Raw genomic sequence first — 72,089 nt, 5'->3', positions numbered from 1 at the left:
TTCAGACTATACTACAAAGCTACAGTAATCAAGACAGTATGGTACTGGCACAAAAACAGAAATATAGATCAATGGAACAGGATACAAAGCCAAGAGAGAAACCCACACACATATGGTCACCTTATCTTTGAAAAGTAAGCAAGAATATACAATGGAGAAAGGACACCCTCTTCAATAAGTGGTGCTGGGAAAACTGGACAGCTACATGTAAAAGAATGAAATTAGAACACTCACTAATGCAATACACGAAAATAAACTCTAAATGGATTAAAGACTTAAATGTAAGGCCAGACACTATAAAACTCCCAGAGGAAAACATAGGCAGAACACTGTATGACATAAATCATAGCAAGATCTTTTTTGACCCACCTCCTAGAGAAATGGAAATAAAAAGAAAAATAAACAAATGGGACCTAATGAAACTTATAAGCTTTTGCACAAGAAAGGAAACCATAAACAAGATGAAAAGACAGCCCTCAGAATGGGAGAAAATATTTGCAAACGAAGCAAATATTAATTGTTTCATGACAAAGGATTAATATCCAAAATATACAAGCAGCTCATGCAGCTTAATATCAAAAACACAAACAACCCAATCCAAAAATGGGCAGAAGACCTAAATCGACATTTCTCCAAAGAAGATATACAGATTGCCAACAAACACATGAAAGGATGCTCAACATCACTAATCATTAGAGAAATGCAAATCAAAACTACAATGAGGTATCACCTCACACCGGTCAGAATGACCATCATGAAAAAATCTGCCAACAATAAATGCTGGAGAGGGTGTGGAGAAAAGGGAACTCTCTTGCACTGTTGGTGGGAATGTAAATTGATACAGCCACTATAGAGAACAGTATGGAGGTTCCTTCAAAAACTAAAAATAGAACTACCATACGACCCAGCAATTCCACTACTGGGCATATACCCTGAGAATACCATAATTCAAAAAGAGTCATGTACCAAAATGTTCATTGAAACTCTATTTACAATAGCCAGGACATGGAAGCAACCTAAGTGCCATCGACAGATGAATGGATAAAGATGTGTCACATACATACAATGGAATATTACTCAGCCATAAAAAGGAATGAAATTGAGTTATTTAGAGTGAGGTGAATGGACCTAGAGACTGTCATACAGAGTGAAGTAAGTCAGAAAGAGAAAAAGAAATACCATATGCTAACACATATATATGGAATCTAAAAAAAAGAATGGTTTTGAAGAACCTACGGCAGGACAGGAATAAAGACGCAGACGTAGAGAATGGACTTGAGGACATGGGGAGGGGGAAGAGTAAGCTGGGATGAAGTGAGAGAGTGGCATGGACTTATATATACTACCAAATGTAAAATAGATAGCTAGTGGGAAGCAGCCGCGTAGCACAGGGAGATGAGCTCGGTGCTTTGTGACCACCTAGAGGGGTGGGATTTGGATGGTGGGAGGGAGATGCCAGAGGGAGGAGATATGAGGATATATGTATATGTATAGCTGATTCAATTTGTTATAAAGCAGAAACTAACACACTATTTTAAAGCAATTACACTCCAATAAAGAGGTTAAAAAAACAAAACAAAACTGGGGGGGGGGGGGGGGGGGGGGGGGGAGGGGGGGGGGGGGGGGGGGGGGGGGGGGCAACGTGGTTTCCTGTTCAAGAGAAGGGCTCTTCATTTCGACACACCATGACTTGCTCTGGCTCCATCTTTGGTAGTTTTGTGACCTTTGGTAGTCTAACTTCACTAAGCCTTAGTAACTTTGCCGGTAAAAAGAATTTTCTATGATAATTAAGTTAAGATGCTTAGCTCAGTGTGTGGCAAGCAAGACCTCAGTGAATTTTAGCTGCCATTTTTAATGCTGTCTACACAGGGAGCTTCTGCATCACAGTTATACACAAATATCTTTGTGTCTAATTAATCTACCTACATTCATCTGTCACTTATGTCATGTTGACATTAATTCATAATACATGTGTCCATCATGACCTCTTTTGGTCTGCCTTTCTCTTCCCTGGCCCTCTGGAGTTTCATCTTTAAGAGACCACACAGGCAGAACATGCAGAATCAGACCCACTTATTTTCCTGAAGGTGATTGGACCAGGAAGTTCATTTGGAGCCTCACCACATCCTGAGCTTACAGTACCCTACAAATGCCATCTCTTAAATATCTGATTGCCTTTGTCTTGGCCATACTCTGAGCATGAACCTCAGTTTTCCCATTCTCACATGTCTAGTCTGCTCCCCCTTCCTGCTACTCCTGCTGGCTAACCAGTCCCAGGAGTCTTTGAGCCCAGGGAAGTAGCAAATATGTCAATTTTGATACTCATGTATCCCTGTATAGCCCAGGCCAACACAGTCCTGTCTTCAATGTCTCCTTTATCCTAATTCTTCATTTATCTCTCAGAAACTTTGGATCCCTCACTATATATTCTGCACCTTTGAATTCAGTTCTGCTGCATTTGTCATGGCTTTCATTTTACATTGTTCTGTTTTCTGATTTCTCTGCTTTAGGTGGATTGATGGATGTTTTCTCATTATTTTCTAACCTTATCTTGTTTGTTCCTTTTCTATATCCTTGATCAAATTGCTACCATGGTCTGGAACATTTGCTTCTACCTCTTTACCTATTTATGTACTTTTGGACTCCAGTGTCTGACTTAAGTCCCCCGTGAGACTTCATTAATCATTGTAGCTCATATGACTCCTGTCTCCAAATTTATGTATTAGTCTTTCACTTATTGCTTTGTATTTTCAGGCATTTTTAATTTTTCCTTTAAGCACATGGGTTATGGTTTATGATTCAACACTCATTAAGTTTATACATGCATATGAATTTGGTTGAGCAAGCAGGTATCATGTTGAAGTCAAAACAATCAATTAGAGAAATAAGAAGTTCAAATATAAACATTGACGTTGACTCAAAAGCGTCCTTTTATTTGAAAGATTTTGGTGTAAAATCAATATCCTAATCTAAATGCATTTTGAGAATTTTATATGTGCGTGTACCTGTGTTGCATAATATAATAGACACTTAACTGGTTGCCATGGTGATAACAATAAAGGTGATGATGACGAGGGGACTGAAAAGAACTGTCAGTAGGGAAATGCATCTCAGTTCTATGTTACCTATACTGTGGAAGCAGACATATAAATACTCCATATTAAATATTATGGTATGATTTATAGTATTTGCTGGTAAGTTATCAGGGCTTCTCATAACCTCACTAACCATCTAAGAATTTGCCCCCATCCATACTTTGCTTTAACGTTATAGTTTACAACGTGTTTAAACCAATGTATTCTTCATCTTCTGAAAAGTGGTATTGTTCTAAGACAATCTTCTTCTGATTCTTCTACTTTTACTGAGACACAGTATTTACAGCAAGAAACATGTCTACATTTCTGAGTGTTTGAAAATGATTAAGCTTTCAGGGAGACTGTCAGGATCACATACTGTGCATTCAATCCTGTGTTCTTTCTTTGAGAATGAGGGCATCCTTTCTGCATGCTGATAGAGCAGCCTATTGAGGCATGTCTAGTACAGTCTGGACAGTGCTGGTCCCCTACCCCTATTTGCATCCTTAGACTCTTATCCTTGGAGCTATATAAGTGATTTTTTTTTTTTTTTGCTTATTCTAATATATGTGTGAGCTTTAATACTTTTAAAAAGGCCAGCTGAATGCACTGGTATCTAACTTTTATGTTTCTTGAATTAGTTAGCTTGTTTTAAAGTGTCCTAGTAGCTTTTAAAAAATGAGAAAATTTTATTTCTTGTTAAATTGTATACTAGCTGTGTGTCTGCAATGGTTTGGCTGCAGGTTGCCTGTGGCTCTGTTGGGTATATCTGGGACTGCTTCCACATATCTTCTTATTTTTATCCCAAACTGAAGAGGAAGCCACTATTTAGGACATGTTTTCCACATAGTGTGGAACAGGAGCAGGAGATCCTGAATCAGTCCACATAACTGCATGGAAATCTTCAGGCTGGATGTGGTGTCACGTCCATCAGATTTCCGCTGGCCACATGGCTGCAGCCAAAGTCAATGATGTGGGCCTGATGCTTCTCTGACCAGCTGCACAGGCAAGCCCCATGGCAACATGTAGGGATGTATATTCAATTCTATTACAGGGAGGAAAGAACAGTTGACAATAATCAACCGTCTCTTTTTATTTTAACTTCCTCTTCATCATACTTCCCTCACATTAGGTTTGGAGTGGCTATAGGTAATTTTTGTATCTATCTAAAGGAAAGGAGAGTTTGGGATACATTTAGTTTGCATTTAGTAGAAGATACAATTTATATTCATTTCTGTGACTAGCTAAGATATTTTCCAGGTGTAGGAGTAGCTTCCAGGAATACTCGTATTGCCCACTGTACTAACTTACCTGGCATTATTACATGAAAGTACAGGGACAGGGGTGAGTACAGCTAAATATATAAGAAAAAAAGTGTTATCATGGTGTGTCAGACATACTTGAATTTTTATAACAGTTGTGGTATTCGTCAGCTTTCATAAATTTGTAATTTATAGGTATTTGTGATCTCATTGTAAATATAATTTCTGTACTCAATTTCATATTGTAATTTTATATTCTTTTACTTAAAGAGCACCTACAAAATTGAATAAGCTTCAGCCCTAATACTTGCACCCACTCCTAGTGGAGACAAATAATAGGCCATAAGAATATGTTGTCACATTTTTTTATAAATGAATGACAATTTTTAAAAAATATTTATTTATTTATTTATTTGTTGCGCCAGGTCTTAGTTGCGGCAGGCAGGCTCCTTAGTTGTTTCTTGCCAGCTCCTTAGTTGTGGCAGTGTGCTCCTTAGTTGTGGCATGCAAACTCTTAGTTGCAGCATGCATGTGGGATCTTGTTCCCTGACCAGGGATCGAACCCGGGCCCCCTGTATTGGGAGCGTGGAGTCTTAACCACTGTGCCAACAGGGAAGTCCCTGTTGTCGCATTTTTTAAGGAAAAAATGAATGTGAAAATCTGTTTAGTTACTTCAATGATTAGTAACATATCCTCCATTCCATTGTCAATTGGCTTTTATCCAAAGGGTCAGTTTTCCAAGGTGAATTATTAAAGCCAGTCTAGGTATCAACATGGTGTGGTTAGGGAAGGGAAGGCAGGCAAACTTTCAGTTGAATCTGGATTTTAGTTATGAATTTTTGACCCTGTGCAAACTACTTAACCTTTTGAAGCTTTAGTTGCTTCATTTATAAAAATGTACATAATGGTACTTACTCCAAAGTGTAATAGAAAAGTTTTACACTGGCTCTACATTTAAAACTTAACACAATACCACCTTGAGGCACTGCTCACTAGGTGGAAAAAATAGTGATCTGGAAAACATAAGACCCTCTCAAAGAGATTTCCAGTAACATATTAAAATGGTGTTGTCGATACCCATTTTTGTCTTCTTCAGTGCTGGGAAAATGGACATTTCTTTTTTCTTTTTTTTTTTTTTTTATTTATTTGTTTATTTATTTATGGCTGGTGTTGCGTCTTCGTTTCTGTGCGAGGGCTTTCTCTAGTTGCGGCAAGTGGGGGCCACTCTTCATTGCGGCGCGCAGACCTCTCACTATCGCAGCCTCTCTTGTTGCGGAGCACAGGCTCCAGATGCGCAGGCTCAGTAGTTGTGGCTCACGGGCCTAGTTGCTCCGCGGCATGTGGGATCTTCCCAGACCAGGGCTCGAACCCGTGTCCCCTGCATTGGCAGGCAGATTCTCAACCACTGCGCCACCAGGGAAGCCCGAAAATGGACATTCTTGCTCTCTGCTTTCTATTTCTCCCTTATTAAGATGGGAAGATTTTTTTGGCTGCAGTTCCCACACATGCTCAGGAGAGATACTGGGAGGATGAGGGGCAAAGAGGAGCATTTTGCATGAGCAGGAACCAATAGTCAGGGAGAGCGGCAAGCAAGCCGGCACCAGATCCAAGATCCCTTCTCTCGCTCGCCTCCTTGGCTGCTTCTGCTCTCAGAAATCATCACTGGGAAGCAAACACTGGCAGCAGGAGAGTATATCCTGAGATCTGGCCTGCAGTCTGACAATAGCTTTTTGGCACACTGTAGTGCAAAACATTCCTGTTAGTACTCCGCATTCATCCTGGCTGCTGAGCACAGCCAAGGGAAGGAGCCAAGAGGAAACTCCCTGTTGAGGAAATACTGTGGGATACAGAGGAACGGGTGAGCAGAGCAAGAATTGGGGCCATTGGTTGACCCCTCAGAGAAGGAGAGTTTGCAGAAAACTCTTCATCTACCTTGGCCTCGCCTAAGGAAAAGTAAAAATTTTTTAATGAGAATTTCCATAAGAATAAGAGCACAAAATGAGAAGGATTACATGGATACATGTCACAAAAATTCTCCAGCTAGTAACAAGGAAAAAAAGGTAATTCCTAAAATCTTAGCATTTATAGAAACCTTACAGTTCTTGATGAAAATTTACTTCGCAAATTGATTTTAGTGTAGAAACGCTTCCAGCATTTCCCAAGGTATTTTGTTTAGGATGCTATTTGGTTTTGTGGAGGGAAAAAGTCTTGGGAATGCTGAATTAAACAAAGGCGAACATGTTCCCTTTATTGGTATAAATGTCTTTTTAAAATATGCTGATGTGGAATAAATATAGTACAGTATTTTACACTTACTTGACCACTTATTTCCTCCAACACACTTTTTAAAAGAAAGGTTTGCAGGGCTATAATAATGCAGACCACACTTAGGAGAAACATGATCTCTTCCAGTAATGGGTCCTGGACAATTTAAGATGAGAAAAAAAGAATTCTAAGTTTATGTAAACTAACTATACTATTTCTTCTATAGTATTCTAGAAGTCCAATGAGTTACATACCAATTAATATTACCCTCAGTATAACTCAACTAGGTGTCTTGGAATAACTTCAACTTAATGTTCCAGGTTTTCTATGATTTCTCTCTTCCAATGTTAGTTCACATTTTTATGTAAATGTTCTCTAGGTCTAAAAGCATTGACTAAACATTTATTACGCCGCTGAGATATCTGTGTAGTGTGTTACATTTATAATCCACATGAACTACACCTCCCAGTTTTTGTGCCATGTAGTAGTTTGCCCATCTTGAATTTCTACTGGCCTCCTGAGATGCTTTTAACAATAAAATGTACAAGAAATGATGCTGCTCAGTTGCAGCTCAGTTCCTTCTCAGTTAAGAAGACCCAACAGTTCTTGCTTGTTTTATTTTAGAAACTTAGGTTGTAGTACCAGGCAACATGTTGTGTAAGAAACTATCGAAACTATCCTAATGGAGGGAGGATGTGTGGACAGTCCCTGATGGATGACAGGAAACAGTTGGAAAGAGACCATGTGCAAGAGAATATGCATATTCTCAATTATATATGTGCATATACATATATATGTATAACTATATAGGATATGCATATAAAATATGCATATAAAACCAACTACAAAGAATATGTATATAAATATATGTATATATGCATTTATACATACCAACTATAAGATATGTGTATAGACTTTGTATATACATACATATATATCTAAAATATATGTAAATGTTATATATACATATTTAAAATACAGTTGTATATATTTGCATTAGAGATATATGATATATGTGTCTCTAATGCAAATACGTACAGCTGTATAGGATACACACACACACACCAGGAAACCTAAATACGTTTCTGGATTTATATCAAGAAATTTCTGTAATTTATCTAATTTAATCTTCACATAACCCTACAAAATAGGCATTATATTTCCCAAATTATAGAAGCAGAAGTTGAAATTCAAAGTGTTTATATACCTTACTCAAACCATGAAGGATTTAACTCAGAGCTATATAATTCAAGTGCCCACGTTGTCATTATCCCAATCTGCCTCTCTTTTCAGTCAGAATGATTGGAAAAATTATCTAATTGATGTTAATCAGCACAAATTGCAAGCGGCAGCAAATCTGTAAATTCCTGTGTGTTCCTCATGGCACTGCTTATGAGCTGTGGCCAAACAACCCATCAAAATCATTTCACTCTACTGGACTTTGCACACCATGAAAAGTCAAAACTCATTATTCAAATCTTATACAGCTAGGCTAGTTCTAGACCAACTTGACATGTAGATCAGCACTTCTCAGACATTAATGTTCCTATGAATTTGGGATCTTGATAAGTACAGATTAGAATTCAGTAAATCTTATAGGAGGCCTGTGATTCTGCATTCCTAACAAATCCCTAGATGATACTAGCCATGGACCACTCTCTGTGTATCAAGGATCTAGATAAGGTTGTTCTTACAATGCTTCTCTCTACATCTTCTTCCCGACCCCTGTCTGCCAATAGATTACCACCCTGACAATCATGACAAATACCCTGGCTCAATTGAAATTCAGACATTTTTCCCTGTTGTCTCATCTCTATTAAATTTTACTAGCCCTGTGCTTTAGTGACCTAATTTTTGTAATTGAAAAATTACCTATTAAAGTAATTCCAATCAATAAAAATACTTTTAAGTTCAACCACTCCAGGAAAAGTAATCTGCTGTAAAACAGATCTTCTATATCTTTACCTAAAAAAATATAAATAATTATGAAATATTTGTGCCTGAGATAGCCTGTCAGGAAACAGGGTTTGTTGCTATGTTGTTGTTGCTGTTTGGCAGGGGAATATTTTGGTAAATATCCATTTACAGCTTTTAGGTATTAAAGGATTGGCTTCTTTGGTTAAATGTGGAATTAGCCCCAGACCCACTTATAAAATGAGAGGCAGAAGAGATAATGCAAGCTATATTTATTTTTTTTCTTCTCAATCCCTTCCTTGGCTCATAGGGTCTTAAGCGTGAGGGTTGTTGTGATATTATAGAAAATATATATTTAGATCTTCCTCAATTTATGATGGGTTACATCCTAATAAACCTATCATAAGTTGAAGGTATGAACATCATACCTTAGTCTAGCCTATCTTAAATGTACTCAGAATACTAACATTAGCCTACAGTTGGGCAAAATCATCTAACACAAAGCCTATTTTATAATAAAATGTTGACTATCTCATGTAGTTTATTGAATACTGCACTGGAAATGAAAAACAGAATGGTTGTCTGGGCACAGAATGGTTGCATCAGCTGTTTTTCCTCATGATCGCGTGGCTGACTGGGAGCTGCTGCTGCCTGGCATCACAAGACAGGATCATATCATATATCATCAGCCTGGGGAAAGATCAAAATTCAAAGTTCAAAGTACAGTTTCCACTGGATGTGGATTGCTCTCACAACATCATAAAGTTTAAAATCTTAAGTTGAACCATCGTAAGTCAGAGACCGTCTGTATTGGTCTCTACCCCTGGAACAGGGCTCCTAAATTTCCTAAGACATAAGAGCGCTTGGAGCATCTTTGGATCAAATGAGGAGACTCTGGGTGGGACCCTGGATGGCTCCTGGATGGAGGTTGGTCTTCACAAAGACCAAGCCATGATTAGAAACTTGAAATTTTCAGCCTCAGACCCTACTTATGTAGAGAGGGGAGAGGAGCTAGAAATGGAATTAATAATTGATCATGCCTACATGAGAAAGCCTCCATAAAATTCCAATAGTAGCAAGTTTGGATAGCTTCCAGGTTGTAAACATATCCCCATACTGGGAAGGTGATGCATCCCAACTCCACGGAGACAGAAGTTCCTGCATTTGGGACCCTCCTAGACCTTGCCCTGTGTATCTCTTCATCTGCCTGTATCCTCTATCATATCCTTTAATAAACTGGTAAATGTAAGTGTCTCCCTGAGTTCTGCGAGCCTCTCTAACAAATTAATTGAACCTGAGGAGGGGGTCGTGGAAACCTCCGATCTGTAGCCAAACAGAACAGAAGTTGTGGGTCACCTAGGAACTTACTACTTGCAATTGGCATCTGAAGTGGGGTGAGAGCAGTCCTGTGGGACTATAGATAGTGTCAGAACTGAGTTAAATTATAGCTCATCCAGCTGGTGTCACAGAATCTCCTGATGTGGGAGGAAAAAACCCCACACATTGGTGACCAGAAATGTCACAAGTGAGCTGTGTGGGGGGTAAAAAAGACACATAGGAAAGAAACACACAGGAAAGAAAGACATAGTAGGAACGAACTGGGTTTTTATAACTCAGTTGCAAAGGGTTTTCTATATATTATTATATCTTTCAATATGTCTTGCATGGTAGGATTAGGAGATTTAAATTGTGATTAGAGTTTTAATGTACTGTAGGTTTTGCTAAACTTAAATTGGTCTCATTCTATGATAAAATAGTTAGAATTCCATAGCTAGAAATTGATTCAAAAAGAGATTATACTGAATCCTGTTTCCAAAACAATTTATACCTCTTTTACTTGGTAAACACTGACATACTAAATTGAATTTAGTATAATCTACTCAAAGAATATGCACTGTCTTAATTAGATTGCTTAGCAACAAAAAATGCCTGCAGCTCATGAAAAAAATAGATAGACTGAACTTTTCAAACAGGTTTATTAGGAATGAAACTGTGAGTATATAGGATTTTATAGGTTTTGAGAAAGGGATCCACATGTTCAGTTTAGTTCTGTGAAGACCCTAGTAAAACAAAATAAGATCCGTCCTTTGATACAGCTATATGTGACTTAATTGCTTACTTAACACTTAGTTCCAGTTGCATACTCTAGAAGTAACATCGGTTTCAGTTTGTGCCTTGACTAATTGCAAAATGATTATCAAGCATCTAAGTCCAAGTGTATACCCGACATGGCTGATAAGACAAATATCTTTCCTAGTCATTGGCTGAGGAAAAAAAAAGATAGCTGGTTGTCTGAAATTTAAGAAAAAATAAAAAAGAAATAAGATATTGACCATATGCTTACATTTTGGGTGGGGGGATGGGGCATTTAGTAATGAGGATACAAAAGAATTAGATGAGGAGAATTATGCTGGCATTTCTGCAAACATTTATTTCCTTAAATAAACTAATCTCTTACATGAAGTTAAAGCCAAACAGAAATATAATTCTGTTAATTCACTATTTGTTTTCATGGGGATTTTTAGACACCTGTATATATGTTATGAAGACTATTGGATTGCTGTTCAGAATCATAGCACATCTCTTTTACAAACAGTAACCATACATTCACACCAAAAATTGATACCTATGGTCAATGTTCTAAAAAGCCTAGAATTAACCTCAGAGAATAGATGAAATGGCACTTGGGGGGCATCAGTCAGTTCTATTCACAAACTATTATGAGCATCAGAAGCACATGAGCAGATTATAAACAAAAGATACATCTGAACCCATCAGACTTCCTAGGGCTTCCCTTCTTTTGCATGGGGGAAGGGAGATAAAACCAAGGTAGGGGTAAAGGTCAGGGGCCATGTATGTTGAGGAATCCAACTGAACTGAAGGAAGTCTGAAACAAGGAGTTTCAGGATTTTTATCTGTTTTTGGCCCAGAAGGATTACATCAAAAACCATTTAATGTCAAATGTAATATAGTAATTCAGCTTTTCAGCATTATAAATTAACCCTATCTAAATTTGGGTTCTTTGTCACAAAAATATTCTTGTGTTCCAATTATGCCAGCTCTTACTCTTGCACCTGAGTCACTAGTTTTTGCTTCCTCCTATATCTGCTCATGGAAATTATTTTTGTTTTTCACAAAGGGGCTAATATGAGTAGGCCTGACCATGTTTAACACAGTCTCAACCTGATGGTTAATTTTATATGTCAACTTGGCGTGACCACAGTGCCCAGAAATTTGGTCAAACATTATTCTGAATGTTTCTGTGAAGATGATCTTGGATGAGATTAATGTTGAAACCAGTAGACTTTGAGTAAAGCAGATTACCCTCCAAAATGTGGGTGGGCCTCTTCCAATCAGTTGAAGGCATTAATAGACCAAAAACTGACCTCCCCTCAGCAAGAAGGAATTCTGCTAGCCGTCTTCCTTAGGACTCAAAATGCAGCTCTTTCCTAGGTGTCCAGCCTGCTCTCCTACCCTGCAGATTTTGGATTTACCAAGCCTCCACAATTGTGTGACCAAATTTTTTAAAATAAATTTCTCTCTCTTTCTCTCTAAACACAACCTGTTGGTTTTCTCTCGAGAACCTTGACTAATACACTCACAACAGGTTTTTCTTTCTCAAATCCATATTTATTAGGAAAAAAAGGCTGCAAAGCTCAAAGAAAAGATCTTATTTAGTCATAATTGGGATCATCCTAGAAAATTGATTAAAATTCCAAGCTGCTCTAGTTTGTAAAAGCAAATGTGTTCTTGGTGTGGATAATCCTTTTATTCTTTGATCCTAATTCATAAAGTTATGAAGTTCACCTTTGTTGACTGCTACTCTGACCCCAGCCACTTGCTCTCATGTGGCATGTATGTGTGCATCAAGAGAACTCAGAAAACCCTGCCTCTTTGCATCTACTTCTTCTCTTGATTGGGACTGACAATTCTACAAACTTCTGTGCGGATATGGATGCATTGTTTTCCAGAATTTTCTGGTGCTCCGATGAGAAACACAATTCCTTCCTTAGAGAAGAAAGAAATAATGATAAAGCCATACAATGATATTTCATTAGAAATAAGCCTACCTTCTCCCCACTGCCATTCTCTAATATGTGACTGTAGTGCAAAGACATGATCTAAATGGCAACCTTTTTTCTTTGGAATGATTGTGCTTGCTGCAGAGGCATCATTCCGAGGCTTTGGCTATGTTTGTTAAATTAGAACTGTCTCTGTAAAATAATGGACTCAGTGACAAATGCTTATGCTAATTGTTTGATTTTAATTACCTGTAATTAATTGCTTATGTCTTTTTTTTTTTGACACCATGTTGAAAGTTTTAATTCGGGCATGAAATGCCTTTCAAGGTGCAAAAAGTATTCCTATTCTATTCATAATTAAAGTTCCAAGCACTTATTCATAAATTTTATTATTTAAAGAATCTTTTATTACTTCACCATTCTACTACCCCACTATTTAAAAATTAGAAAGTAAACCATTTTAGTTATAGCAAAAATATTGGAAATATATATATATATTTGCCCCATTAAAATTACAGTAATAGTCCTAAAACATTCCTAGTGGCTATTACTACCCAAATTATAACCTAAGCACTTAGTTGTAATAAATTCCTAATGGCAGCACTATATCTAAGCAAGAAGCTAATAATAACATATTTATACAAAGATATTATTAATCAGCAATTAAAATTTTGTATATTTGCCTTTTATCATTCATTATGAGTGTTGTGATTCAAGATCAGAATTTGGGAGTCTTTTTACTTTTTATTATGTGGTTTAGCTCAGTAATAGTACACTGTCGCCGTGACCTTATTATCTAGGAAGGAGGGCTCCTGAAATGATGGGAAATTGGAGACAATATACTGTAGTTTTCCGTTCCTGTATTTGAAAATGCACATATAGCGGTATTGAAACACAAATGTTTTTTACCATTATAATTCTTTTACATGGTTTCTTAAAAGACAAAATTATAAAAGAAATAACATACTTCGACAAAGCTAAATATTTTACTCAATAATGTTTAAGTATCAATTCCTACTTATTTAACATGTGTTTTCTCCAGTATCTGGCAGAAATTATTTTTGCCATTAGTCCTGAATCTCTTGAAGGATGCAAGTCTTTTAGCATGTGTATATATATTTTTACATCTAGTCTAATATGCCTGTGGGTAAAGACCCTGGTTGTAAATCCTTGTGCTTTCAAGTTTATTACCCCCTCTCCCAAATTTTCCATGACCATCCTCATCGAGATAATCAAGATAGCCCTCCTCCAAAAACCCCCCCTGTGGTTGAATGCCCAGAGTCTGAGGACAGAAATTTAATTATCTTCCTTCACTCTACTCCCATGACTGCTTTACCTCTTAGATAGCTCCCTGCTTTCACTTATACTTTTACCTGGCCCTTTCATTCTGACTTCACAGTCTGTTTCTTCTTATCTTCTGATTCTGACATTGTTTCTGGGTTAATGATATCCTGTGTCTGTACTGGCTTGGAAGTAACCATCATTCAGCTTAGCCTCATCTTCTTGTGGAGTACATAGAAAGCTTTCATAATCCCTAAGGGGACATCTAGACTGAGATCTTGAATCAAACCAAACCACTGTATCGCCAGCCTTCTCTTTCCATGTATTGTGCCTGCTAGGAGAGTGTCCCTGCCGTGCCCCTCTTACTGGAGGAGACCTGCTTGGCTGGATATGAACAACAATCAAACAGAGGCTGAGATTCCCTCAGTCCTATACACATGAATTTGAGCTGCTGCAACTCTTTTTCCTTTATCTGCTCTTCTTGTCCACTAGAGGACACAACTTCAGAAATAGGAGTGCCCGTTTCAGGCTTCTCTCTCTCCCCATCAACACCCGCTGCCTAGACCCAGTCCTATCATCCTTCCCGCCTCAGTCCACACGTGTGAGATCAGTTATTCCACATTTGCTTAATTACTTCTAATAACAAAGAATTCACTTCTTTAGGTTCCATTATTGAATGGTTCAAGCCCCCAGTAAGTTCTGCACTGTAGTTTAGAGGCAGCCTCCTTTGGTTTTCCTGTATTTGTCCTTATTTTATCAGACTAAAGAGCATAAATGTAAAAGATCCCGGGATACCTGTAGTCCCTCATCAAAAATAGTCTTGTTTGCCAATAACCCTTTTAAACTATAACGTCAACAGAGGAATATAATTTCTCAGATGTGAACTTATAAGTACTATGATGAAGTCTCAATTTTCTATTATATTGGCTAACTTAAAATAACAAATAAAAATATATGCTTATTTTTCAAAAATATATACTTATACATCAACCTTGCTGATGACTTCATGATCAAATAAGGCCATCCAAAAGCATACATTATAGCACCCTAGTTAAGACTGAGTTTTGAGCCAGACCCTTTAGAAATAAATCCCAGCTTGGTCAGTTCCTAGTTGGTGGCAATATCCAAGTTACTTAGCCTTTCTGAGTCATAACTTCCTTATCTATAAGGTGAGAGCGAAGATGATAATAATAATAAGTAAATCTTAAGAGGGTTGTTAGGATTAAATTGATTGGTTGATTTATGTAAATTATTCAAGTTAACTCTTGGTACATAGTAAGTGCCTTAAACATGGTAGGGTTATGCAATTGTAAATGGGGTTGTTTTTTAATTTCTCTTTTTGAGAGTTTGTTGTTAGTATATGGATATGCAACAGATTTCTCTATATTAGTTTTGCATCCTACAATTTTACTGAATTCATTTATTAGTTCTCATAGTTTTTAGTGGAATCTTTAAGGTTTTCTATATATAGGATCATGTGCAAATAGTGACAGTTTTACTTTCTTCTTTCCAATTTGGATGTCTTTTATTTCTTTGTCTTGTCTGATTGCTGTGGCTAGGATGTCCAATACTATGTTGAATAAAAATGGCAATAGTGAGCATCCTTGCCTTGTTCCTGATCTTAGAGGAAAAGCTTTCAGCTTTTCACCACTGAGTATATTAGCTGTAGGTTTGTCATACATGGCCTTATTATGTTGAGATACATTCCCTCTATATCCACTTTGTTGCATGTTTTTATTATAAATGTGTGGTGAATTTTGTCAAATTCTTTTTCTACATCTATTGAGATGGTCATTATTTTTATCCTTCATTTTTTTAATGTGATGTGTCATGTTGATGGATTTGTGGATGAGGCATCCTTGCATCTCTGGAATAAATCCCATTTGATTGTGGTGTATGATCCTTTTAATGTATTGCTGGATTCAGTTTACTAATATTTTGTTGAGGATTTTTGCATGTTTATTCAAGGATATTGGCCTGTAATTGTCTTTTTTGTGATGTCCTTGTCTCGTTTTGATATCAGGGTAATACTGGCTTTGTAAAATGTATTTGAAAGGTTTCTCTCCTCTTCATTTTTTGGAAGAATTTGAGAAAAATAGGTATTAAATTTTCTTTACATGTTATGTAGAATTCACCAGTGAAGCTGTCTGGTCCTGGGGGATTTTTTAATTACTGTTTTTGTCTTCTTGCTAGTAATTAGTGCATTCAGATTTTCTCTTTCTTCTTGATTCAGTCTTCGAAGATTGTATGTTTCTAGGAATGTATCCATTTCCTTTAAGTCGTCTATTTTGTTGGTGTATAATTGTTTGTAGCAGTCTCTCTTATATTCCTTTGCATGTTTGTGATATCACTTGTAACTTCTTTTTTATCTATGACTTTATTTGGGTCTTATTCTTTTTTTTTTGTTAATCTAGCTAAAGCTATGTCAATTTTGTTTATCTTTTCAAAGATCCAGCTCTTAGTTTCATTAATCTTTTCTATTTTTTTTTCTTTTTAGTCTACATTTCATTTACTTGCCCTCTGATCTTTATTATTTCCTTCCTTTCACTAATTTTGGGATTTGTTTGTTCTTCTTTCTCTAGTCCCTTTAGGTGTAAAGTTATATTTTTTTGAGATTTTTGTATGTTTGTTTTTAAGGTAGGCCTGAATTGCTATGAATTTCCCTCTTAGAACTACTTTTGCTACATCCCATAGGTTTTGGTAAGTTGTATTTGCATTTTCATTTGTCTCTATGTATTTTGTTTAATTTCTCCTTTGATTTCTTCATGACCCACTGGTTGTTCCATAGAATGTTGATTAATCTTCATATTTGTGTGGCTTTCCCCATTTTTTCTTCTGATTGATTTCTAGTTTCATACCATATGTTTGGAGAAGATGCTTGATATGAGTTCTATCTTCTTAAATTTATTGAGACTTCATTTGTGACCTAACATGTGATCTATCCTGGAGAATATTTGATGTGCACTTGAGAAGAATGTGTATTCTGATGCTTTTGGATGAAATATTCTGTATATATCTATTAAGTGCATCTGGTCTAATGTGTCATTTAAGTCTGATGTTTCCCTATTGATTTTCTGTCTGGATGATCTATCCATTGATGTAAGTGGGGTGTTAAAGTCCCCTAATATCATTGTATTGCTTTCAATTTCTCCCTTTAAGTCCATTAATATTTGCATTATATATCTTGGTGCTCCTCTGTTAGGTGCATATACATTTATAAATGTTACATCTTCTTGTTGGACTGACCCCTTTATCATTATATAATGCATTTTTTTGTCTCTTTTTACAGACTTTTTTCTTTTAAAGTCAGTTTTGTCCAATATGAGTATAGCTACTCCAGCTTTCTTTTGATTTCCATTTTCATTAAATATCTTTTCCATCCCTTCACTTTTAATCTGTGTCATTTTCTGAAGTGAATCTCTTGTAGGCAGCATATAGATAAGTCTTTTTTTTTAATCCATTTAGCTACTCTATGTATTTTGATTGGCAAATTTATTTACACTTAAAGTAATTATTGAAAGGCATGTACTTATTGCCATTTTGTTCACTGTTTTATGACTGTTTTTGTAGGTCCTCTCTGTTTCTTTTTCTCTTTCTCCCTTCCTTATTGTTTAACTGATTGCATTAGTGTTATGTTTAGATTCTTTTTCATTTTCTTTTGTGTATTTACTGTAAGTTTATTCCTTATGGTTACTGTGAGGTTCATACGTGACATTCTGTGTAAGTAGTACCTTTGTAACCTATCAGCAAAACTTTCTGCTCCAACCTGTTACTCACTGTTCCGTAACTTGTACTTTCACCTTATAAGCATGCAATGGTTTGCCCCGCTGCCTGAAACAGTTTCCCCAATATTTCTAGATCTCATTCCACCACATTTTCCTTGTTTTGTTCAAATATCCCGTTTTCAGCAAAACTGACCATAACCAGTGAATGCTAGACTGCTATAACATGATTTTTAAAGTGAGGCTATGTCTTCTTGACATGATCTTTTCTCTGATGAGGAAAAAGTGTTAATAATGACAGAATGTATTATATTCAAAATTCTTGTGATGAATAGGCACATCATAAACTTTCTGCCTTGTTTCTATAAATTGAAAAATTGTCCCCTGATTCATATCAAGGACTTTTTCCAAGCAGCACTGGCTTCTGCTCCTTCTCAGAAGAAAGGAACCAAAAGGTTTAAGTATAAAGTGATATTATAAGATGAAATTTCTCAATAGAATTTATGGCCAAAGGCATTTCTATTAGCTTGAGTAGGTACATTTCCAGGCAGAGAAAAACATGCTCTAATGTTAGGTCTTTAGAAAACAGATTTCACAAATGATAATGATAGTCATGTTGATCCAGAAACTAGAAGCAGAGATTTACTAGAAATTAATTTCAACCCACAAAGATAGAATTATAAACAATATAACTAGATTAGTTTTGAGCAATGGCAAATTTTTTGCTATTTTGGCTTAAATACCTCTATGCTGTGAAAACCAATTGGAGAGTTTTGCTCCTGTGGGCTGAAATATTAGGGCTTTCTGTGTATGCTTTTATGATTATCAGAATGAAATATGATAGTGCCAGTTTTAGCTTGCTATTAGCTCTGATGGATGTCATCCTAACACAATTGCTTGTACAGCATATGTCAGAAATAAGTCACATTTGTCTAAAACAGCTATTTCGCTAGGCAAATCTGGCTCTTTCGGTTATATTCTGAATGTGAGTCTCAAAATGTATTTAAAAATAGAAAGTGAAGAACTAAAACAATGCAGATAAAAAAACTTTGATTTGAAAAAGGTACAGGTAGACCTATGACTCTTAGCATCATTTAGCTCTGATTGTAGCAAAAGGAATCATCCATACTTCTGCATTATCAAAGGATCAAAAAAGTTTTTTATTTTACCTTTTGGTTTTTGGTGTCATTTTTTTCCTTCCTCCCAAGGGTTTTTATGTGTCTTATAACCCAGTTTCTAAAATCTCTTATTTGTAATTCAGGAGACCCTTGCTCTCCTAGCTGTAACTCTTCACTAGGGAACAAATACAATAGAAATTGTCCAAAATCAATTTTGGAAATTTTCAATAAAAATACTCATTTAAGAACTTAAATATTAATTTGAATTTGTAAAACAATTAGTTTTCAATGATGTATCTGATTCTTTTCTTCCCTGTTCTGAAATTACTAGAAAGGAAAAAAGGGACATAAAGTTTTGTATTTCCACAAAACCTTAACCTAACACTTACTGCATCACAGAGGCTCTCTAACCATTGTGTAGTTGACTGAAGAAATAAGAAAATGCATTGTATTTTCTAGACTGTTTTATATGCAGCAGTTAAGGTGATCTTAAAATCTTGTAAAAAGGAAAATGACATTTTCTTAAGACCTTTCAGTAGCTTCTTATTGCATATGCACTAAAATACAAATTCATCCTTTTCAGACTTATGAGATCTACTTGAACTGACTCCCTTTCCTTTCTCCACCTCATCTGGTTCATTAACTAAGCTCTAAAACCAGTGGTGGTCTTTCAATTATCTGCCCAACCGAACTCTTTCCCAACACAGAGGTTTTACAGATGTCATTCTCTCTGCTTAGAAAACCCTCTTTCTCTTAAAAAAGTGACTAAACACTTCAAGTCTCAGCCTAACGTCCTCTGAGAGTGCAGATCCCGTGCCACATGCCTGCCATGTTTCCTGCAGTACTCCTCATTACTATTTTAGCATCCTCTTTATTTCCTTCATGGCACAAATAACTTGATTGACTTGATTTTGGTCTTTCTTGTAAAAATAAAAAGTACTATATTCCCATATAAAATAGAAGGTTTAAAAAAAGTAAGTTCCATGTCTGCAAAACCCGTTTCTGAATGATCAGCATTGAAATCTCCACACCCGGCACAAAGAAGATGCCTAATAAATATTTGTTGAATAAAATAACTGGAATTTGTCTTTATATTTTTAATCTTTTAAATTATAAAATGTTCAAACATGTACAAATTTAGGGAGACTAGTGCAATACACATCCTCCAGATTTAAAACCTATCACATTTTTGCCAACTTTGCTTTTACACTTTTCTTCATTTTCCTTTGATAAAATAAAATTTTGAACATTTCTGCATACATTTATAAAACATACCTATAATTATTCAAATTCTCAGGATATGTTTTTACCAATAGGATTTTTTAAGTTGTGGAATTAGATTACAGTTGAGTTGTACCTGGATTGTGATTTGTTTGTGTTGTTTACTGATTACTGTATCAGTAATCAGGTATCAGATACTGTTTAGGTGTCTCTAAGAAAATGTACATTTTCTTACATAATCACAATGATGATTACAACTAATAAAATTAACGGCAATCTTTTGGTGGCATCTAATACCCAGTCCAAACCACATTTCCTCTGTTGCGTCCTAAATATATATTTTACGGTTTATTTGTTCAAATATATAATAAAGCAATGTCTAAAGTTTGCATTAGTTTATAAATATATATATGTCTAAATTTTCTTTAAATTTAAATCAATACCTCCTTTTTTTCCCCTGCCACTTACTTACGATGTCAACAGTATCAATAGTCCTGTATAATATCTCATTTCTGTAGGTGTTTTCTTTCTTGTGGCATCATTTAAATTGCTTTCCTACCCCTCATATATTACAAGAATGGATATTATCTCTAGAAGTTGGTTAGATTCTGGTTCCAGTTTTGACAAGATTGCTCCATGGAAGGTACCATGTGTTTCAAATGTCTTCATGTCAAAAGGCACAAAATGATTAGTTATCCTGACTCTGAGGCTAATATAAGAGTTGAGCTCAGATGCTGGGAGCCTGATTACTCTATTTAGATTTTCCCATCAAACTTTTTGCTAATAGTTTAGTAACTGGTGACAGTTACCACAATCAATTGCTTCTTAGGGTGTCAAAATAGAGATTTTTCTAATTCTATCTGTACCTGCACATTTGCTGGTTGAGATTATTCTGGTTTTGCTCTTGGTGGTCATTTGCCCTATTTGCCCATACTGTGGGATTTGTGGGCCTTACTGTTATCTAGCTATGCCAAGGAAACTAGCAATGTGTTGTCATTTTTCTCTGTCCGATTTTTTTTTTCTCTTTCTCTGTCTAACCCTGTTTGGTTTTGGTTTTCAGGAGGGAATTTTGAGGAGATTAAAACAAAACAAAACAAAAAACTATGTTGCTGCAGTAATATCCTCTATGTCACCTTCATGTTTTAGAAGTCTTTCATCAATCCTTTCTATGTGCACCCCCTTCCTCCCATTTCTGTTCTCATTTTCTCCTTCTAAACATTTCTGGTCCAATTAGCAGTTTAGTTTTCAGTATTAAAATGGAAGGGCAGAGCTGATTTTGCATATATAAACTGTAGTTAATTACACAGCTGTGTGCCAGAGTTACATAGGATCTTCTTTGTGAAAAACTAAAGCTTACTTTTCCAGTTTAAAAGCTGTCCCTAATATCATTTTCATTTATCAAGGGACTCAGAATAATGCTGGTATCAGACTGTCCCAAGGTATTTCTTGAAGCCAATTCTCTCTGTCTTTATTTTTACTGGAAGTATCACTTTGCACTTCCCTTGACAGTCCTTGGTCATATTAGAAAGTCCTCTAAGATTCCTTGGAACTTATTCAAATTCTCAGGAGATGCTTTTGCCAATAAGATTTTTAATTTGTGGTTTTAGATGTATAGTTCAGTTGTACCTGGCTTGTGACCATTTGTATTGATCATATATCATCATATTATTTTATTAAAATATGTGTACCCCCATACCCACCCTGTGCTATTCACCTTGGAGGGGAACCCTAGTGACTTACAGCAGAGATTGTTGCCTCATTAATATTTCCTTCTCCTCCCAGGGATTGAGCACTGCACTCTGGGACACTTGTCTCTAAACCAACCTAAGCAGCCAATGTGTGAGGTCTAAAAGATATAGTGAGAACAGCAGGTAGTATTTTATATTTGCTTCTATAAGCTGCCTCATTTCTAAAGGAATAACTGAAGGTTATTAAATAAGACCTTTGGAATGAGAAGCAATTCAGCCATTTACTTTGGGTTTTGGGAACTCATCATAATTACCAAAACCACATTCATAACCTTCCTTCCTATCAGATAAAAGTTATGGGCTGTGTATTTGGATTTGCAGGTATAGGTAAACTTTACCAAATTAAGCTAAATTGTTATACAAAGAAGCCAGTAAGATCATCAGAGAATAAACTGGAATTATAGGTGGCAGTGCCTGTTTTCACTGTAGAAAATGTTAACATTAAAAGATAGCTGAAAGCCAAATAAGTTTTCACCAGCAATGTGTGATTTAAAGGATGTACCAAAACCAAATTCACATCAAAATATCTCAACCTCAGCCAACCACTCATCCTTTCCTAAACTGAAATTCTTATCATCAGGCTTTAACAGCACCTGTCTTCCCCACACTGTTCATTTGTAGATATTGAGACACTTCACCTCAAATTTGACCAAGCCATCTATGTTCCTAACTCACTTTGGGTCAATGTTTAAAAACCATATTAGGAAAAAAAAACAAAACGTATTAGATGTTTGTAGCAACCAACTGACTGGTCATGGTGCTGCTGTATTTAGGTGAGTCCACTGATCACCATAGTGTGTGTGTGTGTGTGTGTGTGTGTGTGTGTGTGTGTGCATATGCATATGTGTTATGACTTTATATTTATGTATGTGACTTTAAGTATAATTATAATGATGTATATCAGTATCTTAACCACATAAAGGAGAATTATTTTAATAAACTTCAAAACAAGTAATTTGACTGTCCCTAATTATACTTTAAGGACAAAAAGAATTGCAATGAAGTGTAAAACAGTATTCAGTGATGACATTGATATCTTCAATAATAAGATTGGTATCGTTATTATGAACTATTAAATATGCATTGTAGGATGAGGGCAAATAAGTAATTATGTTAATGGTATGTGGAACTAAGATTTAACATGCAAGAAATAGATGCACACATAAAATATTTTTTAAAGGTGATCAAAATCCCTATATCCTTACACTTAAATTGACAGTATCAGTATAAACTCTTTATCTGCAGAAAAATCTTTATTGGTTTTGATCACTGAAAAGACCCAGTATCCCAACCCAGTAGCAATGATCACCCGTCACCCAGAAGTGGACTCAATTTCATTTTCCTCAGAAAACAAGTAGAGCTTCTCAGAGATCTGGCTGGGATAGAAAACATATTATATATTGTAATACAGAAAGCAAAATATTTATCAAATACTACTGGTGCTGTGCTGAAAGGAAATGAGTCCATTTGAAAGTATATCTTGTTAAAAATGGGATAATTTGAGTATCACAAAGAGTAGCAACTGTAACGGATTGAAACCCATCAAATATGTTACAAATTCCATGATTTTAAACTGAAAATAGAACAACTAAGTTGGTACAATTGGAAATTTACTAGCACATCAATTTCTTATTATTCTGAAAACTGGTAAATAGGGGGGGAAATCAAGAATGTATCCTGCATATCCGATACTAAGTACTCTTCAAGATAATCAAATAGTTGATGGACAGCTGCTCTTAGAAAATAATTCCAACCAAAGAACTCCAGTTTCCCATAAAATAACTGAATAGTAGAGATGAGGAAGTGGGAGAGTAGGGTAGAAATAAAACAAATTTGGCTATCATTAACAGCTGGGTTGAAATTGTGGGATGGGTGTACATGAGTCTTTATTACACTAGTCTCTTTTTTAAAGTATGCTTGAAGATTTGCATAATGAAATGTTTAAAAATGCCAAAACAACTAATAAGAAAAACAAAGAGTGTGAGTGATTTGGCGAAGAGGTATTGGTTCTGCCTGTGTGGGTGGGCAGAGAGTGAAGCTAACACTGCATCCTCTAAACAGCAAAGACAGTATGAAAGTACCTAGATCTTGGAGAGGCAGTGAACGGGGACATTAAGAAGGTCACCAGTGTGCCTGCCCCATGGGAGTAGCTCAAGTTTATCTGAGAATTGAATGGATGAAAGATAAAGGACAGAGATTTTTAGAGATTTTGAGTTTATACACTGGTTAGTCACAGAAGGTTTTTGAGAATTGGATTAAAATATTTCAACCTGTGTTTTAAAACTGTATTTCTGTTGGTAAAGTGAAAGATCTGGATTAAGAGGTTGGACTTTGCTGACAGAGAAGTTAGTTGGTATATTAAGATACTATTCCAGATAACAGAATATGAGTGAATAAACTAGGAGAGTTAAAGCAGGATTGCAGAGGAGGCAATGTATATGAAAGAAATTGGAGATTTAGAAGCATAAAAATGGCATGGCCAATTGAATATGGAAGGAGAATGGAGAAAAGTAAAATCCATCCGTATATGTTTATTGAAACTCCTTAAGAAAAAAGGGATTATTACCAAATTACTAAGAGGAGACTTTTCTCTTTGATAGATTTAACCAGGAGTTTGTGTGTGTGTTTGTGTGTGTGCATTGTGTTGTGTATTGAATTAATATTCTTCTCATTTTTTATTATTTACCCTTCTCATCCACTGTTATGCTGAAAATAGCCAGAGAATGAGGTCAACTCAACATTTGCTTTTGCTCAAGCCTACATAAGGCAAATTGATTCTTCCTCCAATTCAGAAGAGAAATAAATCAATTACCCTTGCTGAAGGGTGGCTATCTTGAGTGCTTTTAGGAAAAACTCAGGTCATTCTAAAGAAATGTCTGAAATACCACAGAAGTTAAGAGCAAGATAAGCACTAATTTACGATCTCCTTCATCCTTATAAAGATGTACTTAATAGAGGACAAATTGTGTCACCAGGTATTTTCAGAGGCAAACTAGGATTTCAGTATTTCTATGAAAAGTCCGATGCTACACTGTCTGAGATGAATAGTGCTTTTGCAGGACAGGTCTAAGTAGCACTACGAGGACAATAGCATCTACTTTACCCCTGGGAAAGCTCTTTGTCCCCTAAACCTTCCTGACTCTCTTTTCTTCTCAAATTTCTTAAAATATATTTTCTTTCATAAATGAGAACCGAAGAGTCAGAGGGACACTGAGCTATGAACTGACCGAGGATAGAAATATTTTTAAAAATTTATTTCAGTAGCCTAAGCATCTGCTAGTGATTAGCAATTATCCTAGAAAGAACAAAGGAAGAAAGTAGTTGTTAGTTTACACATAGGAAAATATAAATAGAGCAGAAAATACAGAAGTGAGAGAAGAGAAAAATTAAATTTACATAGTATGCTTACATAGGAGAAAGAAGGGGTTTTAAACATGTACTTGAATGGAATATCGGATAGAGTTGATTTACAGCTGGTCAGGAAAAAATCTAGCTCCGACTCTGGGAAAGCTTGGATGTCTATCTTTGTTGGCCAAGCTAAGAGTAGTGGGATTTATGATGTGCTATTCTAAGTCTGACACTCCCCTGGTGACCACCAGGGACAGTTTGCTTACTGATACTGTTTTACCTGGCATAACCGGTTACATAGTCTCGTTTGATGAGGTGACCATAGAGGCATTAAAAACACCACTGGAAACTTCTGCCTTGAACTCTCCCGGAACCACAGTGCATTACACATCTCTTGGTGGTTGAACTAGGAGATTAAGCAGGTCTGTGTGAGAATCAGAACCTTCTTTTAGACCTCCACTGCTTGCCTGAGCTCTCTCTCTCTTGCTGCATCTTATCTTTTGCTTTTAAATAAAAGCTTTATGTGAGTATGTCTGTGAAGTCTCATGAGTGCTTTCAAATAACAAAACTTGTAAAATCTTTGCAAAGTGCATTCTTGGAAAAAGAACATGAAGCAAGGGAGAAAAGAGAGAAAACTGGGAGAAGTAGTAAATAAGTTGGGGATTTAAGAAAAGACTGCTTCAGGTATAGCTATTGTAGCATCTGTTTTGAATGGTCCATCGATTCACATGTTTTAAGGTCAAACCTGACTAAGAGCTATCACTGAAGTCACTAGTAAGCTCTGGTTGGCATCTCCTATTTTAATTGGTTTCTTCTTAGGTTGTACTACAAAAAGATAACAAACCAAGCTCTATGCATTGCTGAAGGGTGTGGCTGACAGTTACTCCAGAAAAAGAGTGTGATACCAAAGACTTCTGGAAAAACAAGGATTGTGTAGTCCAGAGTCAATGAAGAGATGTTGAGTGTGTCACCTTTCATGTCCCTCATTGTTTTTCTTCTCCTCCATCTAAAGCATTAGTCACAAAATTTCTCTTTTTGTCTCTAAAAACTAATAAGAATTAGACTTGCATGACTTGAACCAATGAGAAGATAGAATTCTGGTATGAGAAACTCTTGTATTGTAATTCTATCATTTGAGTTTAGGTCTAAAATTATGAGTCTCTTACCTTTTTGTTTCCAGGAAAAAAGAAAAGGAATCTTTTCAAATCCCACATGATTTATGCAGACTGACTTGCCTTGAAAATTCAGACGTAAGGCCAGGTTACTCATGTTTGAAATCAGGTTAATAGATATTTCATTGTGAGCCCACATTTCAGAGCTATCTACTATTTTATTACATTCTGATCTGTACATGATTAGATGGTACTCATCACTGTTTGTAGCTAAGATATCACGTTTTTCCGAGTTTTAATTAAATAAAAAATAAGTTCCGTCATTTCCAAATGATCAACTGATAATCCACTAAAAAATAATCAGAATTCTCCTTTTGATTCTCTAGAGTTAATATCCAGTCAGATCAACAGATAATGAAGAGAAAACAAATGACAATACTCCTAAGATTAAACTACATATAGGCAGAAAAAAAAATAATTTAAAAAAATACTTCACTCATTCACATTCCAATAAGTGAAATATTTTTAAGACTTTTTAAAATTTAGAGTGAGCAGAAGCATGCATGTTTTGAGTCCTAGGCTGGGAACTAGCACCCCATCACTCCCACTGCATTTTATTGGCCAAACCAAGTCATAGGAACAGTCCAGACTCAAGGAAGGGGATACTATACTCTGTCTCTTGATGTGAGAAACTGCAAAGTCATATTACAAAGGGAATGGGAAAGGGGTTGAGTGAAGGATTGTGGTCATTTTTCCCATCTACAGCACTAGGAAGAATTCAGATAAAAATACAGTGACATGAGCATTACATTAAATTAATAGTTTAACATCCAGTCCAATTTTGTATTGTCTACATAGAGTAAAATTTCTCCTTTCCACTTTTTCTAAACAGGTAAAAAATGGTCACTTGGCAAAAAAAAAATTATCTTCTGAAGGAAATTTGTTAGGATATTGGTTAATGTTTTAATGGGAATGAACTCAACTCTTACAGATTTATAGAGAGCTCTAAGATATAGGTATACAAGTTAATTTGCCTGCTATTTATTATATAATGATAGCTTTATGATAATCCTTTGTTCTGATTTTTCTATTATAATCCTATAGTGATTTAAACATTTTATTATATTATATTCCATAAATTCCATTCCATGTCCTCCAAATCTCCTCCCCTTTGACAGGTCTTGTGTCCTAACTTTTGCTCCAAGAAATGCCATTCTTGTATGAATAACTAATCTTGAAATGTGTATGTATGTTTATGCATGTTAATTGGACTTAGTTAACCAAATAATGAGGATGCAGAGGGGGCTGGAGTGAAGGTTAAGTTTGCTTTATAAGATGAGTTTCTGTGTTCAGACCATTAGAGAGTACAGAAAATTGACAGGTTAATAAGTATCCACTAGACTGATCCATGGCTGTAGAGCAGATGTAAATGTTAGGGCATATTTAGGAGTGAATAGCAACATCTCTCTTCTCTCAGGAGAACTCTGGCAGGCACAGAGCAGGCAGTACCTGGAGAGTCACTAGACTTGAGTCATCATAGGAGAACCTGTGACCTAGGACAGTATCTGGAAGACATAGGGATGTCAGAGATCACAAAGTAGATCAAGCAGGGGAGAGACAGACGCTCTGGGATATGAGTGTGGACCAAAGCATCCGTGACAGCACTCAGCTAACAGTCAGACTCCCTCCCTGCATCAGTAACAGAACTGCAGTGTAAAATGAAGTCCTGGGGAGGGGTCTTCACAGAGCCTGCAAATGGAAATGTAGGTAGGTGATAGGTGAGAAGGTTACACTGAGTCATCATACCCGGGGAAAATGGTTCAAATCTATTCTCTGTCAACTGAAAAAAGAAACAAAAAACACAACCTAAAAGTTAAGAATTATGTTTTATTTGGTGAACTTGTGGAGGTCTTAAGTCTGGAAAACAGCCTCTCAGGTAGCCCTGAGGGACTGTTCCAAAGAGGTAAGGGAGGAACCAGGATATATCGGAGTTTTGCAAAAACAAACCAGGTTGTTGACCATCAAAAGATTTCTGCTAATTAAAGAAGAAACAAACATCTCAAGTTAATGAATTTAGCACTTTTCTATGTATGGGAAGATGCAAGAGCCTGGGCTCATTGAATTTGTTCCTTTGATATGTACCTTAATTATCTAGGGCCAGTATCCTGTTTTTCCTCCATCCTGAATCCCGTCAGGGTGCACAGCCAGGGGTGGCTGCAGTGGCTGCGGGGTTTATGTCCACAACATCCTTTGTTTACTGATATGGCAGGTGACATTTTTCGTCTAGTTCTCTTTTGGAATGTCTTTAGTAATTATGGACCTATATGACTTTGGGGACACATATTTGCCATTTACTAAATCCTATATAAATATTATTAAGAAAATAGAAACTAAAGAAGGTAAGTAACTTGCTATCTACCACTGGAATGTATGTTTCAAGAATAGAAGGACTATATTCGATGTCCCCATTTCCTGAACATCAGCACCCAGCACTTAGTAGTCGGCAGGCACTCCATAAATATCTATTGTTACTAATACCTCCCAGCTCACAAGCAGTAGACTTGGAAATGGAGTTCTGTAGATAAATGGATTTATGATGTTGAGCCTAGTGCTAACTCAATATCAGAATCATCCAGATAAAAGAATAGTCAGAGGATGGTTTAGTAAGTATGTCTTCAAGATGCCTGGGGTCTAGCATTGGTAAAATATAAAAGGATGCCTGAAAATTGGCCATAGTTGGGAGTTGTTAAGAAATTTATCTGCACTTCCAACTTGGATTATGTTGCAGCTTGATATATCTCTTGCTGTTTAAGGTGCGTTGTTCTATTGTGAGTCTCAATTATGATCAAATCCAGTTCTGATCAAATCCTTATATCAAGCTTTCTCTACTGCCCTCCAGAAGATAATGGGTGGAATGTTTCCTTTCCTGTTTTTCTCCAGTCACTTCTAAATCTAGAGCTAAAAAACCTACTCATGATGCAGTATTTATCCTTTATTCCTTATAGGGAAGAGTTCAGATAGGAAATAAAACAAGGTTTATAGCAGAATCTTGCCATAGGCTTAGAAATTCTAATTCCTTGATTGAGAAAAAATGTTTTCAATTTCAAAATTACTAAAAATCTCCCACTTATTCCTATTCCCCAACCTGGCTTTCTCAGCAGGATGAAAAATGTTTCTGACAACACTTAATCTTTGGGTGCTACATCTCTTATCTTCTGGCATTACTTCCGCTCAAGTCATCCTCTTCTTCCTCAACCATGGTCTTTATTCCCCCCTTTCACTGGTCAAAGTGTAATATTCATTGAATTAGTAAAATGCCATTCACTGATTCTGTGCCTCTCTTTAAACTCATCAGTAGAGCTCAATTCTCAGAAAGAGTTTTGGGGAGTAAGGTTTGGTTTTTGGGGGGGGGTTAATTTTTGAATTTTATTTTATTTACTTTTTTATACAGCAGGTTCTTATTAGTCATCAATTTTATACACATTAGTGTATACATGTCAATCCCACTTGCCCAATTCATCACACCACCATCCCCACCCACCCGCGGCTTTCCCTCCTTGGTGTCCATACGTTTGTTGTCTACATCTGTGTCTCAACTTCTGCCCTGCAAACTGGTTCATCTGTACCATTTTTCTACGTTCCACATGCATGCGTTAATATACGATAAATGTTTTTCTCTTTCTGACTTACTTCACTCTGTATGACAGTCTCTAGATCCATGCATGTCTCAACAAGTGACCCAATTTCGTTCCTTTTTATGGCTGTGTAATATTCCATTGTATATGTGTACCACATCTTCTTTATCCATTCGTCTGTTGATGGGCATATAGGTTGCTTCCATGACCTGGCTATTGTAAATAGTGCTGCAATGAACATTGTGGTACATGACTCTTTTTGAATTATGATTTTCTCAGGGTATATGCCCAGTAGTGGAATTGCTGGGTCATATGGTAGTTCTATTTTTAGTTTTTTAAGGAACCTCCATACTGTTCTCTATAGTGGCTGTATCAATTTACATTCCCACCAACAGTGCAAGAGGGTTCCCTTTTCTCCACACCCTCTCCAGCATTTGTTGTTTGTAGATTCTCTGATGATGCCCATTCTAACTGGTGTGAGGTGATACCTCATTGTAGTTTTGATTTGCATTTCTCTAATAATTAGTGATGTTGAGCAGCTTTTCATGTGCTTCTTGGCCATCTGTATGTCTTCTTTGGAGAAATGTCGATTTAGGTCTTCTGCCCATTTTTGGATTGGGTTATTTGTTTCTTTAATATTGAGCTGCATGAGCTGTTTATATATTTTGGAGATTAATCCTTTGTCCGTTGATTCGTTTGCAAATATTTTCTCCCATTCTGAGAGTTGTCTTTTCGCCTTGTTTATGGTTTCCTTTGCTGTGCAAAAGCTTATAAGTTTCATTAGGTCCCATTTGTTTATTTTTGTTTTTATTTCCATTTCTCTAGGAGGTGGGTCAAAAAAGATCTTGCTATGATTTATGTCATACAGTGTTCTGCCTATGTTTTCCTCTGAGAGTTTTATAGTGTCTGGCCTTACATTTAAGTCTTTAATCCATTTAGAGTTTATTTTTGTGTATTGCGTTAGTGAGTGTTCTAATTTCATTCTTTTACATGCAGCTGTCCAGTTTTCCCAGCACCACTTATTGAAGAGACTGTCTTTTCTCCATTGTATATCCTTGCCTCCTTTGTTGACCATAGGTGCGTGGGTTTATCTCTGGGCTTTCTGTCTTGTTCCATTGATCTATGTTTCTGTTTTTGTGCCAGTACCATATTGTCTTGATTACTGTAGCTTTGTAGTATAGTCTGAAGTCAGGGAGTCTGATTCCTCCAGCTCCATTTTTTTCCCTCAAGACTGCTGTGGCTATTCGGGGTCTTTTGTGTCTCCATACAAATTTTAAGATTTTTTGTTCTAGTTCCGTAAAAAATGCCATTGGTAATTTGATAGTGATTGCATTAAATCTGTAGATTGCTTTGGGTAGTATAGTCATTTTCACAATATTGATTCTTCCAATCCAAGAACATGGTATATCTCTCCATCTATTTGTATCATCTTTAATTTCTTTCATCAGTGTCTTATAGTTTTCTGCATACAGGTCTTTTGTCTCCTTAGGTAGGTTTATTCCTAGGTATTTTATTCTTTTTGTTGCAATGGTAAATGGAAGTGTTTCCTTAATTTCTCTTTCAGATTTTTCAAAAAAAAAAAAAAGGAAAAGAAAAGAAAAAGATTTCTTGTAGTTCAACGCTTTTGCTCTAGATTCTGAACTCCAAGATAAAGATGAATAGTAATATGAATCCTTCAACTTTGCTCTCTTTTTTCAAGTTTGTCTTGGCTATATACATAGCCATTTGTATTTGTTTATAAATTTTGGAATCTTGTCAATTTGGGGAATAAAGCATATACCAAGATTTTGATTGTGATTGCTTTGAATCCATTGTGATGTTTTATTATTTTCAGTGTAGAGACTTTACGCTTCTTACATTAAATTTTTCCCTAGATGTTGTTGGAGCTATTGTAAATGCTATCATTTTAAAATTTTGCTTTCCTGCAATCCCACTACTGGGCATATACCCTGAGAAAACCATAATTCCAAAAGAGTCATGTACCACAATGCTCATTGCAGCTCTATTTACAATAGCCAGGACATGGAAGCAACCGAAGTGTCCGTCGACAGAGGAACAGGTAAAGAGGATGTGGCACGTGTATACAGTGGAATATTACTCAGCCATAAAAAGAAACAAAATTGAGTTCTTTGTAGTGAAGTGGATGGACCTAGAGTCTGTCATACAGAGTGAAGTAAGTCAGAAAGAGAAAAACAAATACCATATGCTAACGCATATATATGGAATCTAAAAAAAAAACATGGTTCTGAAGAACCTATGAGCAGGACAGGAATAAAGACACAGACATAGAGAATGGAGTTGAGGATACGGGGAGGGGGAAGGGTAAGCTGTGACGAAGTGAGAGAGTGGCATGGACTTATATATACTACCAAATGTAAAATAGATAGCTAGTGGGAAGCAGCCACATAGCACAGGGAGATCAGCTTGGTGCTTTATGCCCACCTAGAGGGGTGGGATAGGGAGGGTGGGAGGGAGACGCCAGAGGGAAGAGATATGGGGATGTATGTATATGTATAGCTGATACGTAGCTGATTCACTTTGTTATACAGCAGAAACTAACACACCATTGTAAAGCAATTATACTCCAATAAAGATGTTAAAAAATAAATAATTAATTAAATAAAATAAGAATTTTGCTTTCCTGATGATTTTTTGCTTTTTTGATTTCTATGAAAATACAATGGATTTGCATATTGATCCCATATCCAGGGATTTTTACTAAATTCACTTATTGTTTCTAATACCTTATGATTCTTTTGGGTATTCTACAAATACAATAGCACCAACTATGTATAATAACAGTTTTATTTTTTCTTTCCCAAACTATATAACTTTTATTTCTTTTTTCTTACCTTATTGTCCTAAGATTTTGAGTACAAAGGTAGAAAGGAAATCATGATAGCAGACATCCTTACTTCATTTCTAGTATTTCTGGAAATGCTTTCAGTATTTCTGCATTAATTGTAATGTTTACTGTAGGTGTTTTGTAGATACTTTGTATTGAATTAAGCAAGTTCTCTTCCATTCATTGCTAGTTGAGAGTTTTGAGTATGAATCTGTTTTAAATTTTATCGAAAACTTTTTTGTATCTATAAAGATCATTCTATTGTTTATCTCCTTCACTCTATGCATATGGGTAGAATACATCAATTTATTTTCAAATATTAAACCAAACTTACCTTTTTTGAACAAATCCAAATTTTATACCATAAAATTGTAAATGTGTATGTAATTTTTTAACATGACATTTGATTTGTTTGCTAACTTTCTGTTTAGACTTTTTGCATGTATGTCTATGAAAGAGAATGACCTATAACTTAACTTCCCTTTTTTGGAATATCCATGACAGAATTGAGTTTGAAAAAAAAAATGTTATTTTAGGTTAGACTCATAAAATATATTGAGAAGCATTCTTACTTTTTTTATCTTCTGCAGACATTTGTATACAATCAGCCTTATTTCTATTAAGTAATTAAAATAATTCATTGATGAAGGCATCTGGATCTGGAGTTATCCTTTATGGGAAAGTTTACATTTATAAATTCAATATTTTTAATAGACATTGGCTTTACAGATGCAGTATTTCTTCTTGGTAAGTTTTGTTTTTCAAGATTTATGCCCATTATGTAAAAAAAAAAAAAAAAACTGTAGTATATTATCTTTTCTTCTTTTGTATTACTTCTCTTTTTCTTTGTCTCTCTCTCTCTTTCCCTCTTTCTGTTTCTCACAGTCTCTCTTTCTCTCTTTCTCTCTCTGTCTTTGACCAGTTTTGTCAGACTTATTAATCTCTTCAAATATTAATATTTGATATGTTGATTCTATTTGATTTCTGACTCATTTATTCATGTTTGGGGCCTTATTACTTCTATGCTTCTATTCATCATGTTTAATTTGCTATTGGTTTTCTGATTCTCAAAATGCATACTTAGAACTTTGGTTTTCCCTTTTATTCTTTTATTTACATATATATTTAGGACTATACGTTATTCTGTAAGTACCTCTTTGGTTATATACCAAATGTATTGAGATGTCATGTTTCCATTATATGTCAGTTCAAATAATTTCTTATTTCCATTGTGACATCTTCTTTAGCCCATGAGCTATGAGTTATTTACAAGTAAATTGTTTAGTATCTTCACATTTGAGGACTTTAAAAATATAAATAATTGTTATCACTTCATTACTTAATTAAAATGTGGTCAAAGACTGTTCCCTAAAGAACGAATATTTAGGGTTTGGAATTTATCACTTATTTAGGGTTTGGAATTTATCACTTGAGATCAAAACCAGAGACTCCCCAATCATCTTTAAAAATATGAGTTGTTCCCAAAGAAAAAAAAAATCACAAACATTAATTTTCCAAAATTAATGTATTTAGTCTTAAGGACAACAAAGCAATTCAGGATTTGCTGCATCAAACTGAGTTCAATTCTTTTTCTACTACTTTTCCTCCACTGGCTGTGGTCCTGATCTCAAGTGATAAATTCCTTGGGTAAGAATACACAAAAATCTTCCAAGAGCATGCAATAATTTTTGGCAACATGTAGACAATAAAATTTTCCTAGCTCCACAGAAGGAAAATTCTACCAGAATTATACTGGATTCACATTACTGAACAGAATGTGAGTAGAATAATAAATAAATTTATTAATTAATTTGCTTAACAAATTAACTCATTTCAGAACAAAAGGAAGGCCTGCCCTAAAGGTCTACCCGAGAAGACAGAAACTACTTGAAACTCTCAAATGTTGCTTTTTTTTAGCCTTAAATATTTTACCTTTCAATAATAGACACCTTGTCTGCTCGAAGTATGATTTTTTCAGTGACCTTCTCTGTCATATTCCTTCAAATAATCGGATTTGAAGATTTCCTAAAGGAGCTGAGATTACATTTCATGAGTTATCATCCACCTGGTAGAAACATGCTCATAATTCTCATTAGTATTTTAAATTAATCTTTTATAAGCTACTAAGAAAAACAGAAAAGATACCTAAATAGAGATATGTTTTCTTTCTCCTGAACATAGAAATATGTACATTCTCTAGATGTGGATATATACGCTTCCCTCCAGCTTCATTATACTTTATGTACATTCTTTAAGAGTCTATCAGTCATGTGTATTTTTCCTTAATTTCAGAATTGAGTTTTAGAAAATGAATATGAGAAAAGAAGCTGCATCCTTTAAGGATGCAAACAAAAATATTCTAGGACAGAGTCCTGTCTAAAGGACTGTTTACCTGTCATGGTCAGATTCAATGAGTAGGTATTGATTTTGGTGACATGAAACTAATTTAACAGATCATTTTCATTTCAAATATCTGTTTAAAATAAATTTAGAGTTGGTCACAGTTATCCTCAAAGTAACAGAAACATTTCATGAACTTTTAAAATAAATGCTGTTGCAGATTTTATCTCCTATTATTGTCTATTGTGTTATTGTCTGTTTTTCTCTTCAGTTCTGTTACTATTTGGTTTACTTAGGTGCTCTGATGTTGGATACATACCTATTTATAACTGTTATAACTTCCTAATGGATTGACCCTTTTATCATCATGTAATATCTTCCCTTGTCCCTTGTGACAGTTTTTGACTTAAAGTCTATTTTGTCTGATATAAATATAGCCACACCTGCTCTCCATAGTTTACTATTTGTATGAAATATCGTTTTCCATCCCTTCACTTTCATCTTATGTGTGATCTTAAATCTAAACTGAGTCTTTTGTAGAGAGCAAATAGTTGGGTCTTGTTTTATTAACCACTCAGACATCCTGTGCCTTTTGACTGGGAAGTTTAATCCATTTAAGTTTAAAGTAATTATTTTTTTAAATTAACTATAGTCACTGTGCTGAGCATTGTATTCCCAGGACTTATTTATTTTGTAAATGGAAGTTTGTAATTTTTGACCACCTTCACCCATTTCGCCCACCTCCACCACTGCCAATAAAAGTAATTATTGATAAGGAAGAACTTATTATTGCCATTAATTAACAGTTTTCTGTCTGTTTTGTAGTTCTTTTGATTCTCTTTTCCTCTCTTGCTGTCTTCCTTTGTGTTTCACTGATTTTTTTTTTGTAGTGATGATATTCCTTGATTCCTTTCTCTTCTTCTTTTGTGTATCTTCTGTATATATATTTTGTATGTGGTTACCATAGGTTTATTGTACTGTACATTTTGAAAACTCCATATTTTCCCTGATGCCTCAGTATCCCCACAAGCAGGCTGTGAGTACCCCGCCCAGGTGACTAGGCGCACCAATGTGATAAGGCTGGTCCCTGGCACAAGTTGCCCTTCTTGCCCTCCCCTGACTGTGACCTTGTGACATTCAAAAGCACCAATTAAACCCCCCACCCTGACCTCCAATAAAGATATGTACCCACGGGTCCTCATTCAACCTGAGTCAGATGAGTTCTCTCCTTTGGCACTCCTCCCATATGGCCCCTGTGTGGCATGTGTGCTACCCTCTTATAGGACCCGAGAGTATAACACATCTCTTTCCCTTTCTTGTGCTTCTCCATATTCCATGTCTGCACCTCTCTAATCATCAAATTTTTTTAAAGTAACATCAGTATTCCTTACAACACACATAAAACATCTTATAGTTATGACGGCATTTTGAGCTAACAACAGCTTGACTTCAATCACATACAGAAATTCTACACTTTAACTTCCCCACCCCCACCCCAATTTCATGTTATTGATGATACTAAATAAATAAATAAATAGCTTTTGCAGAATGTATAGGACTCAATTTCAACTGCTAGGACACCTTATGTCTTGGGTAGTGCTTTTATCTGAGGATTGTAGTTGGGGAGATTTCTCCTACCACTTCTGAACCAGCAAAGTAGTACTGGGCAGATTCACTTGGTGAGGTTCTGAGAACCATTTGTTATTCAATCACTGAGGGAAAATTGGTAGTAAAATTGGACTTGCCATCAGAGCTGAGTATTTACTTATCTGAAAATATTTATTTAATGTCTCTACTGTGTTACCAAATTTTTGTTAACTAATAATAACGAATACCAGAAATACAAAAATAACTAGGGAAGTATCTTTGTTGTTATTGTTGAGTTTTGTTTTTTTAGTTTATTTGTTTTTAAGCACATAGGAAAGTTCTGTCCTCCAGAGATTCTGGTTCTATTGACCTGGGATAGTTCCTTCGCCTACATATTTGAGACAGTTCTACAAGTGACTCCAATGGCTACCCCTGGATAGACACCACTGATTTAGGAATATATGTATAAATTAGGCATACTAGCAAACATAACAATAACAAAAACAACATATAAATCAGATTATTCTAAATCTTCAAAATGTGATCAGTCGTACAAAATTTGTGTTAAACAAGTAAAAGTGTCAAGAATGTTCTTTAAATACTAATTTAATCTGATGTTCAAATGAGAATGCTGTGTGAAAAGTTATATGATATGTGCTTCAGCAAACCAAGCCTATTGGAAGCACGTCTAATGGTCCAGCCACAACTACCCATTGGTGAATTCTTTCCCTTTACAAATTTTAAAGCCTAGGAAGAAAGGGTCTCAGGCCATTAGGGCTGAAATGTCAATAACTTCAAATGTCTAAGGTGGGCCAACTGAAATTTTCAAAAGTTATTAATTTCACAAATTTTTGTTGACAGTGGTCCCTAAAGATAAAACTACTATTTTTCTCTTTTGATCTATATTGGTTTCCTTTCTTTTTTGAGCTTGCAAGTATCTACAAGCTTAATTAAAAGATAGTTAGAATTAAAAGGTACACATTTGGATAGAATTATTTATTTTCTACCACTTTCACACTTCACAATATAGTACAAATCACTCAGACTACTAACGTTGGGTGTTTTCATTTACAAAATAAGGATAATATTTGCCTTACATAAATCACAGAGATTATATGAAAAAAATTACATGTGAAGGTTATTTTCAAATTGCAACGTATTAATACAAATACACATTTTTAAGAAAAACATGATACGTCGATGCTATTACATTATAAGACAAAAAAGAAATTTCCAAGTTCAGCTGGTGTACATGTTTTCTGCTCAGATAAGAGCAATTGTCCTTATATCAGAAGAAAATTTCCTCTAATAAAAGTAGATACTTTACTCCATATGGTCTAATCATTACCACAAATTTTCTCAATTTTCATCATTCAGTTGTTTTTCAGCAGTAAGTCTGTTCATTCTCTGTATTTTAGAGCTGTAAAAAAAGGAAAGACAAAGATTGCCAAGTGACATTAGGGGAAAAAAAAACTTAATTGAAAGAGAGGCAAGGACTTGCAAAATTGTAACCTCACAATCCAGAGATTTGGATTTTCTTAAGCTTTGGGGGAAGAAAATATGCAAAAAGTTGCTCAGAGCTGACCGAATCCCAAACTTCCTCCTCTAGACAAAAGATTTCCTGTATATTAACATATCTCAAATCCTCTTTTTTGAGGTTTTCCATTTCAATGCAAGCTTTAAAAAAAAATCTCATTTTATCAGTCAAGATTAAGTCAGGAAAGAAGATCTACTTGGAGGGTTATGGGATTAAGGGATTTATTACAATAAGCAGATATTACACGATTCTAGGATGAGATGGTGATGTGTAAGTCCCCAGAATTCCAACAGAATTGGAAGATCAAAGCAAAGATAACACTAACTAACCTTACTGAAAGAGAACAATTGGAGTGAACAATTGGAGCTTGCAGGGAAATTCTGAGAAGCCAAAGAATCTCAGCCTCCAAAGTGGGACCATGACCAGGAAATTGTGGAGAGGTCTATGGGAAGCTGTTACCTTTGTGTAGCTACCGTTTCTGTGGGTTTGTTGCCAAGTATCTGAGGATGGGCTTGGGGCTGCCATTTACCAAGCACATGCAAGGAAAGGCAAGGCCAAGGCCATGGCCTGACTGATTTGGCCAGTAAATGTACAATGAATCACTTTTAGATTAAGACAGTTTATTACTGGCATAGACTGTAAAAGGAAGAATAGCCAAAAGCACCAGCTCCCTTGTCCCCACACACCCACAAGGATAACATGAAACAAAAGGACCCAGATGACTGCAATGCAGGTTGTGGGATATATCACTGCCCAGGAACCGATGCAGAATGGCCATCATCAAAAAATCTACAAATGATAGGGACTTCCCTGGTGGTCCAGTGGTTAAGAATCCACCTGCCAGTGCAGGGGACCCAGGTTCAAGCCCTGGTCTGGGAAGATCCCACATGCCATGGAGCAACTAAACTAGTGCGCCACAACTACTGAGCCTGCTCTCTAGAGCACTCGAGACACAACTACTGAGCCCACGTGCCACAACTACTGAAGCCCACGCGCCTAGAGCCCGTGCTCCACAACAAGAGAAGCCACCACAATGAGAAGCCCGCGCACTGCAACGAAGAGTAGCCCCCGCTCGCCGCAACTAGAGAAAGCCCACGCGCAGCAACGAAGACCCAATGCAGCCATAAATAAATAAACAAATTTTTAAAAAAGAAAAAAAAAAAAGAAATGAGAGGAAAAGGCAAACCTACTTTGTGAAGTTTTGGTAAAATAAAAGACGACAGTATTCCATAAAACCAGCATCAACAGTGGGAGAGAGAAGAAGGTGAATGCTAGAAGCAGCCGGAGGGAATGTATTCAACTTAAAATTAGTTTCTGGAGACTTTCTGAACAAATATGGAGTTTTGTTAGCACTGCTGACCACCACCACCCCCCCCACCAACTGTGATGATTGAGATCAGGAGAATAATAGAGGTATTATTTTGTGACTTTTGTATCCTCGGGTTAGTGTAATATAGGAATTATCCAAGCTTTTCTTTTTCTAAAAGAATAAATTAGGCCTTAGAAATGTTAAACATTGAAAGTAGCACTTGAAAGCTTAAGTAGACATTTTTATTCAATGTTTACATTATCCATGTAAATTTATGATTATTAATGAGTGGATAAAAATAAGGGCATAGTTGGTGAGCATGAGTACAACATGTAAATGTGTGTCTGTGGTGTTCGTAGGTGCCAACATAGTTCTTTAATTTGAACAAAAAGCTGTGAAGATTAAATAAGCATAAAGTTTAGGGTTCAAACCAAATAATTGTCTCAAAGTTAATTAGCTTGAATTTTAACACAGAGCTCAACTTTAAAAGAATTTTAGGCATTAGCAAATGGATTTTGTAGTAACAGCTTTAGCACGTCCTGACCAGATACTCAACCACTGCTACTTAGGATTAGTCTTTATTTACTACAACCCTCCCTACTCCTTATGCTGAAAGACTGGATATACAACCAGACAGTGCCCACAACTCTGACCCACAACCTGCAACAACCAGCAGGGGAAGCCAACCTAAAATCTGTGGCGACCAGCTCAGGAAGCCAAGCCACAACCTCTGTAGCACCTGATCCCAAATGGCCAGGACTTGATCAATAACTGACAGCTTCTCCTAATTTTTCCCTGCTTCCAACTAACAACCAACCAGAGAAAGCCAAATGCACATTAATGAATCACACAGGATGACTCGCTTCTAGTCAGCTTGCCTCCAGCTTCTCCCTGTCAACAGCCTCCAATCAGAAAATACCTGAGGGCTTCCCTGGTGGCGCAGTGGTTGAGAATCTGCCTGCCAATGCAGGGGACACGGGTTCGAGCCCTGGTCTGGGAGGATCCCACATGCCATGGAGCGGCTGGGCCCGTGAGCCACAACTGCTGAGCCTGCGCGTCTGGAGCCTGTGCTCCACAACAAGAGAGGCCGCGATGGTGAGAGGCCCGCGCACCGCGATGAAGAGTGGCCCCCGCTTGCCACAACTGGGGAGGGCCCTCGCGCAGAAACGAAGACCCAACACAGCCATAAATAAATAAATTTAAAAAAAAAAAAAAAAAAAGAAAATACCTGAATCTTTCCTTTTGACCACTCTACAGCTCAGATGTTTGCACACCCATGTTCACAGCAGCATCTTGACTACAGCCGGTGGAAGGTCCTGAAGCAGAGGGTCTGGTTAGCTGTGTGCAGATTACTGTCCAACAGAAACGGTGAGATGATAATTGCGTTTTTTTTTTTTTTTAACTCCTCAGTTTGTTAATATGGTGTATCACATTGATTGATTTGCATATATTGAAGAATCCTTGCATCCCTGGGATAAATCCCACTTGATCATGGTGTATGATCCTTTTAATGTGCTGTTGGATTCTGTTTGCTACTATTTTGTTGAGGATTTTTGCATCTATATTCATCAGTGGTATTGGTCTGTAATTTTCTTTTTTTGTAGTATCTTTGTCTGGTTTTGGTATCAGTGTGATGGTGGCCTCATAGAATGAGTTTGGGAGTGTTCCTTCCTCTGCAATTTTTTGGAAGAGTTTGAGAAGGATGGGTGTTAGCTCTTCTCTAAATGTTTGATAGAATTCACCTGTGAAGCCATCTGGTCGTGGACTTTTGTTTGTTGGAAGATTTTTAATCACAGTTTCAATTTCATTACTTGTGATTGGTCTGTTCATATTTTCTATTTCTTCCTGGTTCAGTCTTGGAAGGTTATACCTTTCTAAGAATTTGTCCACTTTTTCTACATTGTCCATTTTATTGGCAGAGTTGCTTGTAGTAGTCTCTTAGGTTGCTTTGTATTTCTGCAGTGTCTGTTGTAACTTCTCCTTTTCCATTTCTAATTTTATTGATTTGAGTCCTCTCCCTCTTTTTCTTGATGAGTCTGGCTAACGGTTTATCAATTTTGTTTATCTTCTCAAAGAACCAGCTTTTAGTTTTATTGATCTTTGCTATTGTTTTCTTTGTTTCTCTTCCATTTATTTCTGCTCTGATCGTTATGATTTCTTTCCTTCTACTAACTTTGGGTTTTGTTTGTTCTTCTTTCTCTAGTTCCTTTATGTGTAAGGTTAGATTGTTTATTTGAGATTTTTCTTGTTTCTTGAGGTAGGCTTGTATAGCTATAAACTTCCCTCTTAGAACTGCTTTTGCTGCATCCCATAGGTTTTGGATCATCATGTTTTCGTTGTAATTTGTCTCTAGGTATTTTCTGATTTCCTCTTTGAATTCTTCAGTGATCTCTTGGTTATTTAGGAACGTATTGTTTAGCCTCCATGTGTTTGTGTTTTTTATGTTTTTTTCCCTCTAATTGATTTCTAATCCCATAGCATTATGGTCAGAAAAGATGCTGGATATGATTTCAGTTTTCTTAAATTTACTGAAGCTTGGTTTGTGACCCAAAATGTGATCTATCCTGGAGAATGTTCCCTGTGCACTTGAGAAGAAAGTGTAATCTGCTGTTTTTGGATGAAATGTCCTATAAATATCAATTAAATCTATCTGGTCTATTGTGTCATTTAAAGCTTGTGTTTCCTTATTAATTTTCTGTTTGGATGATCTGTCCATTGGTGTAAGTGAGATGTTAAAGTCCCCCACTATTATTGTGTTACTGTCGATTTCCTCTTTCATAACTGTTAGCAGTTACCTTATGTATTGAGGTGCTCCTATGTTGTGCATATATATTTATAATTGCTATATCTTCTTGGATTGATCACTTGATCATTATGTAGTGTCCTTCTTTGTCTCTTGTAACATTATTTATTTTAAAGTCTATTTTTTCTGATATGAGTATTGCTACTCCAGCTTTCTTTTGATTTCCATTTGCATGAAAGATCTTTTTCCATCCCCTCACTTTCAGTTTGTATGTGTCCCTAGGTCTGAAGTGGGTCTCTTGTAGACAGCATATCTATGGGTCTTGTTTTTGTATCCATTCAGCGAGACTGTGTCTTTTGGCTGGAGCATTTAATCCAGTCACGTTTAAGGTAATTATCAATATGTATGTTCCTATTACCATTTTCTTAATTGTTATGGGTTTGTTTTTGTAGGTCCTTTTCTTCTCTTGTGTTTTCCACTTAGAGAAGTTCCTTTAGCATTTGTTGTCGAGCTGGTTTGGTGGTGCTGAATTCTCTTAACTTTTGCTTGTCTGTAAAGTTTTTGATTTCTCCGTGGAATCTGAATGAGATCCTTGCTGGGTAGAGTAATCTTCTTTGTAGGTTCTTCCCTTTCATCACTTTAAATATATCATGCCACTCCCTTCTGGCTTGTAGAGTTTCTGCTGAGAAATCAGCTGTTATCCTTATGGGAGTTCCTTTGTATGTTATTTGTTGTTTTTCCTTTGTTGCTTTCAATAATTTTTCTTTGTCTTTAATTTTTGTCAGTTTGATTACTATGTGTCTTGGCATGTTTCTCCTTGGTTTTGTCCTGCCTGGGACTCTCTGCACTTCCTGGACTTGGGTGGCTGTTTCCTTTCCCATGTTAGGGAAGGTTTTGACTATAATCTCTTCAAATATTTTCTCGGGTCCTTTCTCTCTCTGTTCTCCTTCTGAGACCCCTATAATGTGAATGTTGTTGCATTTAATGTTGTCCCAGAGGTCTCTTAGGCTGTCTTCATTTCTTTTCATTCTTTTTTCTTCTGTTCCACAGCAGTGAATTCCACCATTCTGTCTTCCAGGTCACTTATCCGTTCTTCTGCCTCAGTTATTCTGCTATTGATTCCTTCTAGTGTATTTTTCATTTCAGTTATTGTATTGTTCATCTCTGTTTGTTTGTTCTTTAATTCTTCTAGGTGTTTGCTCTTTAATTCTTCCAACTCTTTGTTAAACATTTCTTGCATCTTCTCGATCTTTGCCTCCATTCTTTTTCCAATGTCCTGGATTATCATCACTGTCATTATTCTGAATTCCTTTTCTTGAAGGTTTCCTATCTTCACTTCATTTAGTTGTTTTTCTGGGGTTTTATCTTTTTCCTTCATCTGGTACATAGCTCTCTGCCTTTTCATCTTGTCTGTCTTTCTGTAAATGTGGTTTTTGTTCCACAGGCTGCAGGATTGTAGTTCTTCTTGCTTCTGCTGTCTCTGTATTGTTTTAAGCCACTGAATTTTGGAGTTATTTGTTATGTAGTAGTAGGTAACTAACACAAGTCACCTACTCCTACACAGGGATAAATCTCAACCTGGGATCCTGGGCAGGGAGTGAAGATGGTGTTAGTTTTAACAGGGATTGCTGAACAGGTCATCACTTTGGACAACAGAATAGTACTCTGATCCTCTAACTCGAATATTTAAAGCCAAAGTGAGAAGACACCTAATGTGTAGCAACAGATTGAATAATATTTTTGGTCAGGAATATTTTATGTCTTTTCTCCCAACATAGAAATCTTAATAAATAACATTGCCATTTCGTCATGTTGACGTTTTATCTACCGTTTCTTACCTTGTATGTCAGGTTAAGGGAGAAGAAAAGGGTCGAATGTATAGAATTTTACAAATTCTGAGCCTATACAAGTTCCTGTTCATAAGGTTTGGAGGGCTGTTTAATAAATTCTACTACAAACACCAAGACCTGAAAATAAGGGCTATTTTGTTCTCATTCTATTTTATACAAGGATGATTCAAGGCAGATAACAGAAGGCAAACTTTGGCAATTGGTCAATTACTGATTGACCTTCAAAAAATTAATCCCATCCGGTTTGTCCTAGGTCTGAATCCCTACTATTGGATTCCACTCCTTTGATTTCTATGATGCTATGTCAGCAGGGTGGAAAAAAAGAAAGAAAACAAACTGCCAACCACATCAAAGGACTGTGCAGACGAAATGGGGGCCCATCATTGTAGTCTGTTCTTAAAGTGACAGAATAAGTGACTCCCCATGTGACATTGAGAAATCTCTTTGATGTGATTGGAGAAAGAGTCAGAAAAGTCCTTCTGACAAACTTGCATCTGATCTGATCATCCTCTGCTATTTTGGGTGCTTGTTTTTGAATCCTGAAGCCCTTTATGGCATCTCCTATTAAAATGTAGATGTACCTGGGAGGAATATTATTATTATTTGTTATCAATAAAAAGTAGAAAGTAACTGGAATGAGTTATCAGAAAGTCTTCTAGGACATGTCATCAGAAGCAGCAGGTACATAAACATCTCCCTCTAAGTCATGGCCATAGGCAAAGGACTGTCATCAACTCTAACAGCACACACAGTGTAATGAGATCTACTAACACAATTCTGCTGATAGGGATTTTGCAACCACATATAAGCTGAAGCCTACATTCACATTAAATTCACATTTGAATGTGCATGAATGATTCTTTTTGTTGTCTCATTGCTGTGAACTCATTTACTGCCCCAACACAGAGCTGCAGAGTTCTTTAAAGGAATGGGGAAAATTGAAAATATGGCAGCATTGACTGTTGTACCCAGAATCAGGTTCTGAGAACTCAGTAAGGCATCTATGATAGGAAAAGGTGTGTTGCCCCACTTCCAGTTTCTCCATTCTCAAAACTACGGTAAGCAAAAAAACTTTGTTACTAATTACTCTTATGGCTGAGAAGTGATCTGTGGCTGTAAAATATAAAATACTAAGTTTGAAAGTGATTCAACTGAGTGGAAAGAAAGTCCACATCATCATTTTTCAACCCCTTAGAGTATCTACCTGTTAGATGAGTCAGGATTTCTATAACCCAAATGTTTATTACAGACTAGTACTCTACTAAAAATTTCCACTGAGTAAGATGACATGTTACAAAAAACAATCTCATAAATGGATTCTCTTGTTTTTTTACTGAAACATAATTGACATACAATATTAGGTTAGTTTCAGGTGTACTGCATGGTTATTTGACATTTGCATACATTATGAAATGATCACCACACTACATCTAGTAACCATCTGTCCCCATAAAAAGTAATAACAGTATAATTGACCATATTCCTTATGCTGTATATTCCATCCCTGTGACTTATTATATAACTGAAGTTTTGTACCTCTTAATCCCCTTCACCTATTTCATTCACCTACTCCACCCCCTCCCCTCTGGCAACCACCAGTTTGTTGTCTGTTTCTATGAGTCTGTTTTCATTTTGTTTTGTTCGTTTGTTTTTTTTTTAGATTCTACATATAAGTGAGATCATATAGTGTTTGTCTTTCTCTGTCTGACTTGTTTCACTTAGCATAATGCTTTCTAGATCCATCCATATTGCCTCAAATGGCAAGATTTCATTTTTTTTATGGATGAGTACTATTCCATTGTGTATATATATAGATCTATGTATACATACATGCATTCATACATACATACATACATACATACATACCACATCTTCTTTATCCATTTTTCTGTCGTTGGACACTTACATTGCTCTCATATCTTGGCTATTGTAAATAACGTGACAGTGAACATAAGGGTAAAAAAGCTTTTCAAATTAGTGTTTTTGTTTTTTTCAGGTCAATATTCAGAAGTGAAATTGCTGAATCATATGGCAGTTCTATTTTTAATTTTTTGAGGAGGCTCCATACTATTTTTCATAGTGGCTGCACCAATTTATAATCCCACCAGCAGTGCACGAAAGTTCCCTTTCTCCATCCTTGCCAACATTTGATATTTGTTGTCATTTTGATTATAGCCATTCTGAAAGATGTGAAGTGATGTCTCAATGTGAGTGTGATTTGCATTTCCCTGATGATCAGTGATGTTGAACATCTATTCACGTGTCTGTTGGCCATCTGTATGTCTTCTTTGGAAAAATGTCTGTTCAGGTTCTCTGCCCACTTTTTAATTGGGTTGTCTGCTTTTTTTTTTAACACTGAGTTGTATGAGCTCTTTGTATATTTTGGTTTTGAACTCTCTATTGGCGATATGATTTGCGAATATCTTCTCCCATTCAGTAGACTGCCTTTTTGTTTTGTTGATCGTTTCCTTCACTGTGCAAAAGCTTATTAGTCTCATGTAATCCCATTTGTTTATTTTTACTTTTGTTTCCCTCTCCTGAGGAGACAGAGCAAGAAAAAAAATTGCTAAGATGGATATCAAAGAGCTTACTGCCTATGTTTTCTTCTAGGAGTTTTATGGTTTCAAGTCTTAAGTTAAATTCTTTTATCCATATTGAACTTATTTTTGTATATGGCGTGAGAAAGTAGTCTAGTTTCATTCTTTTGCATATAGCTATCCAGTTGTCTCAACACTATTTATCGAAGAAGAGGCTGTCTTTTCCTCATTGTACATTCTTGCCTCCTTTGTCACAGATTAATTGGCCATAAGTGTGTGGGTTTATTTCTGGGCTCTCTATTCTGTTCCGTTGATCTCTGTGTGCATTTTTGTGCCAGTACCATACGGTTTTGATTACTGTAGCTTTGTTATTGTTTGAAATCAGGAAGCATAATACCTCCAGCTTTGTTCTTTCTCAAGGTTGCTTGGATTATTCAGGGTCTTTTGTGTTTCCATACAAATTTTAGAATTATTGATATTTGTTCTAATTCTGTGAAAAATACCATTGTTATTTTGATAGGGATTGCACTGACTCTGTAGATTGCCCTGAGAAGTATGGTCATTTTAACAATCTTAATTCTTCCAAATCATGAGCACAAGATATCTTTCCATTTATTTGTATCTTCAATTTCCTTCTTCAGTGTCTTATCATTTTCAGAGTACAGGTCTTTCATCTCTTTGGTTAGATTTATTCCTAGGTATTTTATTGTTGTTGAAGCAATTGTAAATGGGATTGTTTTCTTAATTTCTCTTTTTGAGAGTGTATTGTTAGTATATGGAAATGCAACAGATCTATATTAATTTTGTATCCTGAAATTTAACGGAATTCATTTATAAGTTCTCATAGCTTTTCGTGGCATCTTTAAGGTTTTCTATATATAGTATCATGTGCAAATAGTGACAATTTTACTTTCTTCTTTCCAGTTTGGAGGTCTTTTATTTCTTTGTCTTGTCTAATTGCTGTGGCTAGGACGTCCAATACTATGTTGAATAAAAGTGGCAATAGTGGGCATCCTTGCCTTGTTCCTGATCTTAGAGGAAAAGCTTTCAGCTTTTCACCATTGAATATGATGTTAGCTATGGGTTTGTCATATATGGGCTTTATTCTGTTGAAATAGGTTCCCTCTCTACCCACTTTGTTGAGAGTTTTTATTATAATCCAGTGTTGAATTTTGTCAAAAGCTTTTTCTGCATCTATTGAGATGATCATATGATTTTTGTTCCTCAGTTTGTTAATGAGGTATATTGTGCTGGTTGATTTGTGTCACAAATGGATTCTTATAGATCTGTTCTTAATTGGTTTGCTGAGTTAAATAGTGCAATACTTTCACTTTGCATAATCAATGAGAAAGCTGTGATTTTTTTTTCCAGCCTGAGGAAGGAGGTCTGGGTTAAGATTCAAAAATTCTGTCTTTACCTTGAGGCTCTTCTACTTTTTATATAGCCAGCCTTCCAGGAAATATTAATATAATCCATTTGGGAAGTCTTTATGTAGAGGTGATTCAGTAGGAAAGAAACATTTATCCTTTTATGGGAAAAAAATTTTTTTAAGTATAGGTAAATTAGGAAAACACTATACTGGGTAGTATAGGAGAAAAAATGTTTGCTTTAAAATAATACAAATTATCATCACAGTGCTAGCAATAGATCAGCAACGGCAAAATGAAATTAAAGCTGCAAACTTAGGAGCTAAAATAATCTCAAATTTATCTTTTTTTCTGAGGCTTTCTACTGAACTCCAGAGTTCCTACTTTGATAACTGCTTGGGGTGCTAAGGACAGAAAATAAACCTATGACTCTTCTCAAATGGGCAAGTTATAGAAGAGCCCTGCATAATTCTGAGTTCCCAAAGGAGTATACCTCACACACAAAGGTCAGGATACATGTCTAAAAATAAATGATAAAATTTTAAAAAATTTTTTTAACTTTATTAAAAGAAGGCTAAAAAAGGCATTTTGCTTATCTGTAACTTGCTGGGCAGAATGGAAAAAAAAAAAATCTCCCATGATAATCTGTCACCCCAAGCTAGCATGTGAGTTTCTGGTGTGAATTAATGTTATTCATGAGATCCAAAATAATCTCAAATGGAAAATTTAATTTAAAGTGGTCTCAGATTATCGGGGTCCTCGGGTATCTAGGAGGCACAACCTGAATCTTCCCCAGAAGAACTCACCTTTAACCCAGGTCTGGAAGCAAACCGAAAAATTCCAAGAAAAATTACCTGCCCAGATTAAAAGCAAATTCTTAAAAAAGCAAACGAAGAAAAAGAAAAATACTCAAGGAAATAATGCAACATGAGTGAGAGCTAGCTGAAAAATCAGAGCAGTAGAATCAGAAATTAAAAGCCTTAAGATATTGAAATTATCAGGCATAGACTATAAATAATCTTATATAAGTTGTTTAAATAGAGAAAAAAAGGAACTTGAAAATATGACCAAGAAACAGAAAGTATAGAGAATCAATATGCAGACATCAAAAAATAATAAAACCTGTAGAATTAAATAAATAAATCTCCTTATAAAGAACCATACATATAAGTCACTGGGTATGAGGCTGCAGTGCAACAGGAAAGGATAGGTTTTTCAATAAATGGGACAATTGGTTAATCGTTTGGAAAAAATATGTATCCGGACCCCTTCCAGACATAATAACAAAACAATTTCAGATATTTAGTAAATCCAAATGTGAAAGGCAGAACAATAAAACTCCATGGCCCCAATTCACAACTGTTTGGGCAGCTTGGTCTCCAGCAAGACTCAAACTGCATGATCTCTATTGTCCTAACGCCTGGCAATTCTTAGAGTAGGAGGTCGCCTATCATGATTAACACACCATTATAATTTCCTCCACCTCATAACTCCTAAGTGCACACCTTTACAACCAGCTTTTGTACAATGTGATTCTGTCTGTAAAATAATTTTCTGCAAGGATCTTTACAAACATGTATTCATTTAATCTCCATTCCGTAAACAAGACGATTGATGTTCAGCAAAGGGCTTCCTCAAGATCATTCAGTTGATACGTGTTAGAGCATTTTCCACTTAGTGAAGGACACTTTGTAAAAATTCTTAAGTCATATCCACACATCCCCATCGTATTTCCTTAGTTGGACAGGAAAATTCTTAAAAGTGGAGTCCATATTTTTTCTTTAGTTTCTGTCCACAGTGTGCCGTAGAGCTGTCAGTGTGCAATAGGTAATTAATAAGTGATGTGTAAGAGATGGAAATATTCTGCAGTCTTGTTAGTATTTGAGCACCTAAAAGCACATCATTCTGAGCAACGACCTGAATGACTAGCATGTCATCTCAACTCCACAAGATGTCTCATGAGCATTCTGCTTTATCCGTAAAATAAGCTTTTAACTTATTAAAAAGCCAGTCTTATGAAGGAAGGACAGGTGACATGTAAGTAGACTCGAGTATAAGTAGACAAATGTTTCTTTGTATTAACGTCCCTGCTTAAAAGAATAGGAAAAGTTCCAATGTCTGCTTCTTAGTGACTAGCTGTGATTTTAAAACATCTACACTATATATAGCTTCAGTGCAATTACTACACAAACAGGCACAACAGAAAATCAGATACAGCAATTCACCAAGAAAGTATGTTCTCCTTATCTAATCAGATTCATTATCTTTCAATATGATGCTATCAATAAAAGATAGGAGCTGAGCAAGGGCAGAGGTGGTCAGCATTGAAAGATTTTTCCAAAGGCAAATTCAAGGACCCAAAAAACTGAAAAGAAATGACAGTATTTTCATTACTGGATCTTTTTCCTCTTGACTATAAAGAGATTTGTATGTGCCCTGAAAATTATTGTAGTTAAGAGGCTTTTACTAAGGTGAAATGTAAAGGGAATAATCCAGACATTTTGGTCACTAAATTTCATGTGATGTCTTTCTGAAGGGTAAGAAATTAAAATCTCATTCTCATTAACATAAATATAGTTCATTTTACCCTAAGACCAAGCAATTACAATTGTCACTGTAAAAAATTCTTAACATCCCTTTACAGTTCTGAGACAGCATCAAAGTAATTATCAGTACAGACTATTCCAGATTCTCATCTTCAAAGTATCACAGCTCAAACATTCATATATCAGCCATTCTGAGAGTACATAATGTACCTCCATCATGATCATATAGGTTTTTTTTTCAGTGACAAAAACTGGAAAATCTAAAAAATTTCCCCACTATAAAATGTATTATAGAAATACTGTACCCCTGCTTCTTCCCTCTATCATCTCCCTTGGGAAAAAAATCACTACTCCCGGCTAGAAGCACTTCCAAGTAACAAAGGAACTTAAGAGGATCTTCCAGGAAATATACATACACACACACACACAAACATACACATACACAGACACACACATGTACTAGCACTTTCTGTGTAGTATCCTCTGAATTGGTGATCATAAAATGAAATACAAGTGTTTTCACCCATAGATCTCAATCCTAACTGTCCAAGTAAAACTTTTTGCATTTGTTTCAGAGAAACCCAACTTGTATAAGTAGCCTCAGTTCTCTTCTAAAATTTTATATTTGCAAATTTGTTTCCAGGAAATCAATCTGTCTTCTTTATTTTTTCCCTTCCTTCCTTCTTTTTCTTTTTTATTTCTTCCTTCCTTTTTATTTCTTTTCTTTCTTTCTCTCTCTCCCTTTATTTTTTCCACCAGGACTCTTTAGAAATAGCATTAAGTATTTATGATCTAGTAGACATATCCATAAAAGACAAGGAGCAGGACATTTTCAGCCATTACCCTCTGATGAAGGCTGTTTACGAGAAAATCAGAAATACGATAAGAGCACATCTGGAAGGAACTGAAGAGAGCCCTCATAAAACAGAGAGCCTTCAGCCTAGTATGAAGTAATGTACAGAATGTAACAGAATGGTCCCCACGCCTGAGCTAGCTGAAAAGGGCTCTAAGAGGATGTTGACTTTCTAAATTGATGGAAACTAATATCTCTCTTCCTATCAAAAGATTGCTGAGCTACAGAAACTTAGTCCTGCTCTATGCTGACAGTGGGCTTTGGGGCCTCCACAGGTAAAGGGAGGTACCTATTTAAAGCTCAGACAAGTCTGACGTCAGGAAGTTGGAAAGACAAACAAGAGAAAAGGGATGAGAAGAGAGGGATGTAGATTGTTTATCTCCATTTCATTAATATCTTTTTCTGCAGTTTTGTCTTGTTCTTTCATTTGGCATATATTTCTCTGTCTCCTCATTTTGCATGACTCTCTATGTTTGTTTCTACGTATTAGGTGAAACACCAGTCTTAAAATGGAAGTCACTGAAAGACGGGGGGTAAGGTTTGGTTGTTGTTTGTGCAGTGCCCTGTGGTTAGTAGCCTGCCAGATCCTGTCTCGCCGAGTTTTTCAGTCCTGTGGGCCCCAGAAATGCAAGCCCCTCTGGCCACCAGTACCAGATATTCAAGGGTCCATGAACATCTGTGTGCTGGTGGCCAGAGGGGCTTGCGTGCACCTTCTGCACTTTCTGGATCTGGTTGTACAAGAGCCATGGTAGAGGAGTGCTGGGCTGGAGCGAGGCTGTGTGCCAGGTCTGGCGAGGTGGGGCACAGGGGAACACTGGGGTGGGGGAACAGATTGAGGGTGCAAAAAATTGTGCTTGCCCTCACCAGGTTAGTGAGGCAGAAGGAGAGTAAGAAAAATGGTGCCCACCAGTGCCTCTGTCCCTGGAGAGATCTCCAGTAAACCCCTGCCCCTTGGTATATGCTCTAAAATAGTCAACAAATCTCTCTCACACCTGGCCCGGTGCTTCTCGAGCTACCACCTCTGCATTGGGATTCAGAGCAAATGAGTATGTGTGTGAGCCCTTCCAGAGCAGAGTCTCGGTTTCCTACAGACTTTCAGCTCTCCCAGATGTAAGTCCTGGTGGTCTTCAAAGCCAGTCATTTCAGGGGCTTGTCTTTCCACTGAAGGTCCCATAGTCTGGGGTGCCCAATGTGGGGCTGGAACCCCTTGCTTCCCAGGGAGGAGTTCCGTATTTGTGATGTTTTTCCCACTTGTGGGTTTCTGCACCAGGGGTAGGGGTCCCAGCAAATCCATGTCTCTGCCCCTATCCATCCTGATGTGGCTTTTTATTTCTTATTTCTCCCTTGTTGTGGGAGAGCTGTTCTGCTAGTCTTCAGGTTTTTTCAGAGAGAATCATTCTATATGTAGTTGTTGTTTTGATGGGTCTGTGGGAGAAGGTGAGCTCAGGATTTCCTATGCCATCATCTTAAACCGTATCCCAATAAACTTTTAATTTTACAATATATTTAGATTTCCAGAAAAGTTCCAAAGATAATACAGAGATTTTCATATACTCCACATCCAGTTTCCCCTACTAATATGATACATTTGTCATTGTTAATGGATCAATTCTAATATATTATTAACTAAGGTCCATGTTTTATTCACATTTACTTAGTTTTACTAATGTCCCTTTTCTGTTCTAAGATTCCATCCAGCATACCATATTACATTTAGCTGTCATGTCTCCTTAGGCTTTCTTGGGCTATGACATCTTCTAGAATTTCCTTTGATTTTGATGACCTTAACACTTTGGAGGAGAACTGATCAGGTATTTTGTAAAATCACCCTCAGTTGAAATTTGTCTGACATTTTCTAGTGATTACATTGTGATTATGGGTTTAGGGGAAAACACCCACAGAGGTAAAGTGCCATTTTCATCACATACTGCCAAGAATATATACTATCAACATGATTTATAACTGCCAACATTGACCTTGATCATTCAGCTGAGATAGTGTTTGTCAAGCTTCTCCATGTAACATTATCCTTTGTCCTCTTTTATGTACTCCATTCCTTCCGAATAAAGTCTCTATGTGAGCCCACACTAAAGGAGTGGGAAGTTACACTCCACTTCCTTGAGGGCAAGTGCTTACACAAATTATTTGGAATTCTTCTCCACCGGATTTATTATTATTTTAGATCAAATAACATTCATGACTCTCAAGCATAATCTGTGAGACATCATATCTACAATATAGAGTGATTGTGATGCTTCAGTTTTGGCCATATTCTCCTCTATAGCAGAAGAATGACATATTTCAATTCCTTCTGTTTCTTTTCCAGGAGCTCCAACACTCGTTTATATGGGGAAGTGGAGAGACGGGCTCTTCTGAACATGACTACACACAAGGTAACATGATTTATTCTCCTGACATTGAACTGTCCCCTAAACCAACACACACAGAATAGTATACTTTGCTTTGTTATTTTTTTAATTTGAGATTGTCTCTGTCTCAGAATCATTCCTTTTAATTCACCTAGAGACTGCTAACCAAGATAAATTAGGTTTTTACTTAAGTCTAATCTAAAGCTCATGTGCTGTAACACAAGTTATTTTTCCCCTTTTTTACTTTCATGATCAGGTCTAGTTTCTTGAATATTATTAGGTATAGTAGTCAAGGTGCTCCAGAGAAACAGAACTAATACAAATGTATATATATCAAATATTATATCTATACATATTTTATATATATTATATATATTATACATATATCTAATGAATTGGATCACATGATTACAGAGTCTGACAGAGCCCAGGATCTTCAGGGTGAGTTGGTAAGCTGGAGACCCAGGAAAGCCAATGGTGTAGTTCTAGTTCAAAGGCCAGCAAGCTTGAGGCCCAGGAAGAGACAGTGTTTCAGTTTGAGTTTGAAGGAGGGAAAAAAAACAATGTCAGAGTTCAAAGACAGTCAAGTGGAGGAATTCTTTCTTCTGGGGGAGAATCATACTTTTTGTTCTATTCAGATCTTCAACTGATTAGATGAGACCCATCCACACTAGGAAGGGCAACCTGGTTTACTCAGTCTACCACTTTAAATGTTAATCTCATCTAAAACCACCCTCACAGAAACAACCAGAATAATGTTTGACCAAATATCTGGACAAGTTGACACATAAAATTAACAATCACACTAGAGTTTTAAATTATCAAGATCCCCAGAGAGTCTATATAAACTTAACAAGTATTCTGCAACTTAATAGATTTCAGATTTCAGCTTCTAAGACACTTGGGTGATTTTTTTCATTGTAAAGGGCTGCAGTAATAGGTAATAAGACACCTAAAAAAGAGAAAGATGTGTTATTATTTTTATCCCAAATCTATGCCATGGATACCAGTGCTTTACAACAAAAGCAAAAACAACAAACTAAAGACAAAACAAAACAAACAAAAAACAAAAGGAAAAGACAGACAAGAAAAATACTATGAAATCAATGACAAGAAAACAAAGAAACTCAAAATACCTCTTATAAATGAAAGAATTTTGCATGTTTGATTTATTAATCTATTCAATAAATTCATGCCAGTCACTCTTCTTGGTGCTTGGGAGACAGCAGTAAACAACGCAGAGGAAAGATTCCTCAGAGAGCCTACATTCTCACAGGGAGAGACTGACAATAAATAATAAAAATGTACTTGCTAGCAGATGACAAGTATCACGGGAAGAAGACAAAGTAGAGCAGAAGGGGAAGGATCACAAACACTGGTAGTTGAAGAGATGCAACTTTATACAGAGAGTGAAGGTGAGCTTCATTGAGAAGGCAGTGTTTGGACAGAGTCTCAAAGGCAGTGAGTGAAGTAGCCATGTGCATATTTTAGAAAGATCATTCAGGCAGAGGACACACTCAGAACAAAGGACAGGGCGCAATGCACATTTTGATGAAAGAGGTCAGAATGGCTGGACTGGAGTGACTATGACTGAGACAGTGGTAGGAGACAAAGCCACAGAGGTGGTGTGGTGATGGTGGGAGATGTGCAGGAGAGAGAATATATGGGGCTTTGTAGGTCACTAAAAGGACTGTGCCTTCTTTCAAATGTCATTCATGCTCAGATGTTTGTGTTTACTTAAGAACATGGAGCTTTGCTTCCCTGGGGTGGTCTTTGAGTAGAGCCTGTAAAGATGTTATCACTGTGTTTGATTTGCGGCTAAACTTCCAAATATATTCTATGGATTAATTTATCATACATAAACTAAGGTATGAAAAAAGTCACCAGCAATTGGAGTAGGAAGAAAGAAAGAGGAATAATAGAATTCTAGAATTTATAGTGAAGTCATGCAAAGCCATAAGGTTGCTCACTTCCACCTGCATAATACACAACTGCTTCCTGTGACTTGCATGTTTGTAAAGTTAGATGCTGAAATTTAATCTGAATTTTAGAGATTCATTCCACTGCTTTAAATAACTAGTCTTTATCTTTAAGATTTAGGAGTTAATTTTTTGTGTGTGAGGAATCAACTAGGTGTTGAGGGGGGGAAAAAAAAAGTATCATAATCTAATTTGAAAGTCAAACTGTAAATCAAAAGTAACTACCGTATAGCCATGTAATTTCCAGATAATAATTACATTTTCATAAGATATTTTTCAAGATATGAAGCATTTTATATTCTCAACTTCATAGCAACTCTGATTAGCAAATATTATTATTGCACCATTTTATGGTTGAAAAAATAGAGATTAAACAAAGTAAAGTAAAAAATTCCCTGTTACTTACTGTGTCTCTATTTCAAATATAAATCTTGAGATTTTTCGACATCTACAATGAGTATTACTCTTTCTCTCTCACTATGCAGGAGTGTTGTAGTTTAAAGTGTTTGAATACATTTCAAAGAAAAAATGGATAAAAATGTGTATATTGCCTATTGTGTGTAAAATTTTTCAACATACTTTATACTCATTTTTCCTTAAAATGATATAAAATAAATATTAGAGGGAGTGGCCAAGATGGCAGAGTAGGAAGACCCTGACCTCACCTCCTTCCATGGGCACACCAAAATGACAACTACTTACAGAACAACTGTTGATAAGAAAGACCTGAAGGTTAGCAGAAGAGATCTTCTAGAGCTAAATATATAAAGAAGAAACTGCAACAGCATGGGTAGGAAGGTGGAATGTGGTAGAGTTAAGACCCATACCCCCAGATGGGCAACCCACAGACAGGAGAATAATTACAATTGCAGAGGTTCTCCACGAGGAGCAATGGACCCAAGCACCACATCAGGCTCCCCAGCTCATGGACCTGAACCAGGAAGATGAGCCCCCAGAACGTTTAGCTTTGATGGCAAGTGGAGCTTACTTATGGGAGAGCTAGAGGGCTGTGGGAAACAGAGACTCCACTCTTAAAGGGCACACACAAAATCTCACACACTCTAGACCAGGGCAGAAGCAGCAATTTGAAAGGAGCCTGAGTCAGGCTTACCTACTAATGTTGGAGAGCTTCCTGGCGGGACAGGCGGCAACTGGAGCTCACCTAGGTGACATAGGTACTTTGGGGAAGCTCGTTCTACCATAAAGACAGTGGTGCAGGCAAGTGTCAGTTTGGAATCCTCCCTCTAGCTTATTAGCGCTGGGACCTGGTCTCACTCACTAGCCTTTAGGCACCGGTACTGGGATGCTTCAGTCCAAGCAGCTAGTCAGGCAGGAATACAGCCCTCCCACCAAGAGGCTGGCAGCATTAACACCCCCCTGAGAACCCATCTGACAGAGAACCATGCCCCAACCACCAGAGGACCCAGGATCCAACCCTGCCCACCAGTGCCATGGCACTAGCTCCATACCACCAACCAGAGGGCTAATACCAGTTCAGAGACCTCAGGGACTGGCTCTGCTCACTAGTGGGCCAGCACTAGCCACAAGACCCAGCTTCACCCACCTGTGAGCAGGCACCAGCCCCTGGATCCCCTGGTCTCCAGCCCCGCCCACCAGCAGGTAGTTACCAGCCCCAGGACCACCATAGTCCTGCAGCCTTCCCTATTAGAACCCAGCCCACCTACCAGCAAGACTGCACAGTCCTGGGACCCACTGGCGCCAGCCCTGCCCGCCAGCAGGCCAATACCAGCTATGGGACGCCTTAGGCCCCTTAGCCAGCCACACCAAGATTAGGTCCCTCACATCAGCAGGCTGACACCAGCTCTGAGATGTCCTAAACCCCAGAGCTAGCCATGTCAGGAACTGGCCCGGCCCACTAGCATACAGACGCTGGATCTAAGACACCAGACCACAAACCCCAGAACCTGGTTCCATCCAACAGTGGGCCAGCACTAGTCCTGGAACCCCCTTCCCCCAGGGCTCCACAGCCAGAAGCCTTGTGACCTGACCCCATCCACCAGTGACCAGCAGCCTCGGCACAAGGCAGAGCCCGGTAACCAACCAGACAGGGGGGCACCCATGCCTACCAGACCACCCATAGTAGTCAGCTTGCTACAATAAAATGGCCCATGCAGCCCACATAGGGAGCACCCCTAGAGCATATAGCTCTGGTGACCAGAAAGGAGTGCACTGCTGGGACACATAGGACATCTCCTACAAAAGACTGTTTCTCTCCAACACTGGGAAATGTATCCTACCTACCAAATACATAGAAATAAAAACAGTGAATCAAGCAAAAAGAGGCAACAGAGGAATATGTTTTAAATGAAGGAACAAGATAAAACCCCAGAAGAACTAAGTGAAGTGGAGATAGGAATCTACCCATTAAAGAGTTCAAGGTAACGATCACAAATTGCTCGAAGAACTCGGTAGAACAGAGTGAACAGAATGAAAGGTTAGAAATTGTTGACAGAGTTAGAAAATATAAAGAAGAACCAAACAGAGATAAAGAATACAATAACTGAAGTAAAAAATACACTAGAGATAAATTAGGAGTTTGGGATTAGCAGATACACACTACTATATGTAAAATAGGTAAACAACAAGGACCTGCTGTATAGCACAGGGAACTATATTCAATATCTTGTAATAACCTATAATGGAAAAGAATCTGAAAAAGAAGAGATATATATGTATAACTGAATCACTTTGCTGTACACTTGAGACTAACACAACATTGTAAATTAACTATACTTCAATTAAAAAAAAATTTAAAAATACACTGCAAGGAATCTTCACATTATTAGCCCTATATTACAAAAAAGGTTATTCAGTTATTTTTATTATTTGAATACCATCAATAAAATATGGGTGGAAATTTGTTTTCTTACTTATTATATAAGATCTTATATAATATCCTTGGCAAATTCATAAAGCATAAAATATTTACTATTTGTTCCTTCACAGGAAATGTTTTTAAACTGGTGAGTTACTGAATTGAAATCCTCACTTAAAACCGGGGACTCTAAGAAAAAGTGTTTATTGTCATAAAGATGACATCTAAGGCCCACTGAGTTTTCGAATGGCCTTATTTTAAATCAGAGCACAAGTGCTATCAACTTTTATTAGTATGTAAAAGACAAAAAATAATAAAACTTTAGGTTATACATTTTTTACAGTATTTTTCTTATGCTTGATTATGTCACTGAAAAATGCTTTGTATTCAGTCTGGACTGCATAAAATTTTTAAAAGGTACAGGTAGGTAAACTTTCCTATTGACTAATTAAGAATCCCTGGCAGAGGATATTATGGTAGAGACCCATTCAACCATCCAGAATTGGCACTAAAGTACCTGCTTTTCATGAACAGCTTTGTTGAAATGAATTCTCTCATAGCAAACAGTTATCAAACATGATGCCTCTTGTTAAACATACATGACTACATACAGCAGGGCTGTTATATCATGGCCATTTGTACTTGGGAAGAAGCCATAAGAACAAAATCTTCCTGAGCTCCTAATGTGCACCCTGAAATTATTAAACAAAGAGTAATTGGTTTACCAATGGTGCCACCACTTTATTCTAAACTGGCAAGTTAACACAAAAAGGCTCAAAGACCAAGAGCTGAGGGGAAAGAATCATATTAAAACACTGGGCCTTCTGGATGAGTAGCTGTTCACACATATTGAAGTTATTTCCAAGTGAATAAAATGAAATTCATGTAATTTTAATTTTGTCAAGTGGAAAAATGCAATGATGGATACATTGTTGATTAATAGTAGTTCTCAATGAAAAATGATCATAAATGGAGACTTTTCTAACAGCTGAGATCCCTTGGAAGCACTGGAATAGCATACAGGTACACGTTGTTTTATTGCACTTTGATTTATTGCAATTTGCAGTAAAAACACAGTATTTACTGTATTTTTTTTACAATTTGAAGGCTTGTGGCAACCTTGCACTGAGCAAGTCTATGGGCACGATTTTGCCTATAGCATTTGCTTACTTTGTGTTTCTGTGTCACATTTTGATAATTCACACAACACTTCAAACTTTTTCATTATTATATTTGTTATGGTGATCTATGATCAGTGATCTTACACTGTTACTACGGTAATTGTTTTGACACTTTTTGGCAATACTTTTAAATTAAGGTATGAACATTGTTCTTTTAGAATAAATGCTATGGCACATTTAAGACTACAGTATAGCATAAACATAACTGTTATATGTAACTGAAAAAACAAAAAGTTCATGTAATTCACTTTATTGCAATATTGGCTTTATTAGGGAAGTCTGGAACTGAACTGCAACATCTCTGAGGTATGCCTGTAATTGAAATTCTATTTGAAAGATATTCAGGTTAATCAGATAATGTTTACTACTTTGGTCAAGCCACTGAAAAAGATATATTCCCAAGTCCTGTATTTGTCAAGAAGAGGCTGCATTTTTCCTAAAAGGCAAAAAGTACCATGAATAAGATGATCAGCATCGCTTTCATCTGCATATCACTATCCAATTGACAAGATGCTTTAGATACATTTTCTCCTCTGAGTCACACCACCTCCCAGGCAAGAAAGATATAATTTCTATTTTACAGATGAATTAACAGAGATTCTGTGATTTTCCCAAAGTTTTGTTCTTTGTAGGAGAATCAGCTCAAAAACAGATCTCAAACATTTAAGCTATTGGACTTTTTTTCTTTCTAAACAATTATTCTAATAACCACCTGTTTTTGAAAAGGGGAACATTCCATCTCCATCTGACTCAGACCCATTGATTCCTCTCACACCTCTTCCTGGCTCTTGCCTTGGCTAAAACATTTTACAGAGAGCTACTAACATTGTGAACCCATTGCTGAATATGGTAATTTAGTATAATTTCTCTGATGTGGTTAGCTTTTTTTATATATGCTACGATAAGACATAGCCATCCACATGTTAATCCTGGACTATGGAATACATAGTATGTTTAGGTTGGTTGAGGGGTGTTTCTTTTTTTCTACAACTGGCATGCCTGTACAAACAGAACATCTACCTCAATTGTTAATGATACCATGTATAGGAAAGCAATTTAGAGGCAATAAAACACTTCTAGGAAAAACTGTCTGCATCAAAATCATCTGTTAATTATACTAAAAATGCAGTTCTTTGGCAATATCCCAGAACTGTTGAGTTAAAATATCTCTATGTTGTATCCAGGAATATGGATTTTAAACAAAGTTTCTAAGAAATTCTTACTGAAATTGAAGTTAAAAAATATTGGAAGAGGTAATCTGGCATGAGTATTGAGTATCCATGCCCATTATTGTTGGATATGACAAGAATGCAAGTCCCTGATCGTTCTTTACTCAGGACATTTCTTAGGGCTGTCTCTCTACCAAGACACAGAGGCTCACTATGAAAGCTGTGATTCCCCAAGTTTACAGTTTTTGGACTGTGAACTCGCTGCAAGGATAACATGTAACTGGGCCCCGCCTCCTCACCTCATGGGACTTGACTGCATGCTTGCTGTGCTGTAAATAATAAATCATTGTCTCTGATCTTTGAGTTTCATTCAGATCATCTGCCAGCATCCATGCAGCTATAACAAGCTAAGTTATTAGCTCATCAGTAGGGTAAAATCCCAGACCCTGGTAGGAAACCACAGTATCATTCGAATGTGAGTAACAAGACCAAACGTGGTTTCTAATAGAATGCTTAACTGAAATACAGAGTAAATCCCCAAATGTTTTGTATCAGAAACATGCATGAGCCTGTATGTGAAAGACATCTGTCTTTTTGCTCCAACCTCCTACTACAAACTCATTTTATGGTATTTAAAGAGAGAAGGCATCACTGAATTTAATTAGCTCTTCTCTTTCCCTGTTAAGAACCACAGAAAAGCCAAAAGGCTTAAATAAAAACACAGAAAAATAAATAGAGTAGAAAATGAATGAAAACTGAGAAGAATTCTTATAGATGGGTCAATAGTATTTTTATAATGTTTTTGAAATTAACCCACAAAACAGTAGGAAGAAAACAGAACTCAGGTGGTCTCCTTGCCCATAGTGATAAACTAGCACCAGATCACCAGGGAACAGAAGAACCTCTGCCACAGTCAACAGCATAGTGATCGCCAGGTGTTCAATTATTCAGGTGGAATGTAGTTACACGGAGTCCCGGTGGTTATTATTCTTTTTTAAAAATTTATTTTATTGAAGTATAGTTGATTTACAATGTTGTGTTAATTTCTGCGGTACAGCCAAGTGATTCATTTATATATATATATACATTCTTTTTCATGTTCTTTTCCATTATGGTTTATTGCAGGATATTGAATATAGTTCCCTGTGCTATACAGTAGAACCTTGTTGTTTATCCTTTCTCTGTATAATAGTTTGCATCTGCTAATCCCAAACTCACTCCCAATCCATCCCTCTCCCACTCATCACCCTCCCTCTTGGCAACCTAAGTCTGTTCTCTATGTATGTGAGTCTATTTCTTAGATAAGTTTATTTGTGTTATATTTTAGATTCCACATATAAGTGATATCATATGGTATTTGTCTTTCTCTTTCTGACTTAATTTAGTGTGATAATCTCTAGGTTCATCCATGTTACTGCAAATGACATTATTTCATTTTTTATGGCTGAGTAGTATTCCATTGTATACATTTACCGTATCTTCTTTATTCATTCATCTGTCGATGGACATTTAGGTTGTTTCCATGTCTTGGTTATTGTGAAAAGTGCTGCTATGAACATAGAGGTGCATGTATCTTTCTGAATTATAGTTTTATCTGGATATATGCCCAGGAGTGGGATTGCTGGATCATATAGCAACTGTAGTTTTTTGAGGAACCTCCATACTGTTTTCCATAGTGGCTGTACCAATTTAGATTCCCACCACCAGTGTAGGAGGGTTCCCTTTTCTCCATACCCTCTCCAGCATTTGTTATTTGTAGACTTTTTAATGATGGCCATTCTGACAGGTGTGAGGTGGTACCTCATTGTAGTTTTGATTTGCATTTCTCTAATAATTAGTGATATTGAGCATCTTTTTATGTGCCTGTTGGCCATCTGTATGTCTTCTTTGGAGAAATGTCTATTTCGGTCTTCTGTGGTGGCTACTATTCTTGATATTCCAGGTTCCTGTTATTACAGGGAGGAGAAGTAAGAGTAGTCCTTCAGAGCGGGCTCCAGTGACAAAGGAGAAAGAAAACACCAATGCAAAATGAGGAGCAGAATATAAGGTAGCTTTGAAGAACATGGTGTGGAGGGGAATAAGGAATAAAATAGAGATTTCAGAAGGAAAAAAATATAGGTACTCAAACCCAGGGAGTACCAGGTTTTATCTGAAGAGTCAGAAAGGAGCTCTGCGGTGGACTGGACCACCACGCCCCAGCTCTTGTGGATGACTTGATGCTTCGACTTATCTGATGATAGGACTGAGGTTAAAGTAATAGTCTCCCCCTGTCTGAAGGTGTAAGAGGGCAAGGTTCTCAAAGTTACCAGGGGTTGGAGAAGGCAAAGGAAAAGACACTAATCAGAGGAAAACTGTCATGTCCAAGAGTAGGTGAAAGCCCTAAAGAAATATTACTGTCTTCTAAATGTTTTCTATTTGTCGTCAAAACCAAATCAGTTCAGACATGTCTTCATTGGGGTGTAAAAAGAACTTTATCTATCTGACCAGATGAGCTTCCTTTGCCACCTCAATTTATGGCAACTTACTGCTTAACTGAAATACAGAGTAAATCCCCAAATGTTTGGGGATTTACTTACTGCTGAATCTAAGAGTAGAATTTTTGGTTTGACAGATGATTCCTCCTCCTCCTCCTCTCCTTCTTCTTCTTCTTTAGTAACATATAAGAGAGTGAAGGCCTATGACATATTTCACATTTTATTACCATTCACACTCAAATATAAAAAGTTTGTTTTTTAAGTTTTTCACTAAGAAAAAAAAACAATATAGAATATTCTGTTTTACTTTCTTAAATTTTTGTATTTGCTAAAAAAAGCATTCAATAAAGGCAAGTTAGAATATCATCTTTTATTTACAGTGTTATTTAATGATAGATGGCAAACTTTGCTTTTGAACTGACTGTTTTCCTCAATATTATGCACCTTCAAGAAGGAAGCATTCCTGCAGTTTTATTTTTAAGTGGCAGTTCCTCACATTCAGGTACTGTATCTCACCTAATGAATGACCTGATGCAGAAGAAAATGTGGAGAACTGCTGTAGAGGGATAAAATGTGGAGATTAGAATTAAAGCAAAGACTGGATAATTTTCCCACTGCTTTTCACTAGCAAACAGGGCTCTTTTCTCGTGGAGGGAGTAAAAATCATATTAGGATATTCCAGTCATGGGACTTTTTTCATGGCACCAAAAGTTACAGGAATTTCAGTTACCCAAGCTCGTGTCAAGGCTGTGATTTCAAAAGGGGACTTTAAAAAATTAAAGCAGTAATAAACCTGCCAGAAAGATTTTACATGGGCTAAGGCTAAAACACTTTATCATCGTTAAGAACAACATCCTTCTACCTGTACTGGATGGCAAGCCTTGGTATACTGGAAATAGAACATCCAGAATAATTTACATTGAGAAGAAAAGATAAACTATGGTTACTTGCTTAGCTGCTGGATGAAATTAGACCATCTGTATATAGTTAAAGAGCATCTCTATGCAGCTGACTATATAATATATAAAATGGGCAATGAAAAGAAATTAAGGATACAGTCTGTGTCTTTGCATAATTTTTAATTCAGAAATCAAGATTGACAAACAGGAAATCATCATCACCATCATCATGATTATATAAGGTAAGGTAGACCTGTAATAGCTTACAAAAAAATTGAATATTATAAGCTGTGGTAGTAGAGGCTGCTACTCACTGTTAGAGGGGCTGGTATAGGGCTTTGAGGTAGGTGTCTTGAATAGGCAGAAGGAAGATATTGGAGAACAGTGTAAAAAGGACATCTAGATTAGAATAAGTTTGCAGAAATGTCGGATGTGCAGAACACACACTGTAATAGTATTTGTAAGGTAAGGCCTGTTTTATGGTATGGGAAGAAATGAGGCTGAGTAGAAGTGAGAAAGGTGAAAATAAAAGGAATTTTTTTTTCTTTTTTTTATAAATTTATTTATTTTATTTATTTTTGGCTGTGTTGGGTCTTTGTTGCTGCACATGGGCTTTCTCTAGTTGTGGCGAGCCGGAGCTACTCTTTGTTGTGGTGCACGTGCTTCTCATTGTGGTGGCTTCTCTTATTGCGGAGCACGGGCTCTAGGCGCGCGGGCTTCAGTAGTTGTGGCTCGCGGGCTCTAGAGCGTAGGCTCAGTAGTTGTGGCGCACGTGCTTAGTTGCTCCGTGGCATGTGGGATTTTCCTGGACCAGGGCTCGTGTCCCCTGCATTGGCAGGTGGATTCTTAACCACTGCGCCACCAGGGAAGCCCTAAAAGGATGTCTTTCCTGGACTCCAGACACATGGCTGTAAGTTTGATGTTAGTCAGTGTAGAAATAGTATGACCTCTGAATTAATAGAAGACTGAAAACAGAATCCAGAGTCCTAAGGGATGAGAGTACACTCAGGAAAACAAAACTGGCACTAGATATTTCAAGACAGTAGATTCATTCCAGGATATTAGGAACCTATTATCATGGGGTAGGAGGGTGAAGAAGGAAAAAGTGAATGCTGAGGTAGCCAAGGGAAGTATCTTTGGGGTAGAAAACATTTCATACTCTGCAGCTAGGAAAACAAAATGGAAAGGATTGGGTTTCAGAAATTTAGAGAGGTCATGTACGGTGATCTCAAACCACAAAGGAGAGAGCATTAGCCAGCTGCTGCAACACCCTGTGGTGACATCTGATGGGCTTGGTTCCAGGAGTGGTAAAAGAAGCTGGAGTCTGTGACCAACTGCTGGTGTTGGGACAAAGAGACACAGTTGGTGTGATAATACTGGGGACAGCAAGAAGGTAGGAAGGTGGTCTCTTCTCTCCTCTTGCCATCCACTCACCCACTAAAGCCCACTATTCCTAGAACTGAACAAAACTCTACCTGACCAAAAAAATCTGTGAAATGTAGCTCCAGCTTCAGAGAGAAGAATGTAAAATGTGGACCTTGGCTGAAAGACTGTGCATGGATAAATAACAGGCATGCAGAATGTCTTTCTGTACTTCCTTAATGATTAGATGTTGAGTGATAACCTAGGAAGAACAATAGAAGTGAAATGCATTATCTTCAATCGATATTCATCATACCCTTGAGAACGCAAAAAAGTGGGCTGTTGCTTCCTGGCCTGGCTAACGTTTCTGATGTGTGTTCAAGTGTTATTTGAGAACAGCAAGGCAACTGTGAGGGAGGTCAATTTTTAAAAATCCCTAACGTAAGGATTTTCACTTGCTTCTGCCATGGATTTTCTCTTCCTGCCTTCCTCAGTTTGGGACTATTTCTCTATCTCTCTGACCTCCTTCCCTGCTCATCGATATAAATGATTGAAGGCATTCTGTTGATTCCCATTTAATAACCAGCAGCATGGATTGATGGCCACATTAAGGCTGTGTGCCTGGGAGTAAAGGAGTGGACATAGTGCTGGGCAATGAGAGCCAAGAAGAAATAGCTTATTACTTTCTCTGTTAGTTTTGTTTCTATAGTAGAAACACATTAGAAAAACAAAGTATTAATATATGAAACTGGTAAACCCATATATCTAGATATTAGTCTCTAGACATGTATAACAAACTTCCTTCCTTTTTTCCTTCTTTCTTTCCTTCCTTCCTATTTTTTCCTTAATACCTACCTTCCTAATTTACCTTAGCAACTGTATTTAAAGTCCTCTGCTAGGGAACATGGAAATATAAAAAATAAGAAATGGCCCCTGATCAAAAGAACTTTATAGTATTATTGGGTTAAAAAGTCTTGTAACCAGTAAATGGAGAAAAGTAGTTGCTCATGCTAATTTATGCAAAGACAGACAATGAGAGAAAATGTCTGGAAGGCAGGCATGAGATGTGGAGGAAAGCAGGGGGAACTGAGGCTGAACGAGTAACAGAATACCGGTTGTGTTGAATTAGCTATTATCCTGAAAGCAACAGGGACTCACTGAGGGTCTTAAGCCAAAGAATGATGTGAGATTTGAATTAGAGAAAGACAGCTCTAACTGAGGACGGAATGAACCAGAAGGAATGAGACAGGAAGCAGAGATGTTAGCAAAAAGACCACTGTAAAAATTCAGATGAGAATGTCATTGCGGTGTTTGCAACGGGCCTCAAACAGGACTGTATATAAGCAGCCAGTCACCGCTAAGATATGTATTTGCTGCATGATATGTATGGGGGAGAAAAAGGGAGAAAAGGGTTGAGTTTCCTGCAAGAATATGGGTGATGAGTCAACAGGCAGGGGATTGATAAGGCCGCAGTGCATTCCCTGTTCTGTGCAGAGCATTGTAACACCGGACTCCATTGCAGAGGGAGCCACAGGGAAGGCAGGAGTGTTCTAAAATCTCAGGGATGTTGGTACTTGGCTTTTTATTGGCCCTTGGGAAACAGTGCTCTGGCAGAGCAGCATCTTCTGAGAGAAGAAATAGCAGAGTCCAGGTGTAGCCCAGGATACCCAGCGACAGAGTGGACTCCCAGGGGCACACCAGATGCCTGGTGGTCTCAGCAGGAGAACAGTAGCAGTCAGCAGAGGGGATTTCTCTGAGAGCACATGTAAGATATCCTCTAAAAACGTCCCCAAATATGTGGAGATCGAGGCTCTGTAGTTCTAATAAACAACCCAGATGATTCTTATGTGCATTACAATTTGAGAACCATTAACCTAGATCTTGTCTTGCTGTTGAAATATTTACTGTTCTTTAGCTGGTACCTCTCTTGCCTGTTTGTGTTAAAATAGCAGCAACAATATCCAGACTTTTCTTGATGCTTGATGTTTTAATGTTCTTCTGTCTCTTAATCATCTGTTCCTAATGAGAGAGGCAATATACCTGACTTCCAATAAAAAAGTCACCAGAGACCATATTAAAGATCCTTACCTCACCTACAGATTCCCAGCCATGATGCATTTTTTTTTTTTAAACATCTTTATTGAAGTATAATTGCTTTACAATGGTGTGCTAGCTTCTGCTTTACAACAAAGTGAATCAGTTACACATATACATATGTTGCCATATCTCTTCCCTCTTGCATCTCCCTCCCTCCCACCCTCCCTATCCCACCCCTCTAGGTGGTCACAAAGCACCGAGCTGATCTCCCTGTGCTATGCGGCTGCTTCCCACTAGTTATCTATTTTACATTTGGTAGTGTATATATGTCCATGACACTCTCTCACCCTGTCACATCTCACCCCTCCCCCTCCCCATATCCTCAAGTCCATTCTCTAGTAGGTCTGTGTCTTTATTCCCATCTTGCCACTAGGTTCTTCATGACCTCTTTTTTTTTTTTTTTTTTTTTCCCTTAGATTCCATATATATGTGTTAGCATACTGTATTTGTTTTTCTCTTTCTGACTTACTTCACTCTGTATGACAGACTCTAACTCCATCCACCTCATTACAAACACCTCCATTTCATTTCTTTTTATGGCTGAGTAATATTCCATTGTATATATGTGCCACATCTTCTTTATCCATTCATCCGATGATGGACACCTAGGTTGCTTCCATGTCCTGGCTATTGTAAACAGAGCTGCAATGAATATTTTGGTACATGACTCTTTCTGAATTATGGTTTTCTCAGGGTATATGCCCAGTAGTGGGATTGCTGGGTCATATGGTAGTTCTATTTTTAGTTTTTTAAGGAACCTCCATGCTGTTCTCCATAGTGGCTGTATCAATTTACATTCCCACCAGCAGTGCAAGAGTGTTCCCTTTTCTCCACACCCTCTCCAGCATTTATTGTTTCTAGATTTTTTGATGATGGCCATTCTGACCGGTGTGAGATGATACCTCATTGTAGTTTTGATTTGCATTTCTCTAATGATTAATGATGTTGAGCATTCTTTCATGTGTCTGTTGGCAATCTGTATCTCTTCTTTGGAGAAATGTCTATTTAGGTCTTCTGCCCATTTTTGGATTGGGTTGTTTGTTTTTTTGTTATTGAGCTGCATGAGCTGCTTGTAAATCTTGGAGATTAATCCTTTGTCCGTTGCTTCATTTGCAAATATTTTCTCCCATTCTGAGGGTTGTCTTTTGGTCTTGTTTATGGTTTCCTTTGCTGTGCAAAAGCTTTTAAGTTTCATTAGGTCCCATTTGTTTATTTGTGTTTTTATTTCCATTTCTCTAGGACCTGGGTCAAAAAGGATCTTGCTGTGACTTATGTCATACAGTGTTCTGCCTATGTTTTCCTCTAAGAGTTTGATAGTGTCTGGCCTTACACTTAGGTCTTTAATCCATTTTGAGTTTATTTTTGTGTATGGTGTTAGGGAGTGTTCTAATTTCATACTTTTACATGTACCTGTCCAATTTTCCCAGCACCACTTATTGAAGAGGCTGTCTTTTCTCCACTGTATATGCTTGCCTCCTTTATCAAAGATAAGGTGACCATATGTGCGTGGGCTTATCTCTGGGCTTTCTATCCTGTTCCATTGATCTATATTTCTGTTTTTGTGCCAGTACCAAACTGTCTTGATTACTGTAGCTTTGTAATATAGTCTGAAGTCAGGGAGCCTGATTCCTCCAGCTCCATTTTTCATTCTCAAGATTGCTTTGGCTATTCGGGGTCTTTTGTGTTGCCATACAAATTGTGAAATTTTTTGTTCTAGTTCTGTGAAAAATGCCAGTGGTAGTTTGATAGGGATTGCATTGAATCTGTAGATTGCTTTGGGTAGCAGAGTCATTTTCACAATGTTTATTCTTCCAATCCAAGAACATGGTATATCTCTCCATCTATTTGTATCATCTTTAATTTCTTTCATCAGTGTCCTATAATTTTCTGCATACAGGTCTTTTGTCTCCTTAGGTAGGTTTATTCCTAGGTATTTTATTCTTTTTGTTGCAATGGTAAACGGGAGTGTTTTCTTAATTTCACTTTCAGATTTTTCATCATTAGTATACAGGAATGCAAGAGATTTCTGTGCATTAATTTTGTATCCTGCTACTTTACCAAATTCATTGATTAGCTCTAGTAGTTTTCTGGTAGCATCTTTTGGATTCTCTATGTATAGTATCATGTCATCTGCAAACAGTGACAGCTTTACTTCTTCTTTTCCGATTTGGATTCCTTTTATTTCTTTTTCGTCTCTGATTGCTGTGGCTAACACTTCCAAAACTATGTTGAATAATAGTGGTGAGAGTGGGCAACCTTGTCTTGTTCCTGATCTTAGTGGAAATGGTTTCAGTTTTTCACCATTGAGGACAATGTTGGCTGTGGGTTTGTCATATACGGCCTTTATTATGTTGAGGAAAGTTCCCTCTATGCCTACTTTCTGCAGGACTTTTATCATAAATGGGTGTTGAATTTTGTCGAAAGCTTTCTCTGCATCTATTGAGATGATCATATGGTTTTTCTTCTTCAATTTGTTAATATGATGTATCACGTTGATTGATTTGCGTATATTGAAGAATCCTTGCATTCCTGGAATAAACCCCACTTGATCATGGTGTATGATCCTTTTAATGTGCTGTTGGATTCTGTTTGCTAGTATTTTGTTGAGGATTTTTGCATCTATGTTCATCAGTGATATTGGCCTGTAGTTTTCTTTCTTTGTGACATCTTTGCCTGGTTTTGGTATCAGGGTGATGGTGGCCTCGTAGAATGAGTTGGGGAGTGTTCCTCCCTCTGCAATATTTTGGAAGAGTTTGAGAAGGATAGGTGTTAGCTCTTCTCTAAATGTTTGATAGAATTCGCCTGTGAAGCCATCTGGTCCTGGGCTTTTGTGTGTTGGAAGATTTTTAATCACAGTTTCAATTTCAGTGCTTGTGATTGGTCTGTTCATATTTTCTATTTCTTCCTGGTTCAGTCTCGGCAGGTTGTGCATTTCTAAGAATCTGTCCATTTCTTCCAGGTTGTCCATTTTATTAGCATAGAGTTGCTTGTAGTAATCTCTTGTGATCGTTTGTATTTCTGCAGTGTCAGTGGTTACTTCTCCTTTTTCATTTCTAATTCTATTAATTTGAGTCTTCTCCTTTTTTCTCTTGATGAGTCTGGCTAATGGTTTATCAATTTTGTTTATCTTCTCAAAGAACCAGCTTTTAGTTTCATTGATTTTTGCTATTGTTTCCTTCATTTCTTTTTCATTTATTTCTGATCTGATCTTTATGATTTCTTTCCTTCTGCTAGCTTTGGGGTTTTTTTGTTCTTCTTTCTCTAATTGCTTTAGGTGCAAGGTTAGGTTGTTTATTCGAGATGTTTCCTGTTTCTTGATGTAGGCTTGTATTGCTATAAACTTCCCTCTTAGAACTGCTTTTGCTGCATCCCATAGGTTTTGGATCGTCGTGTCTCCATTGTCATTTGTTTCTAGGTATTTTTTGATTTCCCCTTTGATTTCTTCAGTGATCACTTCGTTATTAAGTAGTGTATTGTGTAGCCTCCATGTGTTTGTATTTTTTACAGATCTTTTCCTGTAATTGATATCTAGTCTCATAGCGTTGTGGTCGGAAAAGATACTGGATACGATTTCAATTTTTTAAAATTTACCAAGGCTTGATTTGTGACCCAAGATATGATCTATCCTGGAGAATGTTCCATGAGCACTTGAGAAAAATGTGTATTCTGTTGTTTTTGGGTGGAATGTCCTATAAATATCGATTAAGTCCATCTTGTTTAATGTATCATTTAAAGCTTGTGTTTCCTTATTTATTTTCATTTTGGATGATCTGTCCATTGGTGAAAGTGGGGTGTTAAAGTCCCCTACTATGATTGTGTTACTGTCGATTTCCCCTTTTATGGCTGTTAGTATTTGCCTTATGTATTGAGGTGCTCCTATGTTGGGTGCATAAATATTTACAATTGTTATACCTTCCTCTTGGATCGATCCCTTGATCATTATATAGTGTCCGTCTTTGTCTCTTGTAATTGTCTTTATTTTAAAGTCTATTTTGTCTGATATGAGAATTGCTACTCCAGCTTTCTTTTGATTTCCATTTGCATGGAATATCTTTTTCCATCCCCTCACTTTCAGTCTGTATGTGTCTCTAGGTCTGAAGTGGGTCTCTTGTAGACAGCATATATATGGGTCTTGTTTTTGTATCCATTCAGCCAGTCTGTATCTTTTGGTGGGAGCATTTAATCCATTTACATTTAAGGTAATTATCGATATGTATGTTCCTATTCCCATTTTCTTAAATGTTTTGGGTTTGTTATTGTAGGTGTTTTCCTTCTCTTGTGTTTCTTGCCTAGAGAAGTTCCTTTAGCATTTGTTGTAAAGCTGGTTTGGTGGTGCTGAACTCTCTCAGCTTTTGCTTGTCTGTAAAGGTTTTAATTTCTCCATCAAATCTGAATGAGATCCTTGCTGGGTAGAGTAATCTTGGTTGTAGGTTTTTCTCCTTCATCACTTTAAGTATATCCTGCCACTCCCTTCTGGCTTGCAGCGT

This window comes from Eubalaena glacialis, chromosome 7, assembly GCF_028564815.1.
Source record: "Eubalaena glacialis isolate mEubGla1 chromosome 7, mEubGla1.1.hap2.+ XY, whole genome shotgun sequence".
NCBI classification, from domain to species: Eukaryota; Metazoa; Chordata; class Mammalia; order Artiodactyla; family Balaenidae; genus Eubalaena; species Eubalaena glacialis.
This window is presented reverse-complemented; position numbering follows the sequence as displayed.